The 67,773-nt window shown below is 39.6% G+C and overlaps 1 protein-coding gene and 1 long non-coding RNA gene across 2 annotated transcripts; one reads left to right on the forward strand and one right to left on the reverse strand.

Moving 5' to 3' along the window:
- Positions 1 to 327: 327 nt before the first annotated feature.
- LOC122175931 lies at positions 328 to 36,835 on the reverse strand. The gene is made up of 4 exons (XR_006177577.1): positions 36,343 to 36,835; positions 34,063 to 34,240; positions 27,961 to 28,055; positions 328 to 488 (listed from the first exon to the last, which is right to left on the reverse strand). It is a non-coding gene; the product is annotated as an uncharacterized LOC122175931 (long non-coding RNA).
- EMP2 (epithelial membrane protein 2) lies at positions 36,822 to 58,512 on the forward strand. Its single transcript, XM_042863972.1, has 5 exons — positions 36,822 to 37,016; positions 51,905 to 52,016; positions 54,159 to 54,252; positions 55,250 to 55,396; positions 55,968 to 58,512. The coding sequence occupies exons 2-5, from the start codon at positions 51,939 to 51,941 to the stop codon at positions 56,150 to 56,152; spliced, it is 504 nt and encodes a 167-aa protein (XP_042719906.1). The 5' UTR covers positions 36,822 to 37,016; positions 51,905 to 51,938; the 3' UTR covers positions 56,153 to 58,512.
- The last annotated feature ends 9,261 nt before the right edge of the window (positions 58,513 to 67,773 follow it).

Below are 67,773 nucleotides of genomic sequence, written 5' to 3' on the forward strand. Positions count from 1 at the left end.
AAGCGTCTTTCTATTATCAGTCTTTTTTTTTTTTTTTTAATTAAATAAAGCAATGACTTCAGCAATGACAGCCCAGGAAAGAGAAGTCATTTTTTTCACTGGTTGCTCCTCTGTTCATTGTACTCTTGATGATTTATCTAATATAGTCCATCAGTAGTCCAAGTGGTACAGAAATGTTTGTGACATTTCTTTCTTCAGGAAAGTATTTTGTTTACAGGATTTTACTAGGTACAATGTCCAACTCTCTGGAGATGTTTATTTGTTCAGACTGTTTCTCGTATAATGTATGATTACCCAATCAAATTCATCATAATCAAACTTCTCATTTGTTATTTCTTGCAAATTTAAGAGAAAAGCATCTCTTCCACAAGTGTTCTACATTCTTCTTCTGTTTAGAAATGTCAGGATGTAAACACAAAACAAAGTAATAGCTTGTTTCCATTTTTGCTTTGCAGAGTGCACTGAACAAGTGGCTTCTTACATACTGGCTGTGGGGAAAAAAATGTTGCAAGTAATTAAAATGCCAATTTTATTATTTTCAGACTTCTCACATACAGAACATTCCTCAACATTAGCAAACTAACACCCATATATTGAAAAAGTGAAAGGTCCTTCTAAGAATCTGGAAAAGCCATGAGGAATTTTCTCCATCTCTCTAGGACTAAAAATGCCAATGTTTCTTCGAAATATTACTTAAACTAATGTTCCCCCTGAAAAGCTTTCTACTTGCCAATTTTTTTTCCTGTTCCTCAAAAATCAAAAGCTTGTTTTGAAAGAAATATGAAAGGACTCAAAGGGATTGCATTGAGCCAAAAGTCCTCCTTTCTCCATCCTCACTCTACTCATCTGGAAAGCATCTGGCAAACAAATCCATTGATAGCTTAGAAAAGCCTTTATCTATTCTCACAGGCTTAAGAAGAGTGGGTAACATACACATTCCATGGATTAATTGTACATCTCCTTTATGTTATTTCAATTCTGAAAACATAAAGAGTACAGCAGAACATCTATCATGCTCCCAGAGAAAGGATGTTCCTGGTAAGGCTGCATCAAGCCCTAATTCATAAAACAGTCAGCAATTGTTGCTCAGCACCATCCACAAAGGCATACCTGCATATGGAGCTCACCTGAGTCCAGCTGGGTTTGTTGCTCATTATTTGGTCATGCTGATTCAGCTACATTCATAACCTCAGCCTCAGTTTGCTGCCTCACACCACATTTCCCTGGTCTTTGAGATGCTTAAGTGGCTGCACTGTTGCTGAACACAGAGGAAAGGAGCACAACTGGCTCCAGGCAGATTCTGTGAGCATTTGCTGGGCACTCCCTTGATCTACACTCCATAGTTTCTACATACTTGGTGTTGCTAATGCTGCAAATAAAAAGCAGTGGACTTTGGTTCTCATTAGAGTGCTGCTACATTCAGATGTAGAGGAGGACTGTGTACTAAACACAGAAGAAAAGTTTGTATAGTTCCCTTAGATGATGCTGAATATTCACCATACATGGCAGTTTGCAGATGAGAGCAGGTAAAAGGCATGAGATCGCTTCATAAGCATGACAAGTAGCATTTTCTGTTAAAACTATACAAAATACACACATGCTGTATTTAGACATTAAACTGGCAGATTGGGAGTGGCGTGCAAATACATGTCAGTCCTCCCAGACACGATTCATTCCGCACGATACAAAATCAGATCCTTGATCCTCACTTTCTCCTAGATTGTCAAAACTGAAGTTTATATAGCTGAAAAACTTATGGCATGTCAGCATTTGGAGCTGCCCCTCAGTCCATTAAACCACAGTACAAACCGTCTGTTGCCCCCAAGGGTTAAGTGACAGTTCTTGTCTCAGAGATACTATAGTTGAGACAGGTTTTCACCACTGGTATCCATGGAAACGAGGTTTAAGTTCAGAAATGGACCCAAGGCTCTGGCTGCTGGGATTCAGCATTTACATCTGGGCCCTTATTAGGGCACTGGCATGGCTACTAACACAAATAGTCTCTGCTTCAATTGGTTTCTGGAATACCTTTCCAAGCTCCAAACTAGACACTTCAGGTTGTCAATAATGTTTCGTGTTTTTGCCCACTACTAGAATAATTTTCTTCAGGTAACTAAAAGTTTTTTCATCCTTTATAACCCACCTGTAGTAATACCAGGAAGTAAGATTCTTCCCTAACAAAGAATATAACCAGTTAACCAGTTCCATTCTCTCAGATGACCCCTTCCCACTGCAGGTTATTTATTTAGTTATTTTTAAAGACTGTTTTGACGCTATTTAATTTTACTGATGAGATTATAATACAGGCACATCAAAATCATAGACACACACTGCTCGTTAGTGAAACTAACCCAGGTAATGCAAGACAAACAGATCCTGCCCCCATACCATAAGTCAGATCATACTCTCCCCATGTGGAAGTACAAAGCATACATTTCTCTTCTGGAGCATAGAAATGAAGCATGTAAGACGGTCAGAGAAGGAAATTGTGAGCTGCTCTGCCTTCCCTGTATGTCTGTGTAAACTCCATGATTGCATTAATCAAACCAGCACTATGTTATATTGAATATTCATCGCTGAATAAAGGCAAATATTTATGCAACAGGGTTTAAATGGGAAATATTCAGGATGATTTTCTGCTAGGAAAACATTCATTTTCAAATAATTGATCATTGTAAAGGTAAAACTGGAAGCTGGCTGTTAGAATTTGTTCAGCAGACCTTGGGGCACCTAATTCCTCTCTGTACTTACAGAAACCTTCCGGAATCAAATTCCCCTCTCAGTGAAAACCTTAAACCAGCATTAAATGTCTAATTAGTATCCTGTGTAGAATAAGCTTCCAATTTTCTGTTTATACATTTCTTAGTATTTAGCTTCTTACAGTGATAAATACAAGTCTTCTAATGCCATTTTTCACACAAAGCCGCCACAGCATTGCTTTCTCACTCCTCCTGCAAATATGTAGGATGTACATGCAAGATCACAACCTGTTTTTTGTGTGTGTCCTGTGTTCTTCTCAAACACACTGTATGAACCATTGCAATGTATTCTTTGGCACATGCAGAGTCTCAGAAGTTATTTTAAATCTGAAAAAGAAGTTAAAACAAGTTTGCAAATGATTCAGACTTTGTGGAGAGCTCTTGGGAATGCTTTCTTGGCTGTCTTGCAGTTCAGAACTGGGAAGGGAAATGAGAGGAAAGGATAGCATTATCTGCAGGTGGTTTCAAGATTTTAACAGTATCAAAGTCATTTTACAGGCCTTTGTGCTTGTCCTTAAAATTTTACATGTCCTGGAAACTTACACAGCTTTGCCTCACACCATGCAGCATCAAAAGAAATGAGTGGCACATTACCAAGCAGAAGTCTCCTACATTATATGAGCCACTAAGTTTCCAGGATGATACTTTCAGCAGGAAAGCAAAAGAGAAGATTTCATTTGTCTGCATTTCAACTTCTGATTTATAATGAGGGCTAAAATTTGTTTTGAAGGGTCTTGCTGGGAATGCAGCGCAGATCTGTGGAAGCTGCATGCTACTGATATTACATTGTGTTTGGCAGCCCTCACTGCCTTGCCACATAGTCTTCCCAGCTGCGATTACATTTTAGTCATTGCTCTGAACTTCTTTTAGAGAACCATCAGACCTCGAGGATGCTGACGCTAACAGCTACCAACAGTTATACAGAGAAACAGTTACAAATAAAGTTTCCTTTTCCTGAATGGATGACTCTTCTCTTCCTACAGACAGCTGCTATTTGAGATTGAGCAAGTTACCATTCTAACACCATGCTAATAATTGTGGCTTTTTAATCAACTGTCACACACCAGGGAGAAGACTCACTGCCTCTCCAATGATCTGGTTTACACACAGAGGAGTGCAGCAGGTTTTCTGCCATGCTCTTTTCTGATTTCCTTCCACTTGACTTATCTTCCCATCTTTGCATTCAATTATTATTAGAGTCTAACTTGAAATGGACAAAACAAATACTACCAGATTACTTTTCCATAGTGAGATTTGGATCCTTTTTCAGGATAAACAGACAAAATCTTGGTGACAGAGTTTCTATTGCTGCACACAGAAATTCCAAGAGCTGCTTGTCATCTGTTGGCTGGGCAAGAAGAAACAAATCCCAGACATTCAAAAAAAGTCCTCTTTCAGTTGGATAAAAGCAAAATTTATAGACTTTGGGCTGAGCTAAGATACAATGGGCTATTACATCTGCTTGTTTTCACTCGTTCTTTATTACTACATATCTTTTTAAATAAAACATATTACAGCATTCCACTTCTCTCATGAAGCATTGTTGAATTTCAAAACAATGAACATCACAGCATTAGAAAACAACAAGTGATTCTGTGCTAAAAGTTAGGCAGAAACTTAAACTGGATGTCAGTATTATAGTTGAGTATCAGAGAACTCAAAATTGAGGTTGTTTCACAGCTCCCAGGAGAACATCAGAACACATCTGCAACCTGCTCAGTTAGTGAGAAGTGTAGCCATAAGGCTAACTCTGTCACCAAAGCAGCAGGTGCAATTCAGGTTGATAAAGTCCAAGCTTTAATAACAAAAAAGAGAGCCAAGCTACATTTTTATGATACTGAATGTTCTGAAATGACTTGCTCAGACTAAGTGCTGGCTCATTACATCTGTATGTGATAACATCCCAGGAGGGTTTTGACCATCTTTTCCCTTTGCAGCTCACAGTTCACTTGAAGCAAGTTCCAACTATAAAATGTATTAGAATTTTCCTAGCACGATGTGTCATTTTGTGAATTCAGAATACAACCAAATATTAGAAGAATTATACAGTTTACTGTAGAGATCATGGATTCATGGCTTTACCAGTCTACTGCTAGACTGAGCAAATGGAAAAATTAAACCAGATTTTGCTGTTTAATGCTGGTTACAAACCTGTCAGGTCTGAGCAATCAGGTCAAGACATTGTCACTGAACAGAGCACAGTCTGTACTTGTTTGTAGCACTGTCCCCTCTCTCAGATGTCATTGCTGCCTCTCTGACATGTGGCACTGGGTATCTGCGCCCCCTGTATGTTATCCTGGAGAAACAGCTGTGAGACTGGATCTAGATATATTTCAAGTGGAATTTGCTTTGCTAATACATACAGCCCTAAAGTGAGATATCCAATTCATCAAAGCATTACTATGGATGTTTCCTAGGCTTTACTGACAACAACTCTTATTTACCAACCTCATGACTAATCCATGCCCTCATACTATTTAAGGTCTTCTTGTGTCTTCTGGACCTCAAACCTTACACATCTTGGCATGCCTGAATTAACCCTTTCTCAAGCAGCATGCTGTACATTTCTCAACCACCCACTAGAAGTCAATTCACTCTTATCATATCCCTATTGACAAAAGCTGTTCATAAGCTGACTGTTACTAGATATGCAATGGTTAGGTGAGAAACATAGTAAACATGCAGAATTTTAAGGATATGACTCACGATGAAGCAGTGAGTCAGTAAATACCAGTAGAAACTTTCAGGCAAAAGAATCTCCCAACAGCATATTATTACTATGCTTATATACAAATCCTAACAGCACACAATTTAACCATAGTCTCAAGAAATCAGCCTCCTAGATCTTTTACTTTTCAACAGGGAAAACCTCATGTCAAAGTTATTGTAATAGTGCATATGCATTACAAGAATAAAGCAACTCCCACAGTCTATACTGACAAGCTGTGATGACAAGCTTTCTTCTTTTGCAGACAAATCCTACTATTTAATGCTTCTGCAATCTTAACTTCATACTTTGGATCCCCATGAATGCTACTCTGACACATCAGGAGTTGTGTTGTTGGCAAAGCAAGGGCAGTGGCAACTGGATTAATGGAAGTGGACAAACAACATAAGCCTTCAATAAGGATATTCACAGACATCCAAAGAGGAATCCAGCAAAGAAGGATCAATCCCAATCTGCCTATTGTAGTGTTCCAATCATAAAGAAGTTCTACCCAGAAAACAGTAGCACTTACAACGGACCACAGTGCTAGGCTTAGAAGAAAAGCAATACAATGACAGTCATATCATGCAATGCACCCATTGATAAAGAGCACTAGTAGAATACACATGGTTTTATTTTCAGAGTCTTTGTAAATTCAAAGGAGCCCCACAGGTTAATATTCAAACCAAACACTACCACCAACATCCTGCTGCCTGTGCACAACATGCCCAGTGTCACTTACTTCATGCAGTGTCCAACTGCACCTCTTGCTACCGTGCTAGAAAGGTGTAGGGCTCCCCTAAATCTTACATTACAACCTCCAACAGGGCTCTCTTTCAATCCAATGGGTTATATCTCTTAAGAGGAATGCACAGGAATCTTAACTTGCATTATCAGCAGTATCATACAGCTAACCTCATTACTACATACTCAGGGAAACTACAGGATGCCATGAGAGTTCTTTTTCTGTTGTAAATACGGACACAGAAATACAACATAAAAAAAGAAAAGTTGCCATCTTGAGGGTTTCAGTCTGTAGCCAATGAGCTTTTCTTTCACACTGGGATATTTGTTGTATTTAGTACCAAGTTTGCTAGCAGGGAACAATACAAAATCCTATCCACGACATTAGGAATAATTTTTTATAAATGTGGATAGATTCTTGTCAGTCATCTCTGCTTATAAACGGGTTGGGTCTTGGATAAAGAAAAAAAATATTAATTGCATTCAGGCTATATCTCAGTCACTCATGTGCTTCCTCTTGTCTTTGAAAGTCAGTGCAGTCTTGTCTACATTGGTTCCATCCACAGAAATATCCCTGCCACAGCTCCAGTATACAGCAGAGATTTGCATTCCTGCAGACTATCTTTAATTCTGAAAATATACATTCAGTCCGATGAGGAGAAATGAAACTGGGTGCCTAGACTGATATAAAGAATATCAGTGAATGCACAACTGCAGGCAATGAACAGTGTGTTGTTTGCTTCCTACTTACAACAGGTTTTATCCACTTGACATGCATTTAAATTACAGGATAAGCTTGAAATTAGAGGACAAGCAAAAAACCTTAATAATAAAGAGATAAAGAAAGAGACACAAAATGCAAACAACCCTCCCTAACCATCCTTCTTACCACTCACCAGGCTACTCCTGTTTAATCTTGCCTTGAGGTGTCATTAACAGACATTATGTGGAGATATACTATATGGGGGTATAAACACTTGTACTTAAGCACATACATTTTGATGGAAGAACAGGCTTATTTCCTGGGCTAGTTCACTCAATAGATCATCTATTACCACTTACTCTTTCAGACCCCCCAACAAATCTCTTCCTACCAATTCTCCTTTATGAAGTCTCAAATAGATGAAGCTCACTTGCATACATTGTCCCAGAATCTGGAAAAAGTATCACATCATCTGCTGAAAAATGTTTGGAAATCAAAAATAGAAACAGCTACATCTCTCACTCTTTGGGGCTCACACAGTGCAGTGGAACTGGTCTGTATGAAATATATGAAGTGGTCATCAGAGGAATTGTGTCCTGGCTGGTCCTTGTCAGAGAGCAGGCTTGCCAACTGGGATTTCTCTCTCCTTTTCAACCCTTGGTTATATTAGTTATCAAATCAACCTCTGCAGGAAGGTCTGAACTCCCCCAAATAAACTTCCTGAACTTCTGGATTAAAAATTCTTTCTTACACTACAGAGAATACTGCCATTTGGGGGAAAAGACAATATGCTTGATTTTTGGCACAGTTGTGTGACGTTGTCATTAATGCTAGACAAATTTAAAAAAACAAACAAGTTTAGTATAGCAAAACAGAGGATAACATTCTGATTAATAAAAAGTTATCAATACCAAAACAAAAAGTAAGACTCAGAACATAAGCTGAATCATCTGACTGAACCATTTTCTGAGTCATGTATCAAAAGTAGATAAGGGAGATTTAACTTAGTTGTACTGAATCCTGAGTTTTCAGGAGACATGGAAGACAAACTTTAGCAAAGATTTTATGGCGTTTCCAGCTGATAGTCAACATTTATTTCTGCAGATGATGGAAGAACACACCTCTGTTACACAGTTGTATCACTTGGTGGAGGAGTGAATCTAAAGCTATTTGCTAGTATTCCAATCAACAATGGCAATTAGAAATGTTTCGATATTTATAATTTCCCTATCCTCAACTAAATAGCTACATGAACAGGTTTCAATACAGTAGTTTTATTCAGAATAAACCTGGCAAAAGACAGGAAGAATAAGAAATATTTGGATGTACTGATCTTATAGCCATTAAAATTTCTTAGTAAGATACAAAGAAATCCACTGTGTTCTTGTCAGCACACCACAGCCTCTAACTTTGATAGTCCAAAAGCACACGACTGGATAGATTTTAAAAACAGTATTGGGAAAATGAGATCTAGCTGTTGGTTGCAATATGACAACTATGTGCTACAGCTACATGCTACAAAAAAGGAATGAGACATCATTTCCTGAGTGGAGGTGGAACAGGACAAATGGAAGACACTAAGAGTCCATGGGGAGAGATCATATAAAGAACAAAGTGGTTCACAGTTCTGATAAAGAAAAAAAACATTCTTTCTTACCCAGTCAATGAAAATTATTACGTTTGATATAGGCCATTAATCTTCCCACATGCCCTAGAGACCTAAGTGAGTCTATGCACACTGTTCTGGCGTTTTTGATGGCAACCAATTAATCTTAATGAGAGAGAGTACTGAGTTTAGAGGTTCTATCTCACTGCATTGCCATTTATTTTCACTGGCAGTTGGCTGAATTTTCCTTTACAACATGGAGGTTATGAACGTCTCATTTATTTTGACAATGCAATCACATCACAAAGGGACACTGATTGATACAACTCTGTTTAAAGTGTTACATTCTTAAAATTGTAGTTCAGAGGTCCATTCAGGTACCAAGCCTTCAGTGATTTATTTAAGGTTTTATTCTGTTCTCATTTCAGTTGCTCTTGGATGTTTTTCTCTTGGCCTCTGCCCTTGGATCCTGCTTTGACACTCTTGTGTGTTTTCCATTTGCTGTTGTCTGAAGTCTTCAACATCCAAACCCCTGCCTTTTTTTTTTTTTTTGCTGTTCAACAACAGCAACACAGAACCAGTGGCAAAGAAATGTGATAGAGGCACTACAGCGCTCACCACTTTAATGCATTCCTCAAAGAATATCCATCAGGAAGAAGTTGCTGTACGTAAATATGCTGCACTGATTCCATTAATCAAAAACAAAATTCTACTTAACTACAAAAACTGAAATGTAGGCAAACAAATGCAAGAATGAAAAATAACTTTACCATGCTGACTGATAAAAGAAAAACAAACCGTTCGTTTCAGCTCCTGAATTCAGGAGTTGTGCTAAAAATACAGAGTGAGGTAGGGAGAGAAGGACTCAATCTTTCTGGCTGACAGCAATTGTACATTTTAAAATGTTTCCAGAGAACTTGGACTTTGCATTTGCACAGACAAAAAGCTATACTGGTAATTACTGTGAGCAACTGGATTGACTTTTAACTGTTAGTTTCATCAGAGTTCCTTTGTATGGAAAAACATTGTATTATTTATGTTTAAATTTCTTCTTTAAATAAGGTAAAACATTAAAAAAGTTTGCTAGGAACTGTGGCACATTCAGTGGCTTTTTCCCTGGACAGTATTACAAGTTTCTGTCTTCCTCCTTATGTAGAAAAATGGTAGGTGTCCAAATATCATAAAGGAGGTATTTTTTATAAGGCAAACTTCTTTCATTAGGCTGTAAAGCAGGCATGACTTGTCAGAAACCTTCTTGCAGCTGGTAACAGGACTGCTGGATAGCAGCACAGACACAGTAGGCTCCCTGCTTCCATTGCACGCCGTCTTCATTTCATGAGCTGGCACGCTCCCAATTGCCTGTGTCTTTAAGCAAAGACTTCCTGGGCCGTTGTGGGTCAGTATGGACATTCTCAGCTTCTGATTTTTTTTTTTTCTGAAAGTCCAGCCAAAATCTCCTAAGTCTGAAGGCTCAGGCAATGACTTGATTGCAAAACAATCTTGAGTGCATGAACCTAATTGGCACCATCTCTGTTTCACCAGCGATCCTCTGTTAACCACCACTACTAAGTCCTAGATGCTTTCCTTGGCAGCCAAACTCCTTCCACACCCACACAGAAGTGGAATGTAACCTTTTAGCTTAAGGCTTTGGTACTCAGCCCCATTCTGCAGCATTGTACAGATGCAGAAGTGGAACTAAGACAGTAAAGACATGGCTGTACTGAAGTTCCTACGTTTTTTCTTTCTCAGTATGTGCAAAGTTCATTTCAAGTGTAGCTCTTACTAATAATGAACTGCAAAGAATCATTAACTCTGTAACACCAGCTACCTGCTTCCTTTGATCAGCAATAGGCTTAATAATTTTAATATGCAAACAAAGTAAATCAAGCCTCCTTACCTCTTCCCCTCTCCAGCACTGTTCCCCTCACACCAAAATTAAATCCCTCGTCACGATCTCACTTGGTTTTCAAGGCTGCTGTGCAATGAAGATTACTTATTGATGATTTGTCTTCTGTTTCCCTCCATCTCCTAGATCATTTGAACACTAAGCACTGGTTTCATGTTAAATTACGAAAATTCAGTAATGATTTCAATTGGCCTGGACTGAGCTCTCAATCAGCACAGTTCACAGTACTGCCACAAAGCAATAGAAACGTGGGTTAAGAACCAGCAGAATCCGTGCTGTAGGTACTTGAATGCATTCAGGTTGAACAACAGACTAGCAGTAATTTTCTGTGTAATTCTTTGTACCGATCTCTCCTGGGAAATGATGATGAAATTTGAGAAGCACTCAGGCCCATTTAAAAAACAACATCTACAGTTTCTCAACACAAGCCATATATCAGCATAATGAACTTAAACTATTCACTGGCTGGTCAATTTACAGCAGTAAGAGGAAACAAAAATCCAAGTTCAAAACCTCAGTTACTTTTACTACTACTTCCTTAAGTACACATTAAGACAGAAACATTTTATTACTGCATTATATTTGTTGTCTTAAAAAACATGAATTGCTTTTATTTTAAATAGCAGTTTCAAGAGAACCTGTTAGGGGAACTTTAACTAGGGAATTCAGAATAGAACAGTTGTGAAAATTCCCAGCCTCACACAGTCACACTGTCCAGAAGTATTTCAAAGCACAATAAAAACTGTGCAACTTATTTCTTTGCTGTAATCCATTGTTGATGAATCTTCTTATATTGAAAAGATCTTCCTGAGACTTCTCCACAAGTTACTGGAAAAGGCAAATGAAGGCATTCACTACATGGGAAAGCACTCTACTGGACTAGTCACATTTACTGGATTCGTTTCATCATTAATAAGCGTGTGTCTTACTTGTGATTCAGTAGAAGGTTTGAATCTATTACTTTTTCCTCAAAATTGAAATGGAATTCCACAAAAATGTTCCATTTCTCCTACAAGTTAAAAGGCAAATAAGCCACAAACAGGAGGTAAAAGGAGAACTGATGCAGTGTGGGACTGGTTGTGGATGGTCTCTACTTTTCATCCACCTCTATAGCATAAACGCACAGTCAAGACGTGAAAGAAGCCAAATCCTTGTGTGTTACTGCGTGCTTACCACTAACTTGTTATTCTTTCTCCTTTCAGATATTACACACATTTTGAAGTTGAACCTTGTCAGAATCTCTACTGATAAGGGTACATCTTTGTGGTTAAAGCGACAGAATGGACAGTCGAGTTTTTTCACATCCCTTCTCTATTATTCAGTGACTGGACTCTGGGTATCCCTTTACCAGTATGTAAGCTAACATATATTTCACAAAGCTTGTGCATTGCCATTTCTTACTGGATAAAAGACTCTGCAGTGAACTCAATGTTTTATTCATTGAAATTTCTCACTGGCATCATGTGACATAATTCTACACTTGCATTTCTGTTCACAGTTTTCAATTCATAGTCCTCCCCCTTTTCCCCTCACAATTAAATGGGCTTGGCTGCAGTGGGCTGCTGGCTTGCCATAGAGAGAGCTGGGATAGGCTGCCTTTAGTGAGCAGCAGATTTTATTTAAATCCTTTCTGCACAGAATGCAAAGCCTTGAATGTTTTCCAGGAGTGTGGATTGTGCTGACTTTAGTGCTCTGAGCAATAAACACAGCTGTGTTTGACTGACTAACAAATGTGGATACACAGTTCTGCTACACATTCACAACAGAGCAGTCAAAATTCACTGTCTACTGCATCAACAAAAGTAATGACACTGTAACTGCAACCATTATATATGGCCACCTGGGCTTCAAATGTGAATGAAGATTGGTCCTTCCGCATAAAATATTGTACTGGAATGTCTTTCTGTGGGGGTGTTTCATTTATTTTTAAACAGTAGTTTCTTAGACTAGCAGCCAAGATTTTAAATAGTTCTCATTACACAGATGACTAATAATCAAGGTGCTCCTTACTGAATTGTGCAATTCTCCCAGTAGGACATTCCCCTACGCTCAGGAGACACAGAGCGTGCCACTTTGCATCAGCAGCAGACAGCCTGGGAAAATACTGTTTGCCTGGCATCATAATACTTTAATTAAAAAAAGTCTGCAAACTCTAACGCCTCTAGGGATGTTAAATTTAGCTGAAAATCTAAATGTTAAATTACACCAAATTGAAATGCATAGCAGCATCTCCAAGTAAGATGCTGTGACGAAGGATATGGTAATGGCAAAATCAATCAATCAATCAAAGTTAAGCTGTACCCAATCTAGGCAGTTTAAAGCTGAGTTGGCAATCACAGAAAACAAGTTATGCCAATCCAGAGGGAGGAATCACCCATTTGCCTCATTTTGCTCTCTCACTTTTATGTCTAGGCAATACTAATGCCAAAGAAAATACTCAACTATAGCTGTCCACAGCCCTAGAATCATTGCTCACTTGGAAATATTAAATAGGATCACAGCTCAACTGGGTCAAAATGAAATTGGCCAAGGACAGGGATTGTGGTAGCTCCCTCTGAAGTCAGTTGGGATCTTACTGTAACTATTTCTCATCAAACCATCAGCCAAAGGAAAAAAGCAAACTGGCCTCAGGAAAGAGGTGCATTCTAGGTATGGACACTGCCTCCTTTTGTTTATACCCATTTCTGCTGTAGATCATCAGGCAAAGGACATTTGTCTTTTACTGTATACAACACTCTACTTTTCCAATTGTATGTGCTTAGCTTGCAAGTGTGAGAACAGTATGTGGCTTTCAGGTTCAGATATTTTCCAGCCTTATCCTGTATGAAAACTTCTTGTGTCTCTCCTTGTTATTAATCTAGAGAAGTTTTGAGATGTTTTCGTATGACTGAAAATAATACAGCATGGACTGAACAATAATCACTACCTACTTCATCATCACTGAAATCCAGCAGAGCTCACAACATCCTCAAGATAAGGAAGGCTGGCTTTGTTTTGACTGGGAAGCAATTTCCTTCCAGTAAAGCCCCCTGTAAAATCTGTAAATGAGTGCTGCCTCAAAATATTGTTCACTTTGCTTCTTGGAAGTTAGCAGCTATGTTGAACTTGATACAGAAAATATCTTACAAGTAATTAAATTTCTGTTCTGCACTCAAGTACAGCTGTCAAGCATGCATTACAATTCCTACAATTTTGTTTCAATTATACAGGTACATTCTGTACACTACTTTGGTAAGGATGGCCTGCTTTGAAACACAGCTACTCATTGCATGTAGCAGGGGTTACAGCTCCAGACAGGTTTCTTATTCAAAGCCCAGCACTGAGATTAAGATTGGGTACAGTGGCAGCCACATTTCACCTTCATACCTACATATCTGAACTTTGTCCTTAAAATCCTTAAAAAGAATAAAATTCAACAACTGTTGGTAAAATTACATCATTATTTGCCTTTACTTAAACAGCAGAACAAAATGGAGGGAAAAGCCACCAGCAGAATTAAAATGGACAGAGCAGAACACTCATTTGGAAGAAGATAAAAAAAATGCATGAGCGTTCAGAAATACCCAGAAAGCTGGTAAATTTTTATAACACACAATTCCCTCTAGGTTTCCATGGAAGATTTTTATTATTACACAACATAAAAATAACATTTTAGTTATTTTCCACCAAGGCTTCACTTAAGCCCTCTGTGTTAGGTCACGTTACAGATGTTACAGAGTCCTCTTATGGGTGATGCAAGGCCAGTGTGAAATCCAGAAGAGTCTAAAATCATGACCTGGGGGTTACTTTGCACTTGCACTTACTGTTTACTTTGATTTTCCCCAGGCCAAAATACATAGTTCTTGTTTATGGTATATGTCAGTCTGGCATCCACAAATCAACCCTGGATCTGGAAAAACCCACCTAAGTAAATTTTCCATTTGATGTGGCTGCCTCTTGGTAATAAAAGCGAAGCCAAGTGATTGGGTTTCAAGAAGTTCCTTTCCAAAGCTAACTGGCTTTGCTGACTGTGGCAGAAGACTGCCCTGGAGGGGTCTACAGCAGGACCTAATTGAGGCTATGACACCAAAACAAACCAGGTTGTCTGTAACAGTAGTGGGAAGACATTGCCATTAGGATCTCTATCTCTGGTGTACTTTCAAAACTTTTTATTGCATAACCTAGGAAAAAAAAAAAAGAGCTTGTGATGCAACACCAACATTTTAATAGTGACTCCCCTCAAACGTTCTGAATTAGTGATGAAACTCAACTCTCAACAAAGCATGCTGGTAGAATGGGAAGAACTGCACCGCATGTTTTTTGTGTAAACCATCACCTTCCACTAAATCAGTGATCAAGATCACAGAGTAAGATCAAACGTTTTCACATTTATCAACAGCATTCACTTCCCTCTATATGCCCTCAATGCACTTCGTATGCCACCTGAAGACCTGGGCATTACCGATCCACCAGGGCCAGTAAACTCTCAAATATTCCTGCTGTTGCTTGTACTTGCCTAGAATCAGCAGCTATGGAACCACTGACATCTTTGTGTGTCACATATTTGTAATAAATAAATAAATTAGGCTACAAACAAGTTTGTTAAGCAACAAACTTGAAGCTATCTGGATGCCTTCCCATTCCAAGGCTTCCAAAACTGCCTATGTTAATGGACTGCATTAGAATTATTAATTTTAATTATTCTTTATATAGATGCATGTTGAAATACTGACCTCAGCCCAGTAAAAAACACTGTCCATTCTCTCCATTGATAACATCCTCTTGGGGGAATGTTCTGGAGCTACTATTGCCTTGATCAAAGTGGTGAAGAAGCAAGCCCCAAATTAGGTGAAACAAGCCCCAAATTAGGAGAAACAAGCAAACAAAAATCATGCTGATGCACATGCAAGGCTGAACGTGAATCTCATCACTTATGAAGAAGCATAAACCTATGAAGCATGAAGTAATCAGTCTCATGTTGCCTTCAAAGGAAGAACTCAAGTGCATTAGCATCTGGAGTTATCTCTGAGGAGCTTGTAATTCACACCGCATAACATTCTGATGTTCTGAGGATCAATATGCCATAAATTATCTACTCAAAAGATGCTGAGTAATGATAGATCTACAATCTTTAGAGCCTTTCGTATAAATCTTTCCTTCAAATATCCTGTTGGCAGAGCTTTCCCCCCATGGTGGCTGCAATCAGCAGATGTAAGGAGGGCATATCTGCAACCTGATCTCAAGACAGGACCTTTCATGTTCCGTGGGTGGGCCTCAGCAGCGTGTTTCTAACAAACTAGACAGCACTAGATAAACAGTTCTAAACTGGAAACGTTGAGGCAGCTAAGCCAGAATGCCAAACAGTGCAAATCCTACGTAAGTCTAAATCCAGCAGTTGTGCCTTTTGCTTTCTGTCCTCCTGCCATTTCTAACTTTGGCTGACAGCGTTTCCTTTGGGAATCTAGAAAAAACACACAAATCCCAGCTGCAGTGATGTACTTCCTCTTAGCTGAACAGGCAAAGAGAACTAGACCCGCTTCCTGAAGACTGGTGAAAATCCAGATGAACTCTAGATTTCATTAGTTAATAGGTAGAAATAGAGTTACAGTAGAAATAAAAATCCACTCCATGGCTTTATTTATAACAAGACTCAGAGTGTTAGGAGATATTCTTAGACATCAGGGAGACAATAGAGAGCAGTAACAGCTCTCAGCCTGCGACTTGTAAGTTACAACAATTTGCTAAAAGCCACAGCATGTTTAAGCTCATTTCTTTTTCAAATTCTCACAGAGGAAAAACCATTTACTATTTGTTTGAAGTGTGTAATTTAATTCTTGTCAACTCCCCCTTCCCCCCCAGTTGAATTTTCTATAGAATGGTATGCAAAATTCTACCTGCGTGGATCATATTAACTGCTGCTTTATTCAATGAATAATTTTATAAAATGTTTGGGATACTCAGTCGATATCAGCAATACCAAGCTGATATTTGATCATGGCTCCACCCTACCTACCTGCTTCATTTTAAAAGGTAAACATGACCTGAAGAAAATAACTTGTTCTATATGGATTAATTCAAAGTATTTTGTCATTAGTGTCCAAAGAAGAGTGAAACAAAAATGAAAGACATCCTAAGAGCCAGACTCGTGTAAGATGATATTCTGGCCCAGATTTCAAGAGAAAAAAAATTAAAAAGCCTTTCTACAACAAAGAGGTAATGCTTGGTTTCTGAACCATTATAGATTCAAGACACAAAAGGAGTAAAAATGTGTTAGTCTTGAACACCAGGGATTGGCAGACTACACTAGGTGGCACTGCTACACATGGCTTAAGTTTATTGTGGGTTCAAATTAAACTTCGTTTTTGGACAAATACCTGTATTAAGTTTATAAAGGAAGTGTTCTAAGGGAGCTTTGGCAAGTGGCAAGGAAGTTCTTTGCTCTTGTGTAATTACAGGCAATTTCTGCCATGAAGTTATTACCCAGAAACTGGCCAGAAGGAGTCTTGATAATGATGCTGTTTCCTCCTTCAGAATAGACGTTTAAGTGCTGTTTAAGCCAGTCCTTCAAAATGTACACACACAGCCTCATAAGCAAACATCACCTCTGTGGTGTACATGGGAGCTCAGTCATTGGTGTTGACAGGGGAAAACTTGACCTGAAAGACCTGGACACTACCAAAAATACAGATGGCAGAATGCTGACAGTACTTCAGAAACTGTCTGGGTTAAGGAGACTGACAACAAAATAAGACATCTTTATGGCACAGTCTAAATAATGAGTTAATTTAGATGTCTACTTTTAACATTATCCAAAAGTTATTACTGCATTATTTGTTTTCTGCAGTTTATAACTAAGCAGACATCACTCATTTCAGTCTTTTGCCTACTGCTACCACATAGTAGGACACTGAAAAAAAATACCAAAAAATAGGACAAAATAGTTGGCAAAGCGGATAGTTGCAGGCATGAGTGTTGTTTATATTCATTCACAGCTCTGTGTAGTACAGAGCAAGACACAAGGCTACATGTCTGTGATTTCACTCATCTATTCAATATAATTCATCGATAACATTAAATGTAATTGGCTGAATACTTCTTGGCATCACAGCCTCATGAGTGGGTGTGGGCTGCATAGCCACTCAAAAACAGGATGCTCACAGTTCTTCTTTATAACAGTTAGGTAACAGGAATTCCAACCACCTTTTATTCTTAGAAAATCAGAAAGGGAGGTAAAGTCTGCTAGAACTATCTGCAGCCATCTGCCCAGCAAAATAATGTGCAGATCCAGAACTCTGACACTGACCTTTATTACTTCATCTTCTCTGGTTCTTCCTGAGTGAAAAGACACCAATACTAAAATGATCACAGCTTAAACCAGCGAGGCTTTATTTACAAACACAAGTCCTGACACTAGAGGCTGTTTAAGTTTGTGCCATGTCATGATTTGCCACCAGAGTAAGCTTTCAGTGCTGAAAATCAGTTTCAGCTCAAAATACGTGAACCAGTTTCATGAAGAGAAGTAAAAAGATGTGTTTTGTCAACAGCTTGCTGTCCTCATACTGGAGTGAAGAAACCACATTCAAACTCTCTCCAGCTTTACAATATCAGAAAGAAACAGTGACAAACCTTCTGCCTTTTTTAAGTAAAAGCTGAGGTTCTAGAGATTATGAAGCCTCTAATTGTTTCTGCAGACTAAATACGAAGTCATGGAAGTCATTACAGAAAATTCAAACAAATAGCCACACATGTAAAAAGGAGAAGCAAGAATAATGGCTCTATGTAATTTATTTTTTGTGCCACATCTAGCAACATTACTACTCATTAAATCTCACAGAGATCTTGCTGCTCAGAATCCTGTAATTCTATATTCTATATTAAATGGGACTGTACCTTGAGCTATGCTCACATCTTGTTAACTCGTCCACTTGGAGCTCACTGCATGTAAAGTTAAGGCATCACCACTTTGGCACATCCCTCCTCATTTCAGTGTAAATATCAGGTTCTATGCATCTAAAAATGCCACTCAGAGTTTAAGATGACAGGATTTTTTGGCAATCCTGGAACCCAGCACCTAACAGTCTGGCTTTCATAGGTGTACTGAATATCAGTAGGCTTTAACCTGAACAATTTTTAACACTAAACCTTCTTAGGAAGACTCTGTATTGCCATACAGTGAAAAAATTTGAATTCTTTCCTCCTCTCCACTATATGCACAAAGGCTTGATGAAGTTGGTTGTGGTTATCATTACACAACTTTTGATTGGCAGCCAATAGGTGTTCAAATGAAACAATTTAAGAGTGCCAATAAAACTCCCATTCCTGGTGATTGGAGAGGAGCAGAACTGCAAGGAGTCATCCAAAAGCAAGCAGGGCACACTGCATTTTGGGGAGAAGAGTGAGTTTATCCTACAGAAGAATAGAGTTTCTGAATTTGGAATTGCTAATGGCCAAACTCATATTTCATTCTAAGCTTCTGGATTTTTAAACTAACTTAGAAAACATGGAAACTAATAAGTCAAGTATCTTCTCATAAAGCCAAGGAAGACTGGAAGGCTGGGATTAATTCTGTTTATGTGTCTATAGAAAGTTATGCTTTTACCTTGCTGAGAACAGCCACATTTCTTTACGAAGAACCCCAGAAGAAAGATTTCTGTGACTTAAAGAACAAGTGTAGAGCTTTATAGGATTCTCATTCATCTGTGGAAAATACCAGCATTTCTTTAGAATCTCCTTTGAAATCTTCTCCACATACGAACATTTCACAGTGCAGCAGAAGAATCTTGCTACCCAAAGAATTCAGTGTCAAACATAAAATAATTTCTTTTACTTAAAGCTGTTTTTTCTCGATACAATCAAAATGTCAGCATCAGTATGTAAGGGTACCTTTTTTCTTCCACACTATTATATCCACCATCTTTTCCCAGAGAAAAAGAAAATAAACCACAAAACCAAAAACTTAATTTGTGAATTTTAGCGAGAACATAAAAACTTTTTCCTTCCTGTTTTGAATACAGTAGAACAAGAACAAAGATCTTGGCAACAAAGCATCTTCACCAAAGTAAACTAAAGCACTAAAAGACAGTTTACAGTTGTCCCTTGCTCAAAGAGGGGCTAGCAGACATTGCTACATAAACACTAATTAGTGAGACTGCTGAAATTTAATTCAAATTTCATGATCAGAACAGAAAGCAACAAACTGAAAGCAGACTTTCTTGCTCAAGTCAGCTTTTAATACTCCTTAGTTTTGATTTCATTTCAAGTGTGTGACTTTGTATTTATCCAGGATAGAGGAAAAAATTCAGTGTCTTATGGAAAACTGCAAAATGGAAATGCTAAAATCTATAAAACAGCTCTTTGGCAGGTCCTCCAGACAGCAAGTCTAAAACTATTCCAACCAATTGCATCTTTATTGGAAAGAATCAAGCAGTCCTAAATTATCAAGCATATTCTACCACGTGACTTCAATTAAGAGGAAAATCTGCAATTGCTGTTACCTTTTTGAACATGGAAATTAGCACTGTAAGAAAATGTTGGCATCTTCAGGGTCTGATCTGTGATGGAGTCCAAAAGTACATAATTAAACTCTGAAGGCATCGTATTTCATTCCTTAAGATGATGCCAGGTGATTGCATACCAGCCTGTTTATGCATCCATGCAGACACTGGAGAGATGCTGCAAAGCCTTTTTTTTTCTTTTCTTTTAATGGATGACATGAGAAGAAACAGATGTCTATAATATATATAATGCCAAATGGTCTCAGAGGCTGAATGCTTAGGGGTAAGGTAAAACATGAATTAGACCGATCTGTTCAGGACAGGAACTCTGTCCTCATTCCATCCCTATTTGACAACCAAATGGCTGCCAAACACCAGGCATATTCTAGGGGTGGCAGTACAGGAATTTGAACCAGAGGAGTTGCCTATGCAGTACACAGACTCAGCTGTGTCCTGGAGGATGTTTAATAGGTAAGAAATTAAACAAATTCAGTAGGACAGAGGAAGATCTGAAAGTCAGGAGGCAACACTGCCAGCAGAACTGCAAACCAAGACCCAAGGGTAGCCACACTAACTGGTCAGAGTCACATGTAATGACAGCTCTCTCATTCAACCACTAAGAATTCTTCCTTGTCAAAAAATGCCAAGTGTATATTTTGTTCCCACAAAATTATTTGAATTTTCACAAGTTAGTGTTTTCCCTCCTGTACTTTATGTAAAGCAGTCATTTTAGGTAAAGCCATTAGCAAAATTCATATTAATATAGCACCACAGGCTCAAGGTCTGAAAGGCAGTAATGCATTCTTCAAGATGTCAAAGAAACAAACTCCTGTAATTCTTTGTATTGTGTATAAAATTTTGTACTACTTACAAAAGTGTTTTATATATTTTCATCTACTGGATGAACCCACATGGATGGCTTCCTCACATTCATGAAAAGCAAGACTACATAGCACTGTGTAAGTTTTCAGTTCAGAAAAGAGAAAGAAAAGCTATCTTTCCATGAGAGAAGAAAGGAGAGAATGAGGAGAGACAGGACACAAATAACCTAGAGATCACAGAAAAGACAAAATGTTTGCTGTCCTCAACCCCATTAGCACAACAAACCATTTTCTAAAACTGGGAACCTGTTTGCATCAAAAACTGCATTAGTTTATGAAACAGGAGTTTGTATTCCAGTATCTACTGGCACATGCAGATATTCCATTCAACAGTAAAACTATGGCAGCATTTTAGTACAGGGCTTGGTACTGAAAGATTGCTTTTCAGCTGGCTGTACTTCTGGTTGTGGGTCTGAAATAAGGTCCTCAAGACAGAATGCCTCTGTGAGATTGTTTTTGTCACAAGCAAACACTACAGCACCACCACTACCATTCTGGATATGTAGAAAACAGTAATACAGTAAGTTTACAAAGCAACAACTCTGTCTTGGAAGGGTGGAGAGGGTTCCAGATTCTAAAGGCATTACAGTTAGGCATTAGGAGAAAATAAAAACACAGCATTCCAATAGTACGAACTCTTCTTTCTTCATTATGGATTTAATTATTCACTATAGAGCGATACAGGGGCAGATGGGGCTTCCTTCACCACAGGTGGTCTCCTTTGAGCACAATGTTTAAGCGCAGAGTTCCCTACCACCAGTTGGTAAAGGCAGGTTTCCCAGCAAAGATAAACAACTCAGCATAAGGCAGCTCAGCTCCCATGCGGCCACACCTTGCACCTGGCAGAGCTGCAGGCACTATCAAAGCAGGCATAACATAACCCACACCAGAAAGCCTGTTTCTCACCTGTCAGGCTGGTTTTAAGCGCACATAAAGGAGGAAGGTGAGGAAACAGCTCTCCAGCACCAGCACTTCAATGAGTTCACTCAGTCCCCACGTTTAGAATCTATGTTTTCACAACACAAGTGATTCAACATTTTGAGATTTCGTTTATTATTCTGTGCCTTGACTTACAGCACATACTTGCCATAACCTTCCTCAAACAATGCTACAAGAAGTTCAGAGTGCTTAACCTGTGCCCAACAAAAGGAAAGAGAAGGAGCCTGCAACGGGCAGCCACAGAAAAACTGGAAAATAATCTGAAGTGGATGCTTCTATCACTTACAGCATAGGAAAAAAAGAAATAGAAAGAGTAACAACCAATATTTTGAATAAAGATGAGAGCTTGCTGTAGTGCCAGGTTAGATGGCAGATCAAATGAAAAGATGCATATCCCCAAGGCCCCCGCTCCCCTCCTGTGACATTTCCACAAGTTCTGGTGCCACTTCTAACATGTTGAAGCAGTCACTGAGTACTGCCAATCAGCCACAGCGATCTATAAGTGATTATGAATATTCTGGAACAATAGACAACATGTTTATTGGCAGTTGCTTACTTCAGAACTTTTGTTTTGCTGCAAGCGAAAGCTTTAATCTCAATTGCCAAACACTGAAAGGGCAAGGCAGATGAGAAGGCCTTGCATCACAGGAAAAAGGCTTTTATCTTCTACAAATGTGACAGTCAAAAGTTTGAAAAGCTTTTTCAAGAAAAGCACTGATATAATCTTTCTAATACTAAAAAAACTTTAAATCTCAGAAATGAAGAGATTTTGAGATCACAAGCTAAGCACTCTAAACTGTGCAAGTTAACATAGCATCAAGTAATCTTCTGTGTTCTTGCAGTGGCTATTATAATAAATTTTAATATATTCTTAGATTACATTTTGGGATTACAGAATAAAATATCCAAATCCGACATCTTTGCTTTCTGTCTCCTGTGAAGAACACTGCAGAAATAAGCACATTATAGGAGTGGCTGAAGCCTCAGCATGGCTTATATACACAAGGGGATGAAGCATTGTACAGTACTGGCTGACAATATACAACAGATTCCATATGTGCAACACTGAAGTGGTTGGAAAAAGTGAATCATCTTGTACAGAATGTGATGCGCAACTGAGGGCATTTCAAACACACACAAACATGGACTGAAAACATCGCAACAGCCCTCACTCATGGATGGACTTCTATCTGTGGAAAGAAAATGCTTTCTTTAAAGCATGTTTTTGTCAGTATTGTACTTTTTGTTTTACTGGGGTGTCTGAAGTCGTTGTTACCAGGTGTAAGTAATAATTAGCAAATGCACATTGCTGCCACACACCAGCATGCTTTGGGCGGAAGATGCAAAAATGACACTGTACAGTATTTTGCGGTTTGCAAAAAGAGACATAAGAGCTCTTGCTGTGCATGTTTTGATTAAATGAGAGCCTGAAGCAAGCATTAAGGTCAGCTAACTCCAAAGATGAAGCTGATTTTCAAAGTGCTGATAGCAGTCCTAGCAAATCTTGTTTACAGTAAAGCCTCACTGGAGAAAATGAGTAGTATTGTATACCTCAGTGGACTCACTGTCCCCTTTCGTTCCTACTTCAGGGCTGCAGGTTCCTTTTCACCCCGTGTTCACCCTAAGGCAGCTGCCAGAGCCAGCTCAGTGCCTAGTCCTGCAGGCAAGGTGGGGAGGCACTTACTTGAGTTGTCCACTGAGGCAGTTTAAGGGCATTCATCTGGACTGAATTTCAGCAGCTGTTATCAGCACTTTGCTGTACAGACAAACTGAGGAAAGCATTCACTACGGCGGCAGCAAGGTTGTACATAATTAAAACAGGAATAGTGAGAAGAAAATAAATGGGCTTACAATGAAAGGAGAATAAGCTGCTTGATATGGTTTACTCAGACTCAAAGCACTCAAGGACTCCAAATCTTTGTGAACTCTAGTACAGTCTTCCCAATGCATTGGGAAGAGCAGAATTAGTTTTAGTCACATTTGGGAAACAAGCTAGTTTGAAGATGGCTAGATCATGTGAGTAAAGATAATATATGCAGAAGAAACTTAATGCAGCTCTAAGATCATTCATATTCATGCCCTTCCTGGGGCATAAGTAGAAAGCTGCTCTTACTGGGTTGGGTAGAACCTGTTCAAATTAAAGGCAGAATACCAGGTACATTTAATCCTAAATAGATGTAAAAAATAAAAAAGTCATATCTTCAGCACTACAAGGGCAGCACTAGCTTTGTCCTAAGCCACATTCACAGAGTTTGAATAAAAGGTAGTCATGTGCTTAACAAAATGGGACATGAGTAAAGAGGAAGTGAAATAACTTTTGGGATGATGATTGGAGGTACTTCTATGCAACAGCAGCTTCTTGAGCAGGACAAGTAGTGCAGCATCAGACAGATGCTCATTAGCTCTGATGCAGAGCCCAATGGGGGAAACTAACACACAGAAAGTCTTCATTCAATTTGTATTGTGTTCAAAGCAGACAATGCTTGTTACAACAGAGAAATGCACCTAGAAACAGAAGTTTGCATGCTGGGAGCCAATGCTACATTTTCTTATGATGTGGTAAAGAATTCCCCAGGGGCTTCTGCAATGACATCCTGAACTGAATGAAGAATCCTAAAACAGAGAACATCAATGGATGAGAGTAATGGGAAAACTCAGATGAGAACACAGTGGATGAATGACTCAACCCAAGAGACTCTACGTATTCTTTCAGGAACAATTTAGAAATCCCATACAGCTTTTGAACTGCTTGAGCAATTTAAAAGCTAATAATAGAATCTTGCTACAACCCACCAAATCCACAACCATTTGCACCTACAAAGCGTTGTTAGGTCCATATTTTCACAACAACTAAGGCTGTTTTGATCTGCAGACTACAATGGCTTCCACATACTAAAAAAGGGCTGTAAGGACAAGATCTTTACCTTCTAGCACCTTCTGCAGAGCAGCACTTCAGCTGAGACTAGAGAAGTCCTGCAGGGTTGTAGGAGAGTAGAGAAACAGGCTAAATTGTCCTGCTCATGCAGAAGGAATAAAACAGAGTGACTGAGAAAATACAGGAAGAGCTTACACCTTCTGACCAAATAGGGTAAGAAGACGAAGAATCCCTTCCTTCCTTCTTTCCAGCTAGAGACTCAACCAAATAGCAACAGTGAATTTTTTGGTTAACTAACCAGTTTATCTGAGTATGAATAGTTCTAAAATAAGTATTACAAAATAGGCAGAACTTTGAAAATGACAGAACCACTTTGTCTTCGGAATGGGAAGAAGTTTGGCCTTTCAGAGGTTAAATAAATAGTAGTAATAACTAGTATAACTGATTGCATCTTAGCAGCATTGCTAAAATCAGGTATTTTACTCTGATATTTAAACATTTTAAATTTTGATATTTATTGCACTATTACTGACCAGACTGAATGCCATTATAGTCTGATTTTCTAGCAGTACTCTTCTGTTCAATCTGTGTATGCAAACTGGCATGTTCTTGAAGGAGATGGATAGTGTGAGATGTCTCATTTACTGGCCAACATCTTCATCATAAGGGCAGAAAGTGGAAATTACTAAAACAAAAACAAAACAAAACAAAACAAAACAAAAAAAACAGAAAAAAAAATGAACACAAAAAACCCCAACGAGACTATTTCATGTCACACTTTATTATTTATTCCCTGTACTTTCTAATCTCTTCCAACATCTGCTCAACTATGCAGCCTGTCTGACAGCAGCTGGCAGACACAAAAGTAGGCTGGTCATTACATAGCCTTGTTATGTATGGGGAAGTTCTGTTCTGTGATCTGTTCTTGGGGCACTTCTCTCTCTGTATTCCTCTCTCTCTGTATCATGTATTAAACATGATATGGTGCTCCTGAGATTTTGTTCCTATGAGCAATTTCTATTGACTGAATTATGGAAGACTGGTAGTACTCAGTCGAGATCTACACTATCTGTATCTTTATTGAAGACATTGTATGCATGTACATATAGAGCTTATATGTGTCTGTATTGTTCAGGGATTGTGGTTTATCACTGATGAGTTCACAGTTCTTTACAAACCATCACTCTAGAAAAAAGAAAGAGTATGACGGGAAGAGGAGAGGAAAATCTGTCGTATAGTAGCTGCACCAGCTAAATAATTCAAGAGATTCTGGAACAGACCTGTCAGCAGACGAGGGTTACTGTGGAAGTGCACTGCAAGCAATTTAAACTTATTAACAAAGATTTGTACATGTTTCTTTACAAAAGGCATTCTTACTTTTACGCTGAGATGATGTCCAGCTCTCCACTGTGAGTGGCGAGAGATCTTGTGCATTCTGTGACTTCATAAATCATTAATGTACTGAAAAATGTTTGCTAAGGAGTAAATCTCTTCAAAGAGGGATTACTGTTATCAACCAAAAGTTGAACATGACAGTCCCTAAAGAATTTTAACACCCTTCCTGTGAATTTGAACTGCAGACTGCAGACTGCTTCACTGTTTGCTCTTCAAACAAAATGGCAGATGGATAGTTAGCAGTCACAAACAATTGAAGCATGTGAAGTAAAATTACTGAATGATATTTAGGACCATGCTCTTGGTTAACATAAGTTTATTAAAGCATAGAGGAGAAGATTTTTTAATGTTTTTCAACAAAAACATCTAATATTTATGAGCTCTGCTTAACTCATTGCACTTGTTCACATTGAATCTTGTGAGGTACAGGGAGTAAAGACAGTTCCATGCCAGATTATCAAAAAGGTTATTTCCTTCTCTGTAAATTTATCAACAGAGCATGTTGGAAAAATAACTTACAGTAGCACGTAAATACTATCATAGTAGTTACTAATAAATGGTATCACTGATCTAAAACTTGCAAAGCTAATTCCGAAAAATGATTAGTGCATCAATTCACTATAAGCACCACTATACTTGCCAAAAAACACCCAGACATTTTTTTGTGACTTCCATGTTCAACAGCTTTCCAAAGGCTTGTATGTGAAAGTGTGAAAACTGTGTTGTTTTACATGTACCTTACCTAGTGTATCAGGTGAAAACAAAGTGCTGCTACTAAATGAAATAACTACATGTACTGCATAAACTATGAAGTCACAGAGGAAAATGAGAAGGTAGCTTTATAGATAAAGTTACCAAGCACTGCAGGAGATAATTTACTGTCAGTGATTTTCTATCTTAGCACATCCACATTCACTTGCTCATAAAAAACTACAGTGCATCACTGTTTCCTGCCATACAGACAAGCACGTGAGCATTATTAATCTCTTTCCAGTTCTTTGAGAAAATGCTGACTGTAAATAAAGGATGAAACTTTTTTTTCCTACTTTATACTTTTTATATATCCCTTGACATTAGGTCAACAGCAGTGTACCAAGCTACCTTCTGATGTCTGTTCTTAGTTGAGACTCTTCTTATGTCTCAACTTCCCCCTTCCTTTGTGATGTTTAAATCTTGATCCACTCTCAAAATATTCAGATGTTACATTTGCATTTCCTGAACTATACTTTTGCTCATCATGCTTGTGTATGGACAAAATAGGTGCAATCAAAATGTGTAAACTTTAACAAAACAGAAATATTATCTCATCATGATAAATTGACAGATTCAACTAAAAAAGACTGAGCCAAACAGATCTTATGTAACATTATTATAGCACTCTCATAACATATAGTCCTGTGCCACAGGGAACAATTTTCAAGAGTATACTATGACATACATAAAGAAACACCAAGCTTCAGATTATGAATTTATACATAACTGGGAGGAAGATAATCTTATTGCTGTTGTGCAATTGAAGGCTATAATTTCTTTATGCCTAAGACACAATGTAGGCTATACAAAAACATAAACTATCATATATCCTGAATGGCTTATACTGGATATTATTCTCTTCACATAGAGATTTACAGAACATAGGTCCTTCAGCTTCACAGATCTAAATTCCTAGAGTAACCTCTGCACATGTGAGCACACTGAAGTAGAAACAGCAGGAAATGGTTGACACATACTCACATTCTAGGAATGACTGCCATTTTTAGAATTTTCAGCTTCCTGATATCTGTAATGATTCACTTATCTGCATCTAAACCCTGACTAAATAGAGAACTGATGAAATAAATACGTCCTTTGATCTTGAAAAATAGATGCTGACAGGAAACCTCGTGGCAACCTCGCTACCAGATACGTTCTGGTGAACTGCAGAGCAAAGTGTCATGCAGCTCACCCTTGTAGGTGTTGCAGTGCTACTCACCAGACACAGCTGCTGTGGCACCATGTTCTCATCTGACTTCCCTGCTTCTCCCTTCTTCTTTCACATTTCATTGTGCAGGACATTTTGCATACATCCTACAAAAAAACATTTGTTTAAGCTGGTGAGAAATAGGGTAACAGGAATTCTAATAACTGCCTACAACTCTTTAAAATAGATTTATGAAGACATCAGAGCCAAACTCTCCTTCACACTGCTAAACAGCGTAGCAAAGGCAATGACAATGACAACAAATGGCAGCACTGAGGATTCAGATTGGGTATTAGGAAAACCTGCTTTACCAGAAGGGTAATACAGCACTGTAATGGGCCAAGAGAGAGGAGGCAGTGGGATTTCCGCCCTTGGAGGATTTAAATAACTAGACAGTCTTACCTCTCTTTTCAAACCAACATTTTTCAGACTATCGTTCTTCAGATGTAAGTAAATCTCAGATCACCATGGAAATTAAATGTGCTACAGTAAGAACTGTATTAGGTCAATGAAAATAATTATAACCACTGTCTTCAAATATTCACAGAATTCATCACAGACAGGCTGGTAAAGCTTCATAAGAAAACTGGATGGCAGGTAGGTGCGAAGTCCACTTCATAAGTAAGAAGTGCTGTGATCAACAAAGCTTTATAAAAAGGGTAAATCTAACAAAATCTGTGCAGTCTTAAGCCAAGAGAATAGTTCACAAAAAAAAAAAAAAAAGTACCCTTTTACCAAGCTTTTAAGTTTCAGAACAGGTTCAAGAAATGACCTGGACCCATTTGGTAATGCTACAGGCTAAGCACATCCAGTGAGCTACAAAACCCATGTGGAGATGTTTACTCCTGTTATTCCTTTCCTGAAGAAACAATTAGGATTTTATCTGCTATTAATTGTTTTGGAATATGCATCCACAGAGGAGCTTTGTGCAGGAGCAAAATTGAGATACAGAGTCTCTCCATTACTAAAAGAGAAAGAACTGCAAGGCTAGATGTTATTGAGCATACGCTTTTCCACACAGAGGATTGTAAATACTGCCCTACGTGATGTTTTAACCACAGAGAAAAGAAAACAACACAGTCTAGATGGAATTCTTAAAAGGAAGAGAGCTGAAGCTGTTGTGGTTTTCAGAAAGCAGCCCAGCCTGGGCACTCTGGCCACATCTCTTTCAATCTGAGCAGCCCACATGCAGCCAGCAAGACATATGTTTCCTTACAATTGCCAGGAATGCAAAGCAATACTAGACAAGTCTAGACTGATCTTGGGCTAAATGCAAGAAGTAAAGCAGTGGATCCAACTGTGTGGTGGATGACATTCGCCTGGCAAGGGAACAGTTGCAAGTACTCAAGCCCTAGAATGGGGTGGGTGGGAAGGAGGGAGGGAAGAAGAAACAGCTTTCCCAGAAGTGCTTTTGGTTCCAGAGAAGAACTCACTTCCAGAGAAGAATTCACTTCCCATCAAGGAGAAATTCAGCTTAGCTGAATTTGTTCTCATCTCTGTTAGACAAATACTCCCCATTTCTCAACAAAAGTATGTGTAGATCACATTGAAAAGCGGGGTCCTGAGCACAGCTACTGTACAAGTCATCTAGATTAATCTCACTCAACATTTTCTGTTTCTGCTAAATACAGCAGATTATGCCCTGCACTGTCACTCTCACCTTCTTTTTCAGGCAATTTCCCGATGCCCCTTCAGTTACCACTTATTTGCACAAACCCCACACTTATTTCACTTATTTGCACAAACCCCACACTTTTTCTTATCTTACTTCCTGATCATCATAATGATACTACCTCTTATAAATTAAAGTTTTAATGGCTTTTACTCAAAATTTACAGTGCTACTCCTACCTTCAACAAAGTCCTGCTCCTTGATCTAAATCCTGCTACTGTCCCATTCACTCCTGCTGATTGCTGTTCAGATTGCCCAGCTAAATGAACACCTATCACGAAAGGCAGATGTCAGCTATAGGCTGATGGCCAGTCTGGAGGAACACAATTAAATTTCCCTTTGAATTGCATGTATGTTTCCTTCCAGTGGAAACAGGGAGTGTCAGAGGGAAAGAGAAGGAGGGCTTACGCACAGCCACTTCTTCAAGCAATGCAGGCAGACCTTTTCAATTTGTACTTTCCTCCTCAGCTTCAAACCTTCTTCCACTAGTCTGTATTTAAATTAATCAGTATCTCTTGCCCATACCTTTTATCTGAAACTGATTTTTACAGCTTGCTCCTGCACTGTAACATTTGCTACCTTCCCAAAGTTTATTTAAAATTAGAATGCATATATAGGCCTCAGTTATTACAATACAGCTTTGCCTGCTGTATTGGGGGAATTTTTCTTTTTTTTTTTTTTGTATTTGCACCGGTATGATTGCATCTTAGCACTGGCAAGTGCCTGCATTTAAAACACAGGAGTCAAGTCACAATCCATTTTAAAATTGGCTTAAAAAATGACAGCTTTTAAAAATGAATTTGGGCCTTCTTTTATATGACAAACATATTTTCGTCTTTTTTTTATTGGATATGAGGGTAAAAGGCTTTCTCATATTCCTATGATTGTCTTTGAGAAAACATTAAATGCCTTGAGACTCCTAATAATGTTGCAAGAGTTACAACACGCCGCCGTCTCCCGATACCCTTATGCACTGTTTATGTAGTAGAAGTTAAAATGTGAAATTTGCAAGATTTGTTAATACCTTTAATTTATGCTTTTTTTAGAGTTGCCTGTAGCTCACTAAAAACTATAGCTATTATTAAAGGCAGGGCTCATGCTGTGTCCATTTAGTATTAATTCTTGCAATCACTATGAAAATAAATTCCACTCTGTGAAATGTGTTAAAAGCGCACAGGTTCAAATCCTGCCTGTGGCAACATCCAATTAAGACAATGAGATTTAGAAATGTGTATCTGAGGTCAGAATCTGTTTCATTGCTGAATGCTCACACAAGGAGTTAAGGGCTTATTGCACTGACTTCAGTGAGTTAAGACCTGTAGAGGCTGTTTTCTCCCTTCTCTGTAATGCCTTTATTTTGAGATTTAACAAAGTGGTCATTAAAATACTGAAACTTACATCAGACTTAAGTAGGCACAATATTCTGATGGAGACATGCTATAATAATAAACAAGGATAATGAATTTCCGCATGGACTCTGTGGAGTGTGTTAGTCCTCAGTCAACATATTAACCCAAAAATTCTTTTCAGATGATCAGGTTCCTGGACTGGAATTTTGTTGTTCAGATATTTGGAAATGTGTATATGTATGTGTGCACCAATTTATAGGGAAGCAGTATGTTTGCACAGCAAACTTGCCATTGAAGTGAGAAAGATGCAGGAATGCTATAGTTTGCTGCATGGGCCTGTCAGCAGAACTGTCTTGGAGGCAAGTCACAGTTGAAAGCTGTGTATTTACAGGTATGTTTTAGCAAGCAGATTCATACAGAAAGATAGCACTGTGAGGAGTGGAGCTGTTTGTCACATCTTTTGCTGTGAATGGATTAAGTCTCCTCATGTGTCTGGACTTTACTAAGAAATGAAAATGCTAAGTAGATTTCACTTTACAGTTCAGATGAAGAAATCATTTATTCATTTCTTACATTCTAAACATTTCATATTACTTGAAATGTGCGGAGAGTAATCAGTTCTTTTCAGGAGCAAACAGGCATGTTTTCTAGTTCACTCTTAAGGACTTCTGAGTGTTTCGAGACTTGTGTTGTTTTGGGTGACAAGGTCAGTAACCAACTGACGAAATATATCCTTTATCTAAGCAGTACAAGTGGCTACTTTTCAAAATAGTTTTTTATTGTGGACACTTTGACCTTGTTTTGAATTTTGTTTGCCCAATCACATCCTGGTCTTACCATTAACCACACACTTCTACAGATTTCAAACAATGGCAAGTTTTCTCTGGCCAAGTCCTTATTACCTCTCTTGTTAATAACAAGATCTAGGCTACAGTTTTCATCTCTCTAGCATAGTGACTGGTTAGAATTTGTTTTCTTCTGCATTTGATTTGTAAAGCTAATATGTTTAGACGGTTGGGTTGCTATTGTGATTGTTTTGGCAGGATTGAAAGCAATGTACAGATTTATTTGTAATGTATGAAGTCCTTGACGTGCTGTACGGCACTTCAGAGACTCCACAATTTATTTTTTTGTTGCGGCTTGTCTTTAGTCCTTGCCAATTTCTTTCCTTTCCTTTTCCAAACAAAGCTAGGGCTGACAAATCCTAACGTTACAGAATTTTAATAGCTAGATCCAATTACTGAGCTCATTTTTTAATTTACCATAGTCCTTACAACTTTAGACCCAGAAAGGCTCTGCGAATGGGCTCAAGAAAGGTGACACTGTAGCCAACAGCTATACAAACCAAAATGTCCTCCGGCCTTAAAGGCTCCTGGAATCAGTGCTTTTGTCACCATTATCCATAACCATTTTCTGAAATACTGCTTTCAAAATGTTCTTTTAATGAAATCACATAGCTTTGTCTGATCCAGTAATAACATTTCCAGGGGCCGCAACAGTTTGCTTTGGCTAGTTTTTGTCAGAATTTTTATTGGTTTCCTTAAAGTAATTACAACGTTAATACAAAAAGAGCATTTTTCAAGAGAACACACAAGAGTGGGGATGAAAAGGAAGGGTGAGCTTTTCCTTTTCATTTAAATCCTCTTGACTGATTTGCAGGTTCTGCAGATCAGCTTGGGAAACAAAAGGAAACTTGGAATTAATATATACCATACATGTTTGCTGCATTAACAATGGAACAGAGCTGTGTAATATGCTGTGCTGTTTATGTCCAAGACTTCCACTCTTTTCAGTGAAGCCTTGTTGTAGCTCCCTAAAGGCTTTCATTTATTTTCTGGCTTTTTTTTTTTTTTTTTTTTTTTTTTTTTTTGTGATGGAGGGACTCACACATCATTTGGTTCAGAGGGTGACAGCAAAATAAGTGGCAGTTGGAGAAGTGTATTAATTGATATTAATTAAGGAGGGGAATAAGAATTTTTTTTTCACACTTCTCAAGATTTCCTAAGTTTTTCAGAACTTCTTCCAACAGCCCTGTTCTAAACTCAGCAAGCCTAAACATGGACTTCAGCTCTCAAGAAGTCAGAGATTGCTGGGAAGCCGCAGCTCTTACTTAATCTCGTTATGATTCTGCAAGAGGGTGGTGAAAACATTCCTAAGGCTGGAGTAGGTAGGAGTATGTGTTTACTAAAGACACACCAAGGATTGTAAAGGTGTGAGACCCTTTTTACAGGTATACCAGCGCTCTAAGGGATGAAAGCAAAAAGCCTCCTTGCTCTTACAGTGTTGAAGGAGAAGGGGTGAGGGCAGAGCTAAGAGAACCCAGGTGTGCCTCAGTGGGTAGTAAAGGGCTAATGAAATCAGTATGATGATGTTCTGTGTCTGGCAGCTCACTCTCTGTGGCCTTTTAAGAACCGTGAGAGAGGAGAAGTTTGTTTTCTTATTTTCTCATTGTTTTGTTAATTTCTTCCTTCACAGAGTTAGTTGCCCAATGATGGAAGCATTCTACAGCATATTTCCCAAGGTAGAAGAAATCATTCCTCTGGATTTTGAGCATTAGAAGAATGTGATTTTGCTCCAAAAAACAAAATAAAAGAGTTTACCGTAAATCAACTGGTATTTCTATCTCTATTCCTTACACTGTGTGCATCATGTGATAAGGTGTGGATACTTCCCAAGCAAACAATTTAGGTTTCTCAGCTCCAGATTGCCAAGCTTTCCAATGCTGAGCAATCATGGCTATGACTCACACTACATTTGAACTCTCCAGACCCTATTTTACAAAATTTTCGGTAAGGATTTTTAACTCTAAATAAAGAAAAACAACAGAGGTGTCTCAGTACTTCTGCAAAGCTTTTATGCTTGTCAGAACTTACATTAAGAAAAGGTAATAACCAGCAATGGAAGGATTAAAGATGCTCCATAGAAAGCTGTGTGAATGGCAGCACTATGTAGAGCAGGCAACATTTACTGTTCCCATAAGTCCTAGACAAAGAATTACAGAGGATTTTTTTTTTTTTTTTTTAAGTGGACACATTTGTAGATCAATCTTTCAGATACCTAAAGCTGCATGGTTCTTTTTTCCATATTACTGTACCTGAAATACACGTGAGATTTCTTCTGCCGGTGCTCTCTTAAGAATGTTTTCAAGTTCATTCTACAGCTCCCCCAACTACTGCCTCTTCATGTGAAAAACAGAAGTAGTGAGTTCATTCTCAAACACTTCTATTTTTCCTGCAAGGACTTAATGACTTGGAGGTAATTCATCATCTGCTCTGTTGGGAAACAGAAACAAAGACAAAACTAGCAACCTACACTCTAATTTTGAGATAATTACTCCTAAAAAAATAAAAGAGGAAAAATTGCAATGAAGTGCTTATTCTCTCACTCACTGATATACAATAAGAACCACAAAAACAAATTGGCTGTAGCTGTGTATGCAAATAAACAAATAAAGATAAAAATAAAATTATTACTATTCCATTTCTTTCTCTATCTTAGAAATTAATGAAAGTAACACTTATGTCACAGTCTCATTTTATCTATTTGCAGTCATCCTCTAGCTTTTTCACATCAAAATTTCAACATTCAGTACATAAATATTTACCAGTAAGTCCAATGTTTTACCCTGAATTTATGTTATATAGACTCATGATGGTCAGGTCATGATGGCCTGCACTTCAAGACCCTGTTGCAAAAGCTTCTCAATTATAAAAGTGAACTATATACATTGGGAAAAAGGCTTCTCTCAAAATACAGGTAAATTGTGTCCAGTGCTGGTGGTACAGCAGCTGGTAGTGAGAAGTGGGAGAGATACACCTGCTCATTTACAAATCCCATCTGGTTTTAAAGATGCAGTCTAGGATATGACAAGACAAGCAGGAAGAACTGACATGGAATGACTGTCTTGTGCTTTCTCAGTACGAATTCTACTGTTTTGTTTTTTTCTCAGAAGTGTATCTTTCCATGTAAGCTTGCCAAGGGAGAAGGAGGCCTTCCACCTTTTCCTCCACAGTACCATCCTTCACGCAAGGGAGCCAAGAATCAGAAAAAAGGTCAACAGCATTTTTCGGACACCCAGCATTATCTAAAAAAAGAACTCAAAGCTCATCAATCCAACATTAAGCCTGAAGAATAGAACCTGGATAATTTGTTTCCATTTAAAGCCTGGAGTGTTCTGGCACTGTGTTGATAATGCTTTAAAAATATTTATTCTTAGCTTCTAGCTAAGAATGAAATATGGATGACAACTATACAACAATTAAAAACACAGGTAAGAGAAATTAAGGAAGAAGAACTGAGACTATTTTTACCACTAAATATTGCTCTGTTTTCTTATAGGAACAGTATTATACACTTAACAGCAGGCAGTGCTTTTAATGCAGTACATGATGAAGTAGAACAGTCACTTTTCCTCTTTTTAGTCACTTAAGTTGTAAGAAGCAACATCTTTTGTTTAAAAATCAAGTACTTTGGTTAATACCACAATTCCACTGGCAAATAGGGGAATATTTGGAATGATTTCAACTCTAATGCTTTGGTCAGGTGCTTGCGCTCCCAGTGCTCAGCCTGACATATTTCCTTCCCAAAATCCCTGCACATATGCAAGCAGTGCCACATCTTCCACTGCCACTCTCAAGTTTCTCCCTTTGCTCCTTCAGAGCTATGAGCATCCTTCTTATAACCACTTGGTGTTCCAAATCCTGTCTTAACTACAAGGCAAGTTGGAAGAACAAAAGGAAGCAGTCACTAGAGCACTTTGCCAATCTCTCCTACCCAGAACTTGGAATTTATTTGCTAGTAGAAATCCAAAGTTTTACAGGTGGGACTGTTTATGACACTGGATGGTCATATCTGTGATTTTGAAGTGATTAATGAACACTTTTTTTTTTTTCTTTTTTTTTTTTTTTTATGTTTGTGGTTGTAACAGAGTTAAAGCTAATTTCAGACTGAAAATGACACACCCAGAGCGATTTCTATGTCAGAGAATGTCATCTTCTCAGTTGAACTGCCCATAGTGTTTGAAGCTGATGGAATTTAGACTGCTGAAGCAATCTTTTCACCACATTGCTGTAATTCTGCTTTTTAGCAGGGCATGAGCTTGCTCACAGCAGTGCGTGGCCACCAGTGCTGCCCTTCAGAGGGACTGAAAGGCAGGTCGTGCTGTTAGCTTTTGGTTAGGCACTAACTGGGCTTTGCTCTGCAGAACAGCAGCTGTTTGTGCAAAGACTTTAAGAGCCAACCTTAAGCAGTGGTAAGAACTGATTGTGATCAGCACATGGGATCTCTCAGCCCTCTGAGCAAGCGTAGAGGCTCTAAAAAATCTGCAAGGCAACCAAAAGTTGTCTTCTTTGTGAGTGAAAGCAGCATCGCCTACCTGCGAGTAGTCATTATTTGGTCTATTCTGTCATGTAATTTGCGAAAGGCTGGGAACAGACACGTGTCAGGACCGACTCACTATAGCGGTGATGGCGCTGACCAGATCTCCTCAGAGCTCGTGAGGTGTGCGGTCACCAACGGGATGCGCGGAGATGGCTTCCTAAACCCTGCCTCAGCTCTCCTTATTCAAGTTTGTTTTTGTTTTTGTTTTCCGTGAACGAAAAAAGACAAGAATTTTGCGGGCTCCCCTTCAGCGGAGCTACGGTCTCTATGAAGGAGGCTCTGCCTCAATACGGCTTTCGCTCCAGAGCCGCTGGCGGGACGCGGAGCTCCTCGTACCGTTGCCCTCCGGGGACGGAGAACGGGCGGTTCCTCACAGAGCCGCCGCTCTCACCGAGGTGCCTCAACCCGCGGGGCCGCGCTCACGGGACTGCTGCGGCCGCGGGGCGGAGTGGAAGCGGGCGGGGAAAAGTTTCTCCCGTGCTCGCCCCGTCCCTCCCTCTACACACACACATACACACACGCACCTCTGCCTCCGCAGGCGGATGAGGGGCACTTTTGAAAATTATTTTCTTTCCACACCCAGCCTTCGTCTGACATCACTTCTGCAGGAGGGCGGGAGCAGCCCCGCCACCAGACGGTCGCGGAGAGCTCCGCCGGCCCCCGCGCACCGTGAGTACCGCGGCCGGTGGGGGTAGGGGGGCGCGGGGCTGTGCGGGGGGGGGGCGGCCGTGCCGGCGAGGGGACGGAGAAACCGAAAAAAAAGAAAGAAAGAAAGAAAAAAAACAAAAGTAAATATTTATATGTATATCAAAAAGTTGAGGGGGGTTTTTGTTTACTACCACCCGGGCCAGGCTCCCGCCGCTTGCAGTGCCGGCTGTGAGCAGCCGCCGCCCCGCTCCGCTCCTCACTTTGGGCGCGCGGCCCCAGCGACGCTGGGGGAGCGGGCGGCCACGATGTCTCGAGCCGCCCCGCGCTGAGTTCGCCCTCTCCTCAGGGTCCTTTCTTCTTTCTTTCTTTTTTCCCCCCTCGTTTTTCTTTTTGCTTTGTTGATGTTATTTGAGTGGAGTTTGCGTGTACTACAGTAACGCTTGATTGTTTTTGGCAGCCGAACCCCCCCTAGTGGAAGAACTTTTAAATAAAACGCGCCGCAGACTTCGGTTTGTGAAGTTTTGTTTTTTTTGCCAGCTTTAGGTTTTTGGTGTTTTTTTTTCCCACTTGAGTCAAACTACGGTTTCAAAAACCCGCTCCGACGTTCTCAGAGGGGCCGTTGGTGGCTGCCGAGCCCCGTGGCACCGGGAGGGCGGTGTTGGCAGCCTGGAGCTCGGTGCCCGCCCCGGGCAGGCGGCTTTCAGCAAGGCGGGTTGCTCTCATTACGCAGTTGTGGAGGTCAGCTCCTTGTTTGGACATCTTGAGGAAGAGCTCCCACTGCCTCCTTGCCTCAGCTCGCTTCCCCGGCGCTGCTTACAGCCTGCTGCCACCGAGAAACCCGCAGCTCAGCCTCCTCGTTAAGCTCTTGGCAGCTTAACTTGTTCACATGGTGCTGGATTATTATTTTTTTGTATATATATTATTTTTTCCCCTGGGAATACTTCGTAAATGATGAATAATTGTTGCAGTTGAACATCTTAGAAGTATCTGACTTCATTACAAGTGTGTGGAGAAACTCTTGAGAATAGCTGTTCACTTAGGCACATTTTCACGGAGTTCTGTAGGAGCTTTGAAAAGAAACAGCTAGGGTTGGCTGGTGTCCATCAAAAAGAAAAAAAAAAACAAACTCTTTTCCTTTACTTTCAGACTCCATACATACAAGGTTGGTACGTTAGCTATGTAACATAAGCCTTCTTTCCTGCCGAGAAGATACTTTTTCTGTCAAATGAAGTGCTATGTTGTGATTCTTCTATCTGCTCTCTTGCTTTGATTTTGAAGGCTTTGCTCCCCAGAAAAGCCCTGCTGGCAGTGGGATGGCAGGTGGCTGCAGGTGGGCAGGCAGCAGCAGTGCCTGCGTGTGATGGGTGCCTGGGCATGGACTTCATGAAGGCATTAAGCTGTGTTGCTGTCCTCTGCACTTGTTTGTGAACTTGTAAAATAGATCTGGAGAATGGGTACCTGGAGGAAGATTGATTCTTCATGCTGAATACAGCTGTGCATAGTTTGTATTGTGTCAACTGCATGGCTGACATGGATTTACCAAGTCAGCTGCATACCCTGCTAGGTTTATTCTGATGAAACCAGGAATTATTCTGCCAGCCGGGGAGTCATCAACATTAACTCAAAGTGAAATACAATTATATCATGAGATCTGTAGCAAGGTGACCGGTTTCTTGTTAGCATACTTGTTTGGGAAGGAAAACAGTCTGTTGGTATAATTTAAAATAAAAACAACATAATACCAGTAGACAAGACACTGCTGGTGGTGTATTCTTTATTTGTGGTCTCTGGAAGGACTTCTGTTGTAAGCACCCAAACAGTGTTGATTATGCTGTGGATCTGCCAGGGAGGAAAGACACTGTATTCTATTTGCTTACACAGATTTAAAGCTCTTGCTAATAATGGAAATTGTTCAACAGACAGAGCCAGTCAAGGTTGGAGGCTCTCAGATGAGTTCTACTGCAATTCTCAGATGCTGTAGTTACTCCTTCTGGCAAACACAGCTTAAATGAAATCAACATCACCAGCTTCATCTATTACCCACTGCTGGATAATGTTGCTTCATGACTTATTAGCATCTCTTGCTTCACAGTTGTTTTGTGTCTTTCTCTTCCATTTTCATGACTTTTCTTTTATGGTGTTATTTATCTCAGGGTTGTTTCCCACCTTGGGCTTGAAGTTCTTAGAATGATCAGAAGAATGTTGTACTGAGGAGTCCCATTCGGATATTTAGAAGGGAAGGCCTTCCTCAGTTTTTGCTAATTATATCAGTCATAGTTTGTCTCTTCTTACTGCTGTTTGCCAGTCCATTTAGAAATGAGGTGTTAGGCAGCACAAGGGGCTTCTTTTCACTTTAGTACTTTGTATATATTCTGATTTTCCAGTAAGACTTCATGTTCTATTTCTGCCTTGAATGACACCACCCCATAAATCACTACAAGAATGCTTTTAGTTAAAGAGATAAGTAGGTCTCTGGGGACAAGACCACTTGTATTGCTAGCCAGCGGAACATGCACTTTCTGGGTCCTGCTGCCATGTTCCTGTTGGAAGAAGACCTGGCAGAATAAGGCACTGTGTTATTCAAGAACTGATAAGAAAGAGATTTATCCTGCAGTGTACCAAACAATTCATGTATAAAATTCACTCAATACTTGAAAGCAGACAAATGTGAAAGGAGAAAGGAACACACTTACTGAAATCACATTGGTTTCAGAGGGAAAATGGGGGGAGCATAAGCCGCAGCAGTGAGGAATTCCATTCGTGGAGCTGTTCAGCATTTGTTAGGTTTTGTTTGTTTTTTTTTGGATGCTCAAAACAAACTAATGATTGTTGTGATGTGGGCTCTGTATTCGCTATCCTTGTTGAAAGCATTACTATTTTAGAGGGGAGATAATTTCGTAGAATGTATCTCAGTACATCAGGTAGTGTTCATGACTTCATCAGGAAGATAAGCATCTCAGTTTTCAGAAAATAGATCTTGCTGGGTGGGATTCAAGAGAAAGCCTGATGGCTTGAATTCATCCATCAAAGGAACTCTTGTTTCTTCACCAAATGGGGAAAATGTAATTACACCTTTTTATTTTGTCTATGAAGTTTCATGGGCAAGTTTAATGATGGTATGCATATGCCAAATGAAGCCTCATAATTTGGGTGTGACCTCAAAATACAGCCCTCTGGCTGTGGAGAGATATTCAAAGGAGACTTTAGGTTGGGCAGAAAGTGGGCTGACTCAGGCACACCTTAGAGATGGCTATGGGACATACATTTATGGGTGACTTCTCCAATTCTTAAACATGACACGGTGTCTGGAATGACACAGAAAGTGTGAGTGTGTAATGGAGGTGCTAAGTGGCACATGAAATTCACGCCCTTCTTTCAGGCAGAAAGGGACCTTCCAAAGTACCCAGATATCCCTGTTGAGATGTGTGTGCTGCTGCTGAGCTCTTCAGTCAGTTTACAGACTCCCTTGGTCTCTAGGGCTGACAGTTCTCAATGCACGGGAGCAACAAATCAGCAGTGTAATTCAAACACAAAAACAAACCGTAGTCTGGAGACTGCAGGAAGAGCCTAAAGTAGGCCTAAAGAGAATGAGCCTGCCCATTTTATCATGTGCTAGCATGCTCGATGGGGCCTTTACTTGGCAGGTCAGCCTGTGGTGAAGCAGGCCCTGTATTGGCAGCCAGTTTGGCCAAGGAGGGGCTGCGGGGCAGAATAAGGCTGACACAGGCAGGAGCTGGCTGGGCTCAGTTGCCACAGAGCAGCCAGAGTGCAAAAAAGCAGCCAACTGGTGCATGAAACTCTACAGTGAAGAGGTGCTAGAAGTGCTCCTACCTGAGGTGGGAAAGTTCATTTGGCAATCTTGAAGCTTTACTTTCACTTGCGCTGGTTGCAAATTAGAATGTAAAAGCAGCCTTCAGAAAGTTGATTACTTGGTTGAGTATTAAGACCAGTTAAATGCTACCATGTTGCTGTGAAACAAAATAGTAGTAATAGAGGAAGAATTTGCTCTTTTCATTTTATAGCCAAGTGCTCTACAGTCAATAGGGATATATCTTCACACTCCTGATAGATGATGTGCAAACTCTGAAATAACTAAAACTAAAATTTCTCAATACAGAGCAAGTCATCGCCAAATCAAAACAAGCAGTTTGAAAATTTTACAGCAGTGAATATAACACAATTGCTAGCAATTTCCATAGAGCATCTGCCAAAGTTAAAACAATATCAGCTTTCGTTTCTACTGAATTAAATGAATTGCTTTCAATCTGGAAAGACAGACTTTTTCTGCCTTTGTTTGTTGGTTAATTAGGTGGAACAACATAAATCACTCAAGCTGTTCTGTTGTATCTGGATTAATCTTTGGATAAGCAGGAGCCTGTAGTCAGTCAAACCCAGGTTCTGAGATTTGCTCGCAGAGTTCTATTATTGTCTAGAATTAATGCTGCAGGTGCCTTTTGTTTTTTGTTCTTTTTGCTTTTTATTGGATCAGACTGATGACACATTTAAACTGTCGACCTGATGAGAAGGTCTCATGTTACACTTGGTCTATGCCTCCTTGCCCCGGCAGGTACTGAGTGGGGACAGCCTCGGTGCCAGAACATGGCCGCGTGGTGATGGAGTGCGGGTGAGGTCAGGCCACACCTTGGCTCAGTGATTTGCTGCAGGATTGGGTTCCCAGGCACGTCTTACAGCTGGCAAAGCTTTACTGCTGCTCCCGTGTCGTTGCCTGGCTCCATGAGGTCACCCACTCACTGGGGCTGGAGGCAGGGATGTGCTGGTAGCCTGTGCTGAGCTTGGCTGCTCCAGACCAGTTCTGCTGAATGTGGGAAGGAGTGGGGGCCTGAGGGCACCTTCACGAGGCCAGACCTCACTGCTCTTTGAAGCTTGCTGCCCACCTGAGGAGTGAGTTCTGCCTGCTATTGGTCCCATGATCACACTCTGTTATTACTCCAGTGTACAGTCCAACAGTCGGCTTTGTTCCCAGCAGTACCTGAAGTTCTTGAAAACTATGAGATAATTCTGCTGAGTGCCAAGGCCATGTTGATCCTGCAAAAAGATGCTGCAGAAAATGTGGAGGCCTAAATCAGACTGCTGGGATAATCTTTTGCAGGAGTACAGAACCAGAGGGCTCTTTTGCGCTCCCAGACCTGCTCCTTGGTTAACACTCTATCATATATAGTATAAAAAGACAGGCCTTTTTTTTTTTTGTTTTTTCCTTGTTGAGGTGATTGTGAGGTTGCTCCAAGAACCTGAGAGCTCTGAGAGTTATTACGTCCTTCCTGAATGTGCTCATACCTGATTTATAGCTATTTGTTCTCATCTTTAGGTTACATTATTCTTTTCCCTTCTATGTGTCATAACATGTAAGAAACTGCTTATTTTTTTTTCCCAATTTTGTAAGTATATTAAGATATCAACCTATATGTAATTTAGGGTATTTCGTAGTACTTTTAGATGCCTCTGTGAAACCTAAGAGAATACATGCATATTTAGTAAGAAACCCAAACCAGCAGTATACAAGCAGTTCCTTCTTTCGCATTACTGCTGGATTTTCCCAAACAGTGTGTACCTCTTGAGGTACAGCAGATCTCTTCAATGGATTGCTGCCATGGGGCATCTTTCACTAAAGACAGGTTTTTGTTATCATTTCTCCAAAGGCATGTGACTATTTCAGCGTAAGCTGAAGGTGGATGAACAGATGGTGGAGGACACAAACAATAGCCTTGATGGGAATTAAGAGATGGTGTTTCAGCCACCTACCTTATACCAGCATGGATTGTGCTGAATGGGCTTAAACCTCAGATTATGATTACCCAGCAGAAAAATACAGTTACATAGTGGTCTTAGGGAAAATGAAGAATATTGAAAAGATTTTCTTGTGAAGAAAGTGCTTCTTTGTGCTGCTTGAAGAGGACAGATGTCTTCCTGCTGAACATGCAAAAGCATCGAAAAAGCAGTTTTGAAAGGATGAAAGCTTAAACAGTGCAGGTCAAATGTACCTGCAGCCAAGGGTTTGTCTGCCCAGCATAGGAAGCTGGTTTCTGTGATTGCAGCTTTTTACCTGCAAAATGATCTCAACACATGGTGGCTGTTGGGCTTCTCAGTCCTTTTTTTTTTTTTTTCTCTGGAGTATTTGAAGAACTCTATCTTGAATCTTTTAAGCTGGAGACTGTTCTGGGATTTTCAGGTATGCTGTCAGAAGGCTCATTTTCCCTGTGAGTGCCACTTCCCCGCCCTGTGGCAAGGCATTGTGCTTGTGTTTTCCCATAGGCACTGCCTGATTGCTTTGCTGTCTGCCCACAATGGCTTTCATGGCACACTGACTTTGTTCTGTAGTTCAAGCAGCAATAGTTAAGGTCATAGTGAAAGGAGTAGTAGGGCAAGTCTAAACCCAGTCTGAACTTGTTTGCAAATAAATGACCGACATGGTTACAGAAGTGGCAGCAACGCTGCCATTCCTAGGTCAAAACTTTATTAAAAACATTCCTAAGAAATTAGAAGCATCAATTTCTTTGTTTCTTGGTACTCAAAGCTAGCAGTTAGTTAGCCTATTTTGCTGCAGTTTTTTTTTTCTTGGTTTTGATTGGAAATGTATGGGATAGCAGGGTTATAATTTCCCAGTCTTTGAAGTTCTGGCTTAATAGCACAGATCTAATGAGGAGAGATGACTTAACAGGTAAGCAGTTTGTTCTACCTTTGGTAGCCAAGTAGGGTTTCTGAAGAGAAGTTAAGGTTTAATGTAAAATAGTTTCATATAGAGTTGAAATGGTGCTTCAGGATCTGTTCACATGTAGGTGAATGGTAGGCAAAGGACGGAGGGGTTTCATTCCAAGTTTACTGTTCTTCAGGCAGTCCCAGGTAACACTTAACTGCCATAATAAGAAAAGGCTTTATTAAGGCACAGATAAAGCAGACCTTGGGGCTTTGGTTTCAAGGCAAGATCTCCTGAAGGAAGTTGAACAAAAACTCCATGCTATATCTTGCCAGTTGGCCTCCAAGCCTCTGTATTTCCCTGTCAAATACAACACATGGACTGGTTTAGTTCAGCTGAAGTTCATGGGTTTTAAGACAGATGGCTGCACATAAAATCTAGGTCTGGAGAGTGATTCTATTTTCATTTTCTTCCACTGAATTGAAAAGACATAAGTAGTGTAACCTACATGAAAGAAAATCTAGCCATTCATTTCTGATGTATTATTTTTATTATTTTTGCATGCATTCAGTCGTTGTATGTGGGCAACATAGTTTCGTTTCCTTCTGATTTCCCTGCTTTGTGATGAAGGACTTTGAAAAGCAGCTGGAAGCATAAGTGAGAAGTTTCTACATAAAATGGATAGCACAAAGAGCTGCAAGCTTGAGTAACTTCCCAATTTATGGGCTCTCTACATGCTGCTCCTGAGCAAGATCTTATGGTATCTGTACCATGTAAAGGCTGGCAGTACACTTTGCCTACTTGATTCCAAGTCCAATATCAAACAAGCACCTGAAGTGTAATTCCATAATAAGCATACGTATAACTTTTCCTACTATGAAGGTATGAGAGCCTATCTGCAGTGCAGACTGTTGCTCTTTCTTTGCACTTCCTTCTCATGATCCCATTCAGTCTTGTGGAGGTCTAATCTGAACCAGTAAGCACTTAGAGGTTTGTTAGCTGGCTGAAGGGATTCCTGGTTCAAAAAGTGTGTGCTGTTTCCATGTTGACTATTAGCCATGTAATACCTGAGCATTAAAACTAGTCTCAATTTAAATCTACCCCTGTGCATGGAGAATAGGTCATCTGGGGTCCCTGGAGATCTTTCAAGATGCATCAAGACCAAAAAGTCCTTCAAGTGAGGTTGCCTGTTTTACTACCTACTACTTAAGTACTACTTAAGAAAACTTGTTTTTCTTTGCATCTTGTACACCTGTGATCTCTAACAGTAGACCATACACCACAGAGCTATCAGTGTGTGTTTGACGGTTTACTAGCAGCAAAGTCTTTACATGCAGTTTATAAATCTACCTGCAGGGTTAACTTCAAGACTAACGTTCCTGTCCTGTGAGATGTTCAGAAGTTGGTTCTTTAAAGTAAGGCTCCCAAGTCATTGTGTGAAATAGAACTAGATGGTTTAAGTTCTGTTTTCTTTTCCAGCGTGCATTGATAATACAGGTAAAAAGAAGACAGATGCAAGGATGTGCTTATTCATTTCAGACTTACTGCGCAGAGACATGGCAGCAGGCAGGACGGCAGCTCCAGCACATGCCAGCTGCCCTGCTAAGTCCATGGCAACAGTATCAACAGGGAAGCGATCCAATGGGAATTACTCAAATGGTGGAGCAACCTATGGGTACCACGGACTATGAGTAGGGTCAGAGTAACATAAGTACAGTCTTGGGCACCAGTATTTCGTAAGCCACTGAAGGTTGAAAATAGAAGTGTAACTGGTATTAGAAGAATTAGCCTGAAGCAAATGATATTCTAGGCATCTTGAGGTTTTAATCCAGAATCACTAAAATGAAAGAGCAGCTGGTGAGAACAAGCAATAGGCGCCACTAAAATTTACCTAACTGGTTCACCAAATGTAAGTGAGTGGTGGCAAGGGAGGAAAAGTGACTGCAGGAGTCTGGAGTCTCCTGCATAAAAAGAAATAACTGGAAAAAATGCAAGTTAGCAGAGAGTCAAGCTTAAAAGCAATACTGCGCTGCCCAGTTTTATATGTAGTCAGCATGGAGAACCTGAAGGGCAGAGTATGAGTTTGAATATTATTTGTCTTGTTTTAAGGAATATCACTCAGTAATTGTCCTCTAATGTTGGTGTTCCTGATTAACTCAGACAGAAGTGAATAATGAAACTGAAGTGGGTTGGTTCAACTGGTATAATTATTTTCTTCATGTTAAATTTCCTGAATTTCTTGTCGTTTAGGCATTGTTGAAACTTTCAAAGCTTTTGATACTTTTGCTGTCTAAACTTAGTTCCCTTCAGGTTCCAGTTCTGAGAATCACTCAGGAAAAACAGAATAATTTGTATTTGATAAAAGAAAAAAAAAAGAATTTTACAGTATCACTCTCCTCCATATAAAGCAGAGAATACTAGGCAGGGCTAGAGGTAATGCACTGACTCCTGAGTTCTCTGTCTTTGTCATGAGACACAATGAGACGTGGCACAAGAGCTCTGAGCAGAATGAAGCACTTGTCATGTAGATCCAAACATCTTATGATGCATCACAAGATGATAAGACTTTTCATGTGACCAGTATACAAGATTTTTCTTCTAACTTCACATATATGGTCTTAATTATAGCACCTAGGGACAGAAGAATTGGCAATGAAGGCCTGCCTTTATTCAGTTCTACAGCAGTAACCTCAAGAAGGTTCAGCTGAATTAAATTCTTATTGATGGCCCCAGGACCTGCCACGCTGGTTGCAGTGAAAGATCTCGGGGCAGAAGGCTGCAGGTATGCTGACTTGTTTGGCCGGATCCTCTGCCCCTGCTTTGGGTGTGCCTTTTCTGCACACCAGCTGTGGGTGACTGGCAGCCTGCACACCTCAGCCATGCTTTTGCAGAGCTGGAGCTGTTCTGTGCTGTTCTCACCCTGCTTCTGGGAACGTGCACCACGACTGCCTGAGCTCAGATTTTCTACATGCGTGGACTCAACTGAGTATGATACAAATAAATGATGTTAGGAAGTGAGAGCTAGAGACCATATTATGAGATAAGCTCTGGTCTTCTCAGCGCAGACGAGTGCAGGATAAACTGTGCTGTGTACATGGTGCTCTGGTTGCAGAAGTTAAGTATGCACAAACACAAGCCGTAGCTTGGCAGCAGAGTGTAACCACATGGGAAGAAAGAAAAACATGGGTTGCAGAGATCACATCTGGGCTGGGAGGTAGTGATAAAACCTGCTGTTGAGAGCTATCAAGGCTATTTTTGTTCTTGCTTTCTGTACTAAGCAGAAGAAATTCATTTAGGCATGTCTCAATACTGCTGGACAATAAAGATAAACTTTATCTTAAAGTTGGAGTGATTGGGGGGAGTTAGACAATGAGAAGTGAGTCAGTGTTGTAATGTGTTTGCTTATTACAGAACAGAAATGTTGGGAAACATGGATTGAATGCTTCCCCTTCCTCCCCCCTTGTGGTGTTCTGTGTGTTTCATCGTTTTACCGTGTTTCCAAAAAAAAAAAAAAAAATTTCTTGTCTCTGCATGTCTTGAAGATAATAACAGAAGTCCTCCTTAGCCTCTTGAAAAGTACATCAGGCTCTAATGCGAACATGCAAATTATCATTTCCAATATGCTGTATTACTGAGAAGATTAGAGATGAGTGTGACTAGTGCATTTATCCTTCCTCTGCAAAAGAAGGCGGCATTAGATCTTTACTCAGGGACAGTTCTTTTGTGTTAACTGAAATCTATATTTATATGTAGATGCATATGTGTATGTAAAACTGGTGTCCTGCAGTTTAGCAGCATTTGTGGGAAACCTTATTGCTACAGCAAGGGTGGATGTGATCAGTAGGTTTCTAATAACTTATCTTTCCTGGATTCACTGGTAGGAAGCAATTTTAACTCAGCTGTACCTATGCATTTCTGCCTTGCTACATACTTTGTGACGTGCTGTGAAATGCTGTGTTTGACAGTTGAAGAATTAATGTTGACTTCCAACACCATTCTTACTGCAACCCCAACATCTCTTTTTTTTAATGTCACGTGATGAAGTCAGTCAGATACTCGGCCCTCTGTTCTCAGGGCCTTGCTGGAGATGAGCGTGGGGGTTTCCTGTGGCAGCTGCAGAACCACAGCAGAGCAGAGCTGGAGGGGCCTCTGACACTCTTTCCACAGCAGTCCTGCTCTGAGCAGGGAGCTGGCTCAGGGTGCGCTGGGCCTTGCTTCAGTTAAGTTACAGGCATGTCCAAGAATGGAGATTCCACAGCCTCTGGGCCCTGTTCCCGTACTTAATCATGCTTATTGAATATATCAAAAACATTTGCACAATTGGGACATTCCTTGTTGAAACTTGCGTCCACGGTGTAAGAACTGCTAGAAGAAATCAAGCCAGTTTGAGGGAACATGAACAATATCTTTTGCACCATCCTGGTCTTCATCCATGCCTCAAGGCAGTGGACCTAATTGTAAGCACCTCAACTAGAAAGCATAGTGCACATTGCTTCAAATGATAGATATTAAAAGTGATCCTACCCAGTCACGGCCCTGATCAATGCCAGTATTCTTACCTATAATCAAGAGACAAAAATGGAAATGTTGAACAATTTGAGAGTAAGAATCCTGGGAGGGCAAGAAATCTTTTCATGGCAGCGTGTACTAGCAGTGGGTAAGTAGGATATTCTGCAAAAAAATAGGAAATTAAAAAGAACAACAACAACCAAGTATAGAATCCTCCATTACATCACACATCAATACTAAAATTTTATTTGAGGTGTCTGATCATTTCTGTGCGTCTTCTTAATGTAATTGTAGATTCTTGTTCATGTACAAGTGTTAGAGCACTGAATATATGTGACTTTTTTAGAAAAGGTATTTTTTGTTGTTATTAGCAATCAATGTTAAGAGCCAGTATCTTCTTGGCTACATAAATTAAATGTGAAAGATAGAGTTTTAATCTAACCTGAATATGTGCTTCTGCCGAGCAGAATTAGGTCAGCCGGGTTAAGCAGTGGTGCAGGCTGATCTGTTCCTGCAGGTGCCCTCCATTTTGCAGACGAGGCAGAAGGCAGATGCTGATCATGCTGCCAGGTGGCACGCTGCTGGCTTGGCAAGCTTCAGCTGCTGGAACAACTGGAACCAATTGGGAGCCTGAAGGGAAAGAACCCTTGAGGAACAGTGAATAAAAATCAGGGAGACTCACAGCTAGCAAGCAGAAATAGGAAGCTACTAAAGCATCTGGTTAGTAATAAATAGTTAAAATATTAAGAATTCTGAATGCTAATGCAAACAGTGTTCTCAGAAAGTTTCCATGAAAAAAACATAACTGCGTCATTTGCCAGCTTATGAGAGAGGATCGTTGCTGCCTGCTTCTGGGAGAGGTACGCAGACAGACCTCAGAGAGCCAGTGAAAGAAAAACTTCTTGTTTAGGGAGTAGAAGAATCTTCAGTAATCAAAATAAACTTTTAAATCCCAGATTTGTCAGGACCGAATGAAGAGTGGTTGCTTATGGGTGTGCTGAGAGATGAAGTCTTTCTGCCTTGAAAGGGATGCAGATACTGGAGCAGCTTCTTTGCTGTCTACACCTTCAAGGGAAGGAGCTGCTGTGTGCTTCCTGTGCCTAGATGTATGGGTTCAGCTGGAAGACCCTTCTCTCATTATTTCTTACGCTCCTCCCTGCTGTCCATAGGAAGAGGTTGCCAGGAGTGACTGAAGCCTGCAGATTTATCTGTGCTCTTCTGGGAGTGGGGAGCAAGTTGTTGTCTTCTCTGATATGAATTACTTGGGATTAGCCTAGCTCCCCCAAAGGGTTTAATGTCCATTAAAATAAACACTGTTTATAGTGTTTGTAGCCTTTGCTAGTGTTTGCAGCTCAGGAAAGGAGCCATTGCCAGCAAGTTAGTAGGAATTATCTAAACGTGGCTTTTAGGAAGGTTCTTGGGAAGCATCAGGCTATTCTTACTGCCTTTTTGTGTGTGTGCATGTGTGTGAAATAAAACATAATGCTCTTTCATTTAATCTTGGCTTTATTTGGGGCAAACATACAATGTCTCCTCATCTACTGTGTATGTTCATCCACCCTGTTTAAAAATCTGCTCTTTATGGCTAAAAGAAGTAAAACAAAACCATTCAGTTGATTAAAACTAGCAAGTTCTGAGCTGGCAAGTCTTGATTTTGCAAGGTTGGTTTTAATTAGGTTACATTTTTTCTGTCTCATTTTATGATGCATCATGTAATAAGATGCATTGTTAGCCTAAAAATAATAGAGTGCAGTTTGATTCTCATTCCTTATATGGCAGATGACTATTGTCTGCTTAGATACCATCTGTGAACAAATGAAACTGAAAAAAACCTAACCACAAGACAAGAGAAGTGTGTGTGAAGACTGTGTGAAGAATGGTACATTTTACAGTGGAGATACTTTGATGTGGCATTACACAAACCCACAAGATAGCTTCTTTTCCTTCTTCCTGCCTTTCATTCAAGAAAGTCTCAGTAGGCAGCCATGAATGACATTTCTAGAAGCGGAATGTGGCTGCTAGATTTGAAGATCCTGACTCATGTGGCAGAGTTGGCTTTTTGGAAGAAGTTACTACTTCTGTGGTTCGTTGTGATTGAAAAGGCAAGTTAGCAGAGAAAATTGGAATAAAATTTGACTAGCTGCTTTCTCTGTTTCAGGATTTGACTTAGTTTTCCAGTACAGGCATTCAAGTTTGATACAGAAATAAGTATTATCAGATCAGTTTTCCTCATCTCAAAAGCACTTCAATTTTTTTTGGCTTTTTGCTCGTTGTAACGCAGTACTGCAGCAAAACGTTGTTCTGCAGTGTGTACAGTGAAGGATTAATCTGGAACTTCTAGTCTGTTTCCAGCATGTTTATATGCTATTATCTTTTTGTTTGAGTTTTGCAGAGTACAGTTGTATTTTGGATTGATAAAAATGCCAGTGGAGCAGCTATTCTCTTTGAAAATGCTGTCGAAGTAGTCCCTTTATTTGATTACACACTCCATCTGCATTGCTTGCCATACTTGTGACAGCCTGTGAATCTAGAATCAGCAGTAAGGGAGAGAGGGTTGGGTATGAAAAAATGAAGTCTTCAAATAATTGCCTTTTCTTCCATGTATTTGCTGTGTTACAAGTATGTGGGCATCTGACATAGGAGAAAATTTCCAAAGCTAAGGAAGTAAAGAAACATATGTAAGGTCCTTACGAGTGATAGTGCTACTTTAAATGCAAAGAAAATACCTGCAAGACTGGGGTTTCCTTATAGCATCTGGAAAGCTTTTGTGTACGATAAGGAAAAGACAATGGCTATGCCAGGTAATTGCACGCTCCTGTGTAAAATATGGTAGTTTTCCATAACTATTACCTGCTCATAGATTTGCTGGGGATTACACTTCAAGAAATGTTTGTGGTTCCACTATGTATAAGATATCTGTTTTTTTCATTTGAGATGTGAAACGATATGAAATGGGCCATGTATGGTAAGTAGATAATAGAGGCACTAGAGAGAGTGTTGAGTTACTAAACAGAAGATGACTGAATTGTTGCACTGCTAACTGGTTATTTAACTCTACTGGAGAAAATGGTAGCCCTAAGTCATTCACCAATGGATAAATCTTGTGATTATATGTACAGTGGACAGTCTGTACAAAGCCAAAGGTACAACATAGCTATTCCTAAATCTACGTGATAGTTCATGGAACACTTCATTTTGTTCTACCAGCATCCTACTGAAATCTACAGTTCTCCCTACTTCAAAAGCATGATTGAAACAAGACCTTACCAAAAAGCCTGTGGAAGTTCTGGCATAGCATGGAAATGAGGCTGTCATTTGAAAAGTAATTATCTGAAAGTCAACATGAAAGAGTGCTTTATACCTCTGCTGGAGAAGCTTGCAGAAAAAAAATTGTGTTTACTTGTTGCAGCCATCCCACTTGCATATTATGAAAACACACCTCTTGGCTTCGCTTCAAGTTGAAATTCATTTAAACTCTAGTGGTGCTAGCTACATCTCACATGTAACAAACAGAAAGCTGTCATACTGGTATAAAGCATGATTAGTGAAGTCTTTTACCTCTGGAGAAAGAACACATGCCTGGCAGCCAAACTACATACAACCTTTCAAACTCTTCAATGGTATTGTGCTCTGAAATACACTTGCAATGACCATGGGCACTTACAGTCACAGTGAAGTAGTCTAATGATGGGTTGATTAATTAACAGCTTTGAAAGAATGATTTTCATTCTTTTATTTTTTTTAACAGATTTATCTCGAACTAAATACTCCTCGCATCAAGGATGTTGATTCTTTTGGCTTTCATTATTATATTTCACATAACTTCAGCAGCGCTGTTGTTCATCTCAACTATTGACAATGTAAGTGTCATTTCTTCTTGTCCCTCAAGCACCCAGTTATTTCTTTGCTTTTACAGTCTTTTATTACTTGCTGTGTTTCAGATAATTTGCTAGATGTGTTTTGAGCCTTAGAAGTTTTCCACCAACTTTATGAAAACAAACGTTTGTTTAAGAAAAAAATCGTATTATCGTAAAGTTAGTTCCTATATAACACTTACAATTATGCAACTGAAAAATAGATTTGGCTTCTTTTCTTCAAACCATCCTCAGAGGAGTGTAATTTCTGCTATGAATTAGTTTCAATTCACTTGAAGCAATTTCAGCTCAAAGTTTTAGAATTGTGTGGCTTTCTTTTCAAATTTCTTTTAATTACTTTTGTGACAAGAAAAAGATTGCTTTTCAGTGTTTACATCTAGCTCTTAATATGAACGACTTATTTCCAAAACAGCTGGCAGTGACTGGTACTCTTAACTGCATTGGGTTCTTTCTCTGACAGGTTGAATGAGTCCACAGGCTTTTAGGATGTAAAAAAAAAAGGAGTCTACTGGAAATACTTGTGAAGCTGGTTTGAATCCCATAGTTTTTCCGAAGACTGTGCTTTAAGTAAAATGATAAGATATCCACAGCTCTTCATTGCAAAATTTTATGAACTAACATGTTATTTTTCAGCCAACTAGTTGATATGCTGGAGTAGATCATCAATTAAAAGCACTAAAACCAAGTTTTATTGCCCCGCTCCTTTGAATATTTAGAAAACTAGGACAGTGGACAGGGAAATTATTCTTAGCTCAGGTCAGTTACATACAAAGGATTACAGAATTCCAAAACCACGCGCTCTGCTTTGTGTCATTAACTACTTCTAAGCAGTAACAAACTATGCAACCAGCTTCTGCTTGGTTTTAGCACTTTCATAGATTTTATGTCGTCAAGAAAATCACTCTCAAAATATGAAAAAGCCTTCAAAGCTGAAAAATAATTTATTCCACTTGGATAGCAAAAAAATGAATGGCTTAGTGCTATTGAGAAAGTAGTGCTTTTTCTTAACACAGTAATCCAGTGTTATTCTGATGGATATGGCTACCATCGTGATACACTGATGTCCTTATTGCTGTACTGCTGCAAATCTGCCTGGTATTCTGTGAGGTTTCTGGTACGTCTCTTCAAGCAGCTGATGATTCCAGGAGTCATATTTAAAAGTCATATTTTTCCAGAAACTACTCAGAACTGAGGCCTGGGTAGCTATCGGAATTGGAGTGGATTTCCTGAGGAAATGCCACTTGTGTGGAGTGGTTGCAGCATTTCCCAGGCTGCCGTAAAAATCTGTTCAGTCACTGTAGTACTATTTTGCATTAAATGTTAAAACACTGAAATAGAAATACCACAGTGAGATCTTAATTTATTGCTATTACTTCCAGTCAGATGCCACAGTGCATGAACTGCATTTGCACATTGACAGCACAGCTACGTTAGTTGAGATTAATTCATTCAGTGTTGGGAACCAGAAAATTTGTGAACAGGGTTTCTGTTTCTTGGTTTATTACCCTGCTGTTTCCCATGAGTTAAAAAAGTGTTGTGCCTTAAGGGAATTTACATTCCAAAGAAGGTCTGGGTGAACAAATTACAGCTTGTTGGGGTATCTTATGGAGAGAGGAATCTTTGAACGTCCAAGACTTCTGTCTGAAAAGTAGAAAATCCCTTGTGCTTCAGGGTTGCTATCTGGTCCCTTTCTTACTTCACATGGGTCTAAAATGAAAATGATACATGAATAAAGAAATACCCTTTATTCCAAAATTGAGCAGATAACATGCAGCCTTCAGTTTTGTGGTCAGTACACGACTCAGTGCAAATTTATCAGAAAAAATGTAGGAAGGTCTCCGGTCTCGTTCTTCTGCTCATTACTTCCCGAGCCTAGATCTTGATTTCAAGCAGAAGCACTGGAGCTTTCAGTTCTTTACTGGGAATGCAGAATTATATTCCAGTTCTTAATGCTGTTGGCTTGCCATCCCATCTACAAATATGGAAGAATAACAAGTTTCTTGCCCTCTTGTTCTTGAGACCTAGCCTGTACAAATGCTTTTAAGTCCATTACATCTGAAATTTAGTTTGAAAGATTAGTGAACAGGTGTTTGTTACAGTGGATGTGCCTTTACTTTTATTTTGCAGGCCTGGTGGGTAGGAGATAATTTTTCTACAGATGTCTGGAGTGCATGTGCCACAAATAATAGCACCTGCACACCTATTACTGTTCAATTCAGAGGTGAGTATCTGTGCATGCATATGTCTCAGTTCCTTTAGCAGGAGATAGAGGAAACCAGCATAAAATTTACAGGGACAAGAATATATACTTGTTCAAAAACCTGTATGTTCTAACTACTCATGTCTTCTAAATTCTTCAATACTGGATTTCCATTTTGAAAAAGCAAACTGTTCCTACAGGTTCTCTCATAGGAGAACAGAAGGAACTGTTAGGTACACTGAAAGCCCAATATGAGGGATTAAACACAAGGAATTAAGAGCAAGAGCCAAAGAACATTTAAAGTACTGGATCAAGTAGAAGTGGTGAAGACATCTGAAGGTAGCTCTGCAGTGGTGGAACTTGCCTCTCAGAACTGAACTTTAAAATAACATAAATACGCTGTTCTACAGGCATGGGGGTAAAAGGGAAAGAAAATGAGAACACAGTCTGAACTTTTAACATAGATATTGTACTTAATATCTATGCAAAGAATTAATATACAGTACAATCTAACTTACCCTGCTTTACCAAAAAAATATATATTTTTTATTCTCAAGAGTTACTTTAACTATGTTCCCACACTTTCAGTTAGTATGTATTTCAAATAGGTAAATGAAGAGCCATGTAGCCCTGTAGTAACTTTGGTGTCCGAGTGTCAGGTCATATCTATATTGCAGGGAGACAATCCCATTATGTAAGGCACATGTAATCTAATATGAATTTAGCCTACAATTGAGTTTCACCCTGTTTTAGTAGACAGAGGGTAGTGGAGGATGTGGTATGTGAGAAATGGTCTCTTCAGTGTTTTATTCAGTTTTCTGAAAAGCTTTTAAAAGTCTTTAAGTCACTGGCTGTATAAATAAAAAGAAAGTGAGAAGAACCCTCTGAGGCTTGCACAGTTGGTTTACTGTGTCTGCTGAACTCCTGCTTAGAGAGTGCAGCTCTGCCCTTCTGCTCATTGCTGGAATAGGCAAGGGGGGATAACTATTTCTAATCAAAGCTGCTTTTGTTTTTGCAGAATATCAATCAATTCAGGCTGTTCAGGCCTCCATGGTCCTATCTACTATTTTCTGTTGTGTGGCGTTTCTGGTTTTCATTCTCCAACTTTTCCGTCTAAAGCAAGGAGAAAGATTTGTGTTAACCTCTATTATCCAGCTCCTGTCATGTGAGTGATTTTTCAACACTTGTGACTTCAATGATGTTTACATGAAAGTACGAAAGGGAAGGGGAAAAAGGTTTCACAAAGAATGAGCTGTATGAGAACTGTGTAGGGCTCTGGAGGTCATAGCTTGTCCTGCATATATGTTTAAACATGGAACTGCTCAATTCTGTACTGTTTAGGCAGTGGAAACATGGGTAACATCACAGCTCAGAAGTAAAAATCCGGGAGGGAAGGAATCTAAGATTCTGAGCATCTTGATCAAATTAAGTAACTGCAAATGTTGCAGGCAGGTACTTCCTTAATTTTTGTTAGTCTTTAAAACTATCCAGATGTTAAGAATCATTTTGTGTTCATTGCAAATTACATGAATATGCAACAGCACTTAAAATTCAGTCCCTGCCAAAAAATCTGAGAGCATGTCCTGAAATGCCCCCAGTTTAGTTTGCAGATGGAAAATAAGTGTTTGCAAAAAAGACACTGCTGGAAGCGGCTGCCAGATGAGAGTCAGTGGATGGTTATTATACGTACTGATATTATCTAAAATTACTAACCTTTGCTGTTTGTTCTCCTCCAGGTCTGTGCGTGATGATTGCAGCTTCCATTTACACAGATAGGCATGAAGAACTGCACAAGAGCATTGAATATGCCATTGAAGTTTCTAAAGGCCAGTATGGCTATTCCTTCGTCTTAGCCTGGATTGCATTTGCCTTTACTCTGATCAGTGGTGTTATGTACCTAGTATTAAGGAAACGTAAATAAATGTTGGCAGCTAGTTATTACTGTCATGACAGTACAAAACCAAATTCCAATATTTTGTATATAATCATTTACATGGTTTTGTAGTAAAGGTATTGTTTCTCTAAAAATGTACTGTGTTCTTGATATGAAACAGAATACAAAAAAAGCCAACCAACAGCAGGTTTAATGGAATGCCTGGCATTCAGTCTGAGCAAGACTGACCCAAGTTTTCTTTTACTTATTTCACCATCATCTGTGGTGAAATGGTGTATTCCCTTTTCTAGGCATAAACAGTTCCTGGCCTCTGTCAGATTACTATTAAAGTCTTTGCAAATTAATTTGGAAGCAATATGCTAAGCATATTCCTGGCCTGGATCTAGCCCTTTGGGATGGGATAAATACAGGGGAAGTGAAAAATGAGGCCAAGATCATGGTGCAAAAGCAAACAAGTATAAAAGCCCAGAGCTGCACTCAATGTGGCTGTTCTAGCAGAGGACGAACGTTCTGCTATTTATATCGTGCAGTAAGTGTCATCAAGCTTTTATTAAAACCACTTGCTTTGCAAAAGTAAACAACTCCTTTTTGTACTCCAGCAAATGATTCTCTTTATTCTTCTTCACTTTTAATTTAAGCATATAGAGCCTTTGGCAGGAAAAGTTACAAGCAAATTTGAAATTCAGTGTACATCTTGGGACTGGAGAAGTCTGAGCAGAAAGAGATGCTCCACTCAAGTCCTGCAGCCCCTTATTTTTGCATTGTGCAGTACCAAATTTAACTTTTTTTTTGCAGCCAAATTCAGTATGTTTATTACATTGGGATCTGGCTAGATATATCATGTTGGCTAATATATAATTTAGAAAAGCTTTTTTTTTTTTTTTTTCTGTGTCTGCTCACTAGGAAATTGGCCTTTACAAAATTCATTCTAAGTTCCTACTTGGATTTTATTTGAATAAAAATTCTTACTAAAGAAATCAGAGTGTAACTATCATGCATAGGAGTTCCAGGATAGTTTTTCAAAATTTTTGGTGATTTTTACTTTTCAATAATTCTGTGAGAGAATTACTGTAATACCAGATTTAACTGCTCAGCAATGTAATACTGGCTTTGGCTGGTGGTGATTTCAGGGTTTGGAGACCAGTGGGGGGAGTAAAGTAGCTTTTTCTGGTTAGTCACACCTTTGATGTTAAAATGTAGATTTAACTTTGTAAAAGCATTAACCATGTATTCATTTCATGATATTCACTACAGCTGACCCAATATATAGGCAATAAAAATAAACGAATTTTAAATGAAATTTTACACTTAATGTAGAACAAAATTACTACTACAAAATAACATAGCTCTACTAATGTTGATAACTTAGCCTATTACACAGCAGCTGATAGTCTGACCCATTGCTGCAGGTAATTCATCCTTGAGTTCTCACAGAACGGTATAGGAATTGTCTCTGACATGAGTAATGGGTCATGCTGTTCCATCTCCATTCCCTGACCATCCTAGAATGCTCTAACAAGTAGCATTGTTATTAGGGAGCAAAGAAAGCACAACAGGACCAGCAAGAAATTAATTAGACAAGTAAGCAGAACAGCAAATAAAAAGTGAAAATAACAGCAGTTAAAACAATAGATCAGTCTGAGAGAAATGCATTCTCACTTTCCCAGTCTTGCATGATGCTACTGTTCTGTTAATCTTTTTCCTCTTAGTGGGAACACTGAATTTCAGGCATTACTACCCTTACTTTTTAAAAAAGTGTTTCTGCTGTTTGCTGAATACATTTCAGATTCAAAACCTGAGTTTTGCTAGCAAGCAGGATTTGTTTTAAATAAACAGATGTGGGTTTAAGGCTGAAAGTAGTCTGTAAATTAGGTGTTTGGCTAGTCTTATTCAAACATGAAATATTAAGGGTGAAATTCTAAAACAAATGTGCATTAAAGCTATTTTATATCTAGAAGATAATTCTATAACACTGTAAATTAAGCTGAAATGCCACTGACTTGAAGAGATGCTTCTTCAGTTTCTTGCCTTAATAGTGCTTAGGTCATTTATAGAGCAGATATTTAAGATAAAGATGTATATATACATGAACTCAGCTTACTTCTACAATGAAAGCTCTGTCACTTTAGTTAGAAGTAAAAAGCACACACACTTCAGTGTACAAACAGCAGCATGCAGGTGGTGCCACACAGAGAACGTATGTCAATATTCGAAGTACCAAGAAAATAAATGCCAAAAAGTTTGAACAAGAGTTTTAACAGGACAAACATATTTTAGAATATTCTTTTTACTTGATATGCCTTTAAAATATACCGTTTTCTATGCTCTATATATTATTAAACTGTACATGAAAATAAAGTTAAAAATTCTTGTATTAGCAAGCTCAATACGTTCAGCAGTCTGACCTTGTCTTTAAGCTTGGGGTGTATTTATACAAGCTGGGATGAGAAATAGTTGAGGATTTGTATGAACAGGTAAAATTGAACTCTTCCTGCCTGTACTGTCATTTGTTGAAGAGCTTTCAGGTAAGTAGAGAGAACATCAGTGTACTAATGTGTAAGTGCATGGTCCCACAAGAATAGCTACCATGTAGTGCAGGACCCACATGTGATAAGACAGTTACTAGTAAGATCTCTTTTCCTCATTGGCAGAAAAGCTGTGTGTTTAAGATTATTTTGAATGCCTTGATCATGTGAGAAATGTTAGAAACAAGCCACCAACTTCTGTATGTTCTCCAACCCAAGCTTCACCCATGCACTGGGACGACAGCAGTACAGGTAGGTTTGCACAGATTGCTCTAAAATGAGAAGTACTTAAGGATAATAACCTGTGATGAACAGTAAGTCAAACCCTTATTTCGCTTGTTCTCCTCCTACTTTGTACATACCCATTCCTAAGGTTTTCATGGAGCAGGCACAAATATTAACTGTGTAGGGGAGCACACTTGGTTCAGTTTCTGCAAGGGTCTGTGACAGTGCATCAACCTTTGGACTTTGCACGTGGAATTCCTTCAGTTTCAGACTAACGAGGAGGAGCAGTGTTGAATTTTTCAACAAGCTCTGGAGAAAGAGGGGTCCTTGCCAGTGAGGAAGATGTGGATCATGCTTGGAAATCCATGAGACAAAAGCAGTTGTTTGAACAAGGGTAGCAAGCCAAATGCACAACTTCCAATTCATACAAACTTTCCTTCATGCAAATACAGAAACTTCTTAATTGCTACTGTATAGTTTGCAAGCTACCAGAATTGTCACAGGTTATCTCTTATGTCATGGTTTTATGATTTTTGGTCATCAGTATTCCACACCATAACATCATGTAATGCATTGGGGGTGGGGTTTGATATCTGCCGAATGTTCATCTGTCGGAGAAGAACTACATTTCCCCAGGAGACTTTGCGGTCAGCAAGGGGATATAACTCCAAGCAAGGTCACCTGATCTTTCTTCTTCGCCTGCTCTTCGCTGTCTGCGCTTCGCTATCTGCGCTTCGCTGTCTGCGCTTCGCCATCTGCACTTCGCCGTCTGCACTTCAGTCTCTCAACTGGACTGCACTTCTCACCCCAGCATTGTGGTGAGGTCTATACAATTCAAACAGACTCTCTCTCTCTCTCTCTCTCATTGTATTTTACTGATACTGTATTTAGTAAAATCATTTGTTCCACCTCAGATCAGTGCTGTTGTTTTCAAGTATTTTGGGGTCCCCTGCTTCCCCTTTCCCAGAGGCACGGATCCGCAGATCCCTCCGCCCTGCTGGTCACGGAACTGGGCCGGACCAGCCCATAAACCGTTGACACTCTTATTTATGTATTAACGTTCAGCATTTTGCTGATACTTCTTTTCTGTCTTTCCTTTAGCTTTTTGCCTAGACTAGAAGATACTCCTTGCACACTCATAATAACAAATTAGAAAATGTTGTGTGCTATTGAAGGGTGTATGTTTTGTCAGCAGGATGTTTATTTACTTTGGATCAATACCACACTAACTGAATTTGTAGACTTCTGTTTTCTGTTTCCTTAATTCAGCCACAAAGCTCAGCAACCCATGCATGTTCTCAGTCACTTAGTTTTAAGACAGATAGGCACTATGCAGCTGCAGGTGCTGTCACAAAATTTGATTTTTATTACCACTTTCAACAGTTACAAAAAGCTCCTGATGGCATCTGGACTACACCACGTGGGGCAGATGTTGGTCTATTTTACTGTTGCTTCTTGGAGAAGCAATCCTGTGTTTTACTGCTCTTCCAAAAAGTCCCCCCAAAAGTGAAACACCCCAAGACCTGAAAAAAAAAAAAACCCAACTCTGAAGTGGAACTGTACTTTTAAGAGCCAACACAGCAAATTTAAATCAAAATCAATTACCAGGAAATTGAAAGGCAGTTATATTGCTGTTATAAGTGTCAGAAAACTTCATTCAAACCAGAGACACACACACATAAATACAAGGAAAAAGCCAGAAATACAGTGTGTGGTGCACTGCTTCAGGGATTCGATCTTAATAAGTTATCAGCAAGAAGTAGACCAGCTGCTATATTCTCTTTTCCTTGATGTTTTTGTATTATCACTTCATATAGTTTTAGTAAAATTGTTCAGCAGAGAAATTCTTTAAGCATCTGTGTTGAAGAATTACACTGTTTTGGAACCTGAAAGTTGGTAGGATTTAAAAATTACAATCCTTTTAGGAACCTATGCCTTAAAACGTTTTCAGTCGTGAAAGATTTGGAGGAGGAGGAGGGCAGTTTGTAAGGCGTAAGGAAGAGAAAAAGGTGTCTGGAGCAGCTGTGTGTGCGCCTGCCCATGGTACCCCGTGCATCGTTCCCTTCGTGCTGGCCGTGCTGTGCAATTCGCGTTCCGACAGAGCCTCCTCGTGGCGAAACACCGCTGCATTCCCATTTCAAAACGCCTCTAGAAAGCCCGACTTCAGTTCTGAAGCATTCTGCAAGGTGTAAATACCCAGGGATTGGGGATCCTCCTCCCTCTGCTCAAGCACTCTTCATTCAGATTTTTTTACTTGCTTTCGAGAGCTGTGGACGATTCTGCTCTCAAACATTTAGGTGAATACTTCACCTTTCATGCACTACAGGATTTTAGAACCACATACATTAAATAACTCTCATCTAAGATTTTTTATTTTTATTTTTTCCCAGATGTACAATACTTTGAGAAACCTTAGTATAGGGCAGTTCATTAAACACATGTGAAATACGGAATCTTGTTTCAGAGCAGGAAAACTGCCATCCAGTTGTCACCCCGAGCAAAATGTGAGCTGTTCCCCACACTGCACTTAGAAATAGGACAGGCTGCTTTGGTGCAGCTAGCACTGACAGTGCCAGTGTTGCTTTTTCAGGCTTCTCAGTCACATTCAGGTCAGCATAAAACACTCACTAGTGGTGCTAGACAGCCCTAGTAAAGATAAATATGTGATTGATGGAAACTTTGGGCTGTATTGGCATTTAATGAAAGACATCCCGGTTTCCATTTAACTTGAGCTAGTTGAAAATAACAGGGTGTATTTATCATCTCCTTTTCAAAGCTAAACCCATTACTTGTCTTCTGAGGCCTCTGCAGTCCAACTATACTGAGTTCAGCTTTCCTCATGATTCAGTACACAATGACTGAGAGGCTGGGAAGTCAGCAACAAGCAGTAGGACTGGTGTTCATGAGGCCACTTGCTCCTTTGTCAGTCCACAGGATGATAAATCACACCTGTACCAAACCCAGCATGCATCTGCTGACATGCAGTTGTTAACATCAGCTGAAATTCTACAACTGCCCCAACACACATTTCAGCCTTAATGAGTTTACCCTTGGCTAATAACAGGCGATGTAAATCCTTGCCCTCCAAGACCATTATGTTATTTCTGTCCTCTGCATAGAGACCTCCTTGTGTATCTGAAGATTAATGCTTAACGCAGTCTTTTGCTACCATCTTCAGCAGATCCCGTAGATGGCATTTTCTGGGCAACCCTTAGTATTTCCATTGCTCCCTTCTAATAAGTACCACTTGCAGCACATGACTTTGATGTGCAGTGAACAGCGTGTGAAGTAATATCTTAGCAATAATGAAAAAGAATTGAAGGACATTCTCCCAGGTTTCAGATTTTTCATCACATGCTGTACATACATTGTTTTTGCAAAAGGCACAGGAGGCAGACAATATGGGCTGGTTTCTGCCTTCCCAGATAGCACTGGGTTCTGCTCGGCATCACCTTAACTCCAGCTGTTCTCATCCCTGAAGAAGGAAAAAAGAGAAAAACAAAAAAAAACCAACGCCACAAACATGAAATTGAAGCTTGGCATGTAAGAATCTCTTCCCTCAAACCTCTGGCTGCACTCTTGTTAATACAGCATGTGGTAACCAACCTTTCTTTTCTGCAGGGGTGCACCACTGAGTCAGGGTGTCCACCAGGACCCCCAGGCTGGAGACACGGTGTCTGTTCCAGCTACGTCCTGGAGAAGGGAGCCTGCACTTGGAAGGGTTGTGAGCTTTTGGAGGTGCTTTTTGTGCACTCAAGGAGGAATTAGGGTAGTCTGACTTGCTTATGACCATTCGCAGCGGTAGGAATTACTTTCTTCTTCACTAATTGTCCTATTAGAAATGAGTATTGCTAAAAAGTTGAAATGGAGGTGGTGTTTTTCTCACTATGCATGACAAGTCAGAATACATTTTTTTGCCTATCATTCCTCTATTGTCTTACTAAAATAATGTATTTTTTTTTCTCCTTGGACATAAATATGTTGCATGCTTGTTTTCAGTTCAGGCTGGGCATCTCTTTATACTAAACAAGCAAATTGGCAAATTCTACCCCATGAACCCCTATAGCAAATGCAGGCCTAGTGCTTGTGCTGTGAGGCTCACTGCATTCTGTGAGCAGAGGTTTCGACGTGGGCACTCCCCTCCCTTCCACTTACCTGAAAAATCAAGGTTGCCCAATCTTCTCGTTGCTTCAGCCTTTCCCTTGGATTCAGTCATTTCATGTCAGTTTTGATTTATCTGCTGTTCTTTTGCATGGCTGTAGCGTTAGCTTTCAAGGTTTGGCTTTCAAGTAGTGTTTTGTATGTTTATCACCATGAAGAAGAGTCATAAGAAGATGAGATGGCTTCCAAGGCACAGCGATTCATCTTTCTACAATGAAGTGTAGAAGCCTCATTACAAATTATACTTGCATTCAGAAGTGAAACGTCTGTGGCCAGAGCTGGTTCAGAACATTGCAGTTCCCTGCTTTTGAATGAATGCAGGGATCTTAAAAATAAAAATCTGAATAATTTGGTCTCCCTTTGTGAACAGGAATCTGCTGTAGTAAGAAAGCATTACTACACTTAATATTTTAATTTATATTTTCAAATATGCACAGCATAATGGAAAAGCAATGCCCTACAGACAGTCATTTTTAATCAGCATGTATTGCATCTGGACAAGAGCAAAGGGCAGTTGTACAAAGGCAAACTGCTCAACTTGTCTGCTTCAAATCAGGCCAGGGCTGAGGCAGTGCATTAAATTACCAGCCAGCAACCAGGGAGCTCCGTGAGCAAGATCAATATCTGCCATTTAGCATGTAAACCAAATGCTACACACTTCTAAATTGTCAATCATCACAAATTGCTTGCTTCCCGCCGTGGTCGGAGGGCTGCAAGCACCTCTCTCTTCTATGAGTGCAGGGTCCCCTGTTGGCACAGCTGCCCACAGGAGGTGCAGGGCTCTGCTCTTACACGTGCCCACAGTTTGCTGAAAGCTCCTGGCAGTTTGCAGACATGCTGAGGTGACCTGTTGGGCCCGCCAGGCCTAGGCAGGGGTTGCCATCCCAGCAGGAGTATTCAGCTCACTTATGCTTTCTGTGCTCACAGCCTGTGTGTGGCACACACCAAGGGCAGCAGTGCAGGCCCCAGTTAGCTGCTCTCCTCCTGCTCTTGCTTTGCACCATGTCAGTCATGAAGCTCCCTTCCACAGTTCATTGCAGCAAGGCTACCTCGAGGCTTTTTACTGTGGTCGCCAAGCTTTGTGTGGTAAAATTCAAAGCAAACAGCCAGCAGAGGTGCTGCAGGGAATGAAGGGTGATTTATCAATGGGGTCTGGCAGATTCAGGGTTCTGGCAGAGGGAGGAAGAGAGAGGCATGCTGCTTTGTTCCTTCAACTCATCTGACCTCCTGTGGGCAGAAGGGAATGCAGCAGGGAGGGATCTGTGCAAGGATAGTGAGCAGGTTGGAGAAGGGCAGGTATAAAGAGCCCTGCAGCAGGTCTGTTCTTTTCTTTCACTGGCTGCTTCTTACTGGATTCTATAGCAAACAGTTAACATCATGCTCTTAAGCCTCGTCTGACTCATGTGCAGAAATGTTTCTATGCACCAAAGTAATCCAGATCTGCTTGATTTTTCTCAGTGTATGACTCTTGTTAGAAGCAAATCTGTTCATGAGAAACTTGCTCAGAAGCTATCTTGCTATGTGGCTAGCATTGCTGGAAATGTGTGAATAAAGAGAGAAAAAGTCATCTCAGTGAAATTTAAACCAATTCAACCTCATAATTCCTAACATGATTTACAGCTTTTCTCTAAGGGAAGCAGGGAAGCTGGCTTTCTTAGCAAACAGGGAATGATCACTGCAACAGACCAGGCAGAGATGTTTTCTTTTTAAGAAGAAGATGTCTTAAGAAAGTGTTTATAAGCAGCAGAAGAGTAACAGCTTATTAAGCAGAAGAGCCTGTACCTGATTCTGGTCAAGTCTGATGTACGATAGACTGATGAGGGAATTGAAGCCTTGAACAAACAGGCTATTCTTTGAACACCTGCCAATTTTCAGTATTATTACTAACCTTGCAAAATAAAGTTTGTCTTGCAAAAATTTCTTTTGCAATGCATAGTCTAGATTGCCTTTTTTTTTTCCCCCCTCCTGGACTGAACAACTACAGCCTTTTACTTACTGATTTGATTTACAAATTGAAATAGAACAGGGAGAAATTTTCATGCCGCTTCTTTCAGAACTTGTTTGTTTCTAAACATACAAGAGTATGTACCAGGAATGTTATATACTGGATTGTATTTGTGTTGCTTGATGCTTGTGTAACCTGATGCTTGATAAGCTTGTGCAGTCACTGATTACATTATTTGAGTGGCTGCTTTAAATATTTTAAATAATGAAACAGAAGCTTTATAAGGACATGTTAGTAGCAGTTGAATGGGCTCCTCACCTTACTCTGCTGTATGGTCATTTCCTGTGCTCTGTCCTATGGAGGGAGGTATAAGGACTTGTGTCTCCTCAGTGTACTCCTTTACTCAGGCTTTGGCTCCTGTTTGCATTAGCAATTAAGGTCAGAGCAACAGTGAAGTTTAGAAGGGAGTTCCCTGATTACTTCTGTTTAGTTTCTGCTGGTTCAGTTCTTGATGCCGTTCCTGCATGCATAAATTAGATTCCTCTCAAAGGAAAGGAAGCCAAAAACTCTGCACCAAATGATTTTTAGAGCCTGGTAAGACCATTAGGTTCTGAATCTGCCCAGAGAAACTCTGCAGAAGAGATAGAAGTAGCTGGAACTCTTCTCCTCTGGAACATTTCTCCTCTGGAGCGATCATGGCCCTATCTACTTTGTGTTTCTTTGGTTTGTAATATTTTAGCATGATGCTCCATCTTCTAGAGAGATGGAAGAAGTAACATTAAACAGGATTAGAATGTCTAGTTGACTTCTCCTCTCATTTACAGATTCCATACTGTATCTTTTCATGTGGCAGAACACGTGCTGACTTTCAAAATCCAGTGAGAAGCGGGGCACCAAGCATATAAGCCAAATCCACTATGTCTGTTTCATACATTTGATTCATAAACTGAATTCAGCACAATTTTTTTCTGAAGCCATGGTTAGTCAGGCTAATAGGAGGTAAATTCTGATGTGTTATTGAGAAAAAATGGGGATTCCACACCGGGCTCCATTGGGTGGTGCAATTGCTGCATGGGCTGGATACAAGATCTATCTTGAAAGGCTTGGAGCAGGGAGTAATTGGAGTCTTCCTCTAAATATATTGAAAAACAGCTCAAAAGCAGAGCCACTCTGCAGCAAGTAAATAAAATGTGAAAATGAAAGAGGGATCACTAGTTCTGAAACAATATTATGGAGAGCAAATAACAGTCAAGAACAAAGTAGCAGAATTGCCCACAGATTGAAGGTATCACAAAGTACTCTGTGTTAGTATTGAAGACAGCATTCAGCAGAAAGAAACAGAATAGCTCAAATGAACCTTTACATGTAGTGTCTGTGGGAAGAATCCATATGGCTGCCAGAATCTCTATGGCAGTGGAATGAGGATCCTTAAAGGTTGTGAATCTACCCAAACTGTAAAAATCTATTCTGTAGATAAAAATCCGGCAGATATAGGAGAAAAATATGAAGATTTAATAATATAATCTTGTTCTAAAATAAGGAGGCATTTGACGTATTAGTAAAAAGAAAATATCCAGCTGTTTTCCTTAACTGTAACAAATCGTGCCAACAGACAAGTCTATTTCAGAGCAGTGTGAATCTTTCATAAGATGATGCCTTTAATTTTCTTTCCTCACTTCTTGGGGAGAAGAGGAGGAAGGAAAACATAAACTTTAAATGGTAAGTAGAAAAGTGGAGATGGGTTCATACAGAAGTCCAATACATATCTTTACATAACACTTTTGCCTACCAAGCATCTCACTTAGAATTAGTGCTGTTAGTTTTATCAGTGAGTGTCACAGTAAGCTAGGAGAAAAAAAATGAAAGGAAATAAGGTGAGGTGGTGGCAAGACAATAAGTAATTTAACAGATTTTGTTATGCACCAACTCTAATTTTTTGTTTAAATCTTAGCATGGATCTGGAATAGCAGTAATAGATCTATAATAGATCTAAGGGACACCCCTGATATTGATTACTCAGATAGAAAGTCAATTTGTTATTTATTTATTTAGGAATTAAATGCCATACGCAAATTTGTAGGCTGCAGATAAACATCTGCATTTCAGAACTTTGGAAAACTCTCTGCCTGAAAAAGTCAGTGATCACGTGAAGTAAATTTCCTTGAAATTGTGCTGGGTAGCATTAATTATGTTTTTTTTAGTTTGTTTATTAGTTGCTTTCCATAATTTCATTGCTTTCAACATCATTTCCAGTCAAAAACTAGCTCATTGATTTAGCATAATACAGGATATTTGTCAATCACTTTTATCTGTATGGAAAATACTCCCCAGACTTCATTCTGGGACTCCCAGCTTTGAAAATTTATAGCTCAAGTATATATATGAGGAAGGAACCAAGTTCAGCAAAATTTAATACAACTTGTAACTATTCATCCTAGCTTATACTAACATGTAAATGTAAGCTTGTCAAACGTCACACAAAATTTATGTTGTCTTTAAAAGCTAATGTATTCTTATGAAGACAGAAACATCACTGTGACATCTAAAATCAAATTAATTGGCCACATTCTCCTGAACAAACCTTTATACAAGGTTTCTGCATTAAAACATACTGCTGTCAGACTTTCATTCCCTTGTACTTTTATTAGAGATAAACAAAAATGCCTTTTCTGATCTACCCCAGTAAAAACCTGTGTTTGTTTCGAATGCCAGGACTCAAAACATATGAGGGCCTCATGATGCCATTGCATCAACTTAAAAAAAAAAAAAAAAAAAAAAAAAAAAAAAAAAAA

The sequence above is a fragment of the Lagopus leucura genome, unplaced genomic scaffold, assembly GCF_019238085.1.
Source record: "Lagopus leucura isolate 7727_CA_CO unplaced genomic scaffold, USGS_WTPT01 Super-Scaffold_760, whole genome shotgun sequence".
In the NCBI taxonomy this organism is placed as follows: Eukaryota; Metazoa; Chordata; class Aves; order Galliformes; family Phasianidae; genus Lagopus; species Lagopus leucura.

Excerpts from the sequence above, each read along its gene's own strand:
- EMP2 (XM_042863972.1), top strand. The coding sequence starts at position 51,939 with ATGTTGATTCTTTTGGCTTTCATTATTATATTTCACATAACTTCAGCA. Across the intron at positions 54,253-55,249 it reads TATTACTGTTCAATTCAGAG|AATATCAATCAATTCAGGCT; the intron begins GTGAGTATCTGT and ends TTGTTTTTGCAG. Across the intron at positions 55,397-55,967 it reads TATTATCCAGCTCCTGTCAT|GTCTGTGCGTGATGATTGCA; the intron begins GTGAGTGATTTT and ends GTTCTCCTCCAG.